This window comes from Cebidichthys violaceus, unplaced genomic scaffold, assembly GCF_023349555.1.
Source record: "Cebidichthys violaceus isolate CVI_PGR_0920_01 unplaced genomic scaffold, fCebVio1.0.p SCAF_3, whole genome shotgun sequence".
In the NCBI taxonomy this organism is placed as follows: domain Eukaryota; kingdom Metazoa; phylum Chordata; class Actinopteri; order Perciformes; family Stichaeidae; genus Cebidichthys; species Cebidichthys violaceus.
The window spans coordinates 410,282-464,805 of record NW_027176483.1 but is presented as its reverse complement, the minus strand read 5'-3'; the positions used below and the strand labels follow the sequence as shown (position 1 = coordinate 464,805).

The 54,524-nt window shown below is 39.5% G+C and overlaps 3 protein-coding genes across 5 annotated transcripts in view; 2 read left to right on the top strand and 1 right to left on the bottom strand.

Annotated features, from left to right (window-relative positions):
- Positions 1-2,538: 2,538 nt before the first annotated feature.
- On the top strand, positions 2,539-44,255 carry dgkzb (diacylglycerol kinase, zeta b). 3 transcript variants are annotated; one of them, XM_068722926.1, is made up of 32 exons: positions 17,574-18,577; positions 19,596-19,710; positions 20,785-20,880; positions 21,516-21,593; positions 21,666-21,722; positions 22,359-22,427; positions 22,514-22,585; positions 22,978-23,094; positions 23,687-23,761; positions 24,090-24,191; positions 25,227-25,309; positions 25,423-25,483; positions 26,058-26,171; positions 27,771-27,911; positions 28,000-28,078; positions 29,251-29,306; positions 29,386-29,448; positions 30,406-30,479; positions 30,575-30,686; positions 31,859-32,058; positions 32,145-32,245; positions 32,371-32,462; positions 32,743-32,812; positions 32,894-33,137; positions 34,214-34,303; positions 35,166-35,234; positions 35,319-35,353; positions 35,742-35,785; positions 37,655-37,775; positions 39,664-39,700; positions 40,698-40,797; positions 43,404-44,255. In XM_068722926.1, the coding sequence occupies exons 1-32, from the start codon at positions 17,589-17,591 to the stop codon at positions 43,518-43,520; spliced, it is 3,873 nt and encodes a 1,290-aa protein (XP_068579027.1). In that variant the 5' UTR covers positions 17,574-17,588; the 3' UTR covers positions 43,521-44,255. The 3 variants fall into 3 exon arrangements, with proteins under 3 accessions (XP_068579028.1, XP_068579029.1, XP_068579027.1); XM_068722927.1 differs by lacking the exon at positions 17,574-18,577 and adding an exon at positions 2,539-3,639 and having other exon boundaries at positions 21,516-21,722; positions 32,371-32,489; XM_068722928.1 differs by lacking the exons at positions 17,574-18,577; positions 35,166-35,234 and adding an exon at positions 2,540-3,639 and having other exon boundaries at positions 32,371-32,489.
- A 1,731-nt stretch (positions 44,256-45,986) lies between these two features.
- On the top strand, positions 45,987-52,952 carry mdkb (midkine b). The gene is made up of 5 exons (XM_068724054.1): positions 45,987-46,094; positions 48,828-48,916; positions 50,235-50,408; positions 51,484-51,642; positions 52,495-52,952. The coding sequence occupies exons 2-5, from the start codon at positions 48,829-48,831 to the stop codon at positions 52,512-52,514; spliced, it is 441 nt and encodes a 146-aa protein (XP_068580155.1). The 5' UTR covers positions 45,987-46,094; position 48,828; the 3' UTR covers positions 52,515-52,952.
- A 1,149-nt stretch (positions 52,953-54,101) lies between these two features.
- The window catches only part of chrm4b (cholinergic receptor, muscarinic 4b), a 3,106-nt gene continuing 2,683 nt past the window's right edge, over positions 54,102-54,524 (bottom strand). The window contains exon 2 of the mRNA XM_068723326.1: positions 54,102-54,524. This exon is cut by the window's right edge and continues 1,357 nt beyond it. The gene's annotated coding sequence lies outside the window, so the exon portion shown is untranslated.

The window sequence follows — 54,524 nt, the reverse complement described above, 5'->3', positions numbered from 1 at the left end:
ATGTTACATAATGTTATGTTACATGTTACATAATGTTATGTTACATGTTACATTATGTTATATGTTACATTATGTTATGTTACATGTTACATACTGTTATGTTACATGTTACATAATGTTATGTTACATTATGTTAAATGTTACATAATGTTATATGTTACATGTTACATAATGTTATGTTATGTTACATGTTACATAATGTTATATGTTACATAATGTTATGTCAGTTTTATTGTAAATCTCTATGTTGGTTTTGAAAGGTGCTGTATAAATAAAGTTTATTATTTATTAATTTTACACTTCAACCAGAGAGGAGTTCAAAATAAACTGTATTTATTAGTTGACAATGTTCTTATTAGTATTTATAGTTTCATCTCATTGAGGTTTTTGAGTACTGTTTGAGGTACTTTACAGAGTATTATTTCCTGCGCTACATTTAATTAGTAACTTCAGTTCTCTTAATAAAACATAATTATGATGTATTATTAGTGGTATATACATCTGTGAGCTTCACTACACATGAAATTAAACACGAGTACTTTGACTTTTGGTTCTTTAAATATTAATTATTGATGCCAAAACTTTTTAGTATTTTTACTCTATGATACCGGATTACTTCTTCCACCAACAATATTAATAATAATAATAATGATAATGGTAAAAAAATATTTTAATAATAATAATATTTTTGGTAATAATTCTAATAATAATAATGATATTGTCTTCCTGTAGGAATAACTGGTGGAGAACTGGTCTTCAGTCAGAAGGGGAATAACAACATGTTCATTGATGTGTGTGTGTGTGTGTGTGTGTGTGTGTGTGTGTGTGTGTGTGTGTGTGTGTGTGTGTGTGTGTGTGTGTGTGTGCAGATCAGTATCTGTAACATACTGACTGAAGATCTAACAGCAGTGCATTATGGCCCTGTGGTACTGGGAGAAGTAATGAGATTACAGGAACCTCCGGGCCAATCATTACAGCAGCAGAGAGCAGGCTGATGTGATTATGTAGAACGAGGCCAGCTGCGTCCTGGAGGACATGTTTTATGTCATATTCATGATTTATTGATTTATTCATCCACAGCTAACCCTTCACGTTGTTCCAACCTGAGGACCAAAGAGTTCACCAACAACAGACCAAGAGTCTCCGTATCAAACTGTATAACATTTCAATAAACAACAGTACGCCCAATAACAACACTTCAAAAATATATATACGTACTCTGTATATACTCTGTTCTATACCTGCTCAGGTACTCTGTTCTCTACCTGTTCAGGTACTCTGTTCTCTACCTGCTCAGGTACTCTGTTCTCTACCTGCTCAGGTACTCTGTTCTCTACCTGTTCAGGTACTCTGTTCTCTACCTGTTCAGGTACTCTGTTCTCTACCTGCTCAGGTACTCTGTTCATTACCTGTTCAGGTACTCTGTTCTCTACCTGCTCAGGTTTAGACCAGTTTGACTCGTTACTGAAGAAACAAAGATGGCCGTCGACTGTTCACGTTCCATCTCCTCAGATTCATAACTCAAATCATCCATAAATTGTCTTAAAATGATTTAAAAAGATGCTCCTTATAACCTCGTATACATTTTTTGTGTCCAAAGTAATTTTTGGTGTATTAACTGTACTAAGATTCTTATATTCCGTTCTGTATTCATTCATAAACATATTGAGAATACTAGACTGAGTATTTCTGAGTCGCCTTTATTGTGAAAGTACCAAAATGAACCAATGACAGTAGACGATGTTTCAAAGTAAAAGACCCTGTGATGGCTCTGATGTTAGTCACTGGTGCAGACTCCAGGTCTCTGCTGCTTTAAAGCTTTGAACGAGTTCTCCGGAGAGAAACCAGGTCTGAGCCTCCGCAGTGTTAGATAATAGCTCAGCTATCAGCTGCAGGTGAGCATCATCATCACCTTCATCATTCTCACCATCCTCACCATCCTCACCCAGGGAGGTTCAGTAGAAGTAGAAGTACCCAGAGTACAACGATTCATCAGTGAAATGTACTTAAAGTATCTAAAGTAAAAGTACTCGACTCACACAACTCAACTAAAAAGATTTAAGTAGAGTAGATGAATAACTTCCACAGAACAGAATCAAGAAATAAAAAAACTAAAGAGAAAGAAAATAAAAAGACGACAAGAACCCAAATAGTTTCACAATAAGAGCGTAGATGTATTCGTTGAACTCTCAGAACATCGAGTGTTTCATGGTTTAGCGTGTTGTGATGTTTGACGCACTGTTACAAACGTGTTCAAGGAACCAGAGCATGATGTCATTCATCTGGTGGATCCTTTTAAGATCTCAGGTCCTGCACCTTTTAATTGGCTGTCAAAAATAACCAGAACCCTCATCGTCCAGTTCCACCCCAGAGCAGAGAACCTCAGGGGAGGAAGAGCCGCCACACACACACACACACACACACACACACACACACACACACACACACACACACACACACACACACACACACACTCTCAATGTGGGCTGGTTCACCATCTTTATGTAAAACCTGTGTGGGAGGAGAGCACATTGCAGAGTAGAGCTTCAGAAATGTGATCAAGTGAGAGGCTGCAGAGTGAGAAGATAACATGCTGTCATTCATCAGCACGTTAGAGTAGAAGAAGAAGAAGAAGCAGAAGAAGAAGAAGAAGAAGTAGAAGAAGAAGAAGAAGCAGAAGAAGAAGTAGAAGAAGAAGAAGACGAAGTAGAAGAAGAAGCAGTAGAAGAAGAAGAAGAAGAAGAAGCAGAAGAAGAAGAAGCAGAAGAAGAAGCAGAAGAAGAAGCAGAAGAAGAAGAAGAAGTAGAAGCAGAAAAAGAGAAGAAAAGGCAGTGTTTGCTGCTCTGAGAGGAGAGGAGGAGTTCACTTCCTCCTCTTCTTTTAGCAGCTGTACAGCCTCACAAGCTCCAGCAGGTGGCCCAGCACTCACCTCACTCTCTCAGCCAATCAGAGCGGCTGGAGCTGGAGGTGGGCGGGGCATAAGAGGAAAAAGAGAGGGAGAGCCTCAGAGCTCAGATAAAAAGTAGAAAGAACAGAGTGAGAGAGACTCTGCATCGAGGAGACAGAAGAGAGCCATGAAGTGAGGAAGGAGAGGAAGAAGGAGAGGAAGTAGAAGAGGAAGAGTGCAGCTGCTGCTACAGACTTCTTCTTCTTCTTTGTTGTTGTTTCTGTCAGTGTTCAGACTTCCTGGATCTGCTGCTGAGCGTGAGGAGAAAGAGGAGGTCTGTTCAGAGAGCATGAGGAGGAGAGAGGCTTCCTCTGGCTGGGAGCATTAAGAGAAGGAAGGAAGGAAGCAAAGGAAGGAAGCCAGTTTAGAGAAAAAGCAGCCCTCCTCACCTCCTCCTCCTGTAACAGTTTGTTGTGCTGCTGCTTCCTGGTGTGAAGCTGAAGCTCCACTTCCTGAGAAGTTGTCACGATGGCTGACGGCTCTCAGACCTCAGACCGGCTGTGAGGAGCTAGGAAAGGAAAGGAAGCCATGGACCAGCAGCCTGAGGAGGAGCAGCCGACCTCCTCGCCGCAGGATGGAGGAGGAGAGGAGCCTCCCTCCTCTTCCTCTTCCTCCTCTTCGTCCCCTCACACTGAGCTGCCCCCCCCGGCCCCCAGCAGGACCTTCACCGGCCTGAGGATCTTCTGCAGGAGGTGAGTGTGTCTCCTTCACGCCGTCTTCGTCTTCCTCAGCTGTTCATGCAACTGCTCTTCCTCGGCACAGGAAGTGATGCGTTGTGTCTCTGAGCCTCTTCTTCACAAACAGGACGTGTTCGCTGTCACATCTGCTATTGTTCTGGTAGTGAAGAAGAAGAAACTCTTCTTCTGTGGTGTTTCTGAAGTCTATTTCCTGTTTGGTAGTTTTGTGTCTTTACAGACGAGACGTCAGAGAGTGAAGAAGAAAGAAACGTTGTAGATGTTCTGACGTTCTAAAGAGTTCTGTTTGTTACACGTCACTTTGTTCTGACGTTCTAAAGGGTTCTGTTTGTTACACGTCACTTTTTTCTGATGTTCTGACGTTCTAAAGAGTTCTGTTTGTTACATGTCACTTTGTTCTGACGTTCTAAAGGGTTCTGTTTGTTACACGTCACTTTTTTCTGATGTTCTGACGTTCTAAAGGGTTCTGTTTGTTACACGTCACTTTTTTCTGATGTTCTAAAGAGTTCTGTTTGTTACACGTCACTTTGTTCTGACGTTCTAAAGAGTTCTGTTTGTTACACGTCACTTTGTTCTGACGTTCTAAAGGGTTCTGTTTGTTACACGTCACTTTTTTCTGACGTTCTAAAGGGTTCTGTTTGTTACACGTCACTTTTTTCTGATGTTCTGACGTTCTAAAGGGTTCTGTTTGTTACACGTCACTTTGTGCTGACGTTCTAAAGAGTTCTGTTTGTTACACGTCACTTTGTTCTGACGTTCTAAAGGGTTCTGTTTGTTACACGTCACTTTGTTCTGATGTTCTGACGTTCTAAAGGGTTCTGTTTGTTACACGTCAATTTGTTCTGACGTTCTGTCGTTCTAAAGGGTTCTGTTTGTTACACGTCACTTTGTTCTGACGTTCTTCAGAACTCCTCTCAACACTTGTAGTGGATTGAATCTGGAGTCTTCATCATCTTCATCAGTAGATTAAATAATATTAATATCAGTCGTATACTTTAGTAACTGACAGGTTTAAATACTCTAAAGCTGAGGAACCGTCTTTGTGTTGTTATTGTTTTTAATAATGCACAAATTAAATGTTTTCTTTGTGAAAAATGAAATAATAATACTAATAATGATAATGATGATAATAATAATAATAATAATGATGATAATAATAATAATAATAATAATGATGATAATAATGATAATAATAATGATAATAATAATGATGATGATGATGATGATGATGATAATAATGATAATAATAATAATGATTTCAAAGGAAACTTTACAACGTCAGCGTGAAGACGTTGTCAGTCAATCTGTTGATTATTGTTATTATTCTGTTTGTTTGATCGACAGAAAATCTTCTTCTTTTTATTACATTTAATTTATTTGAGCTTTTGTTACGTTCAATAGTTTAATGGAGAAATATTCTCACGAGCAGATTAATGAAGTAGTTTTACTACAAGTTTAACAACGTGTGTGTGTGTGTGTGTGTGTGTGTGTGTGTGTGTGTGTGTGTGTGTGTGTGTGTGTGTGTGTGTGTGTTTGTGTGTGTGTGTGTACATTTACTGCAGTTCTGTGCTGAGGTACAATCTGAACTACTTGTACTTGTACTAGTAAGGTACATCTTAAGTAACTAAGTACATTTACTCAAGTACAGATACTTGTACTTAATTTGAGATACTTGTACTTAACTTGAGTACTTGTACTTTCTATTCCTCAGACTCTGATGATAAACTTTCAGAAGCTGTATACACGAAACGTTACAGCTTCATTCAGAGACTTTATACAACATTATATTCATAAAAACATGGAGGAAATGCATTTATATATATATATATATATATATATATATAACTCTGTAAAAACCTTTGACTCTAATATGTCAATATAATGAAACAAGAATTCTGAACCTGTTTTGTCCAATATTCATATTTATGTTTAAGAAATGTATGAAAATGAGCACATATTGAATGTGTTAATGCCTCATTTGCATATTTAAACATAACATTTCAGTAATGATCTGGTGAAGTTTCATGATGTCTGTTAGTTGAATGAAGTACTTATACACTGTTAGTGGTACTTTTACTTCAGTAAAGGATCTGAATACACAGATCTTTATTAAAGCTGCTCCGCTGAGAATCAAAAGGTGACGAGTGCAGATTAAAGTCTCATCAACTCTAATTATATCAGCTGGTGATGAAGAGCAACTCATTAAAGACACTCTGAGAGCCTGATGGGAAAACGTCACTCAGGAGGAGAAGAGTCAATCTGAAGGACAGGAGGAGGAGGAGGAGGAGGAGGAGGAAGAGGAGAAGGACTTACACTTCATCCTTCAGTTTATCACAAACATTTAACACATACAAGAACACTTCATCCTTCAGTTTATCACAAACATTTAACATATACAGGAACACTTCATTCTTTAGTTTGTCTCAAACATTAACATATACAGGAACACTTCATCCTTCAGTTTATCACAAACATTTAACACATACAAGAACACTTCATCCTTTAGTTTATCACAAACATTTAACACATACAAGAACACTTCATCCTTCAGTTTATCACAAACATTTAACATATACAGGAACACTTCATCCTTCAGTTTATCACAAACATTTAACACATACAAGAACACTTCATTCTTTAGTTTATCACAAACATTTAACACATACAAGAACACTTCATCCTTCAGTTTATCACAAACATTTAACATATACAGGAACACTTCATTCTTTAGTTTGTCACAAACATTTAACATATACAGGAACACTTCATTCTTTAGTTTGTCACAAACATTTAACATATACAGGAACACTTCATCCTTCAGTTTATCACAAACATTTAACATATACAGGAACACTTCATTCTTTAGTTTGTCACAAACATTTAACACATACAAGAACACTTCATCCTTCAGTTTATCACAAACATTTAACATATACAGGAACACTTCATTCTTTAGTTTGTCACAAACATTTAACATATACAGGAACACTTCATCCTTCAGTTTATCACAAACATTTAACACATACAAGAACACTTCATCCTTTAGTTTGTCACAAACATTTAACACATACAGGAACACTTAATTCTTTAGTTTATCACAAACATTTAACTTCCCTTAAATGTTGCAGCAGGTGTGAATCCTTTAATGATGAACTCGATCAGACACTTTAAATATTTATCCCAGTTGTTTCTGCTCGTTCCCAGTCTTGGTTCCCAGTCTTGGTTCCCAGTCTTGGTTCCCAGTCTTGGTTCCCAGTCTTGGTTCCCAGTGTTTACATATTAAATGTTAAAACACTCAACAAGTCTCTAAAATGGTCTTTTGTTTAAATCGTATGAATCTTCCTCATTAGATATGAGCGAGGATTCTGTATATTCTGTATAACTATCAGCACCTCATTCATAAAAAGCATGTTTTTAGACTTTTAGAAAAGTTTCTCTTCTTTTGCTTTATTTTCTCTACAATAACTAAAAAGTGTTGAACTCTTTACCCCTTAAAACCCCGATGGCATTTAATGACCATCGCCTGAAGTAAAGGATGTGCAGCTGGAACTGACCAGCTAACATCTGGTCTGAAGAAACATCTGGTGAACTCTGTTTGTTAGAAGTTATTATTAACCTTTTGATCACACACACACACACACACACACACACACACACACACACACACACACACACACACACACACTGGATCATATGTTGCAGTGTGTAATGGACTCCCTGGTCTTCTTTTGTTTCACTGAGGCTCCTTCAGTCTGAGACAGGCCACGCCCCCATCAGTGATGTCACAGCAGTTCTTCCACCTTTGACAGGTGATCAGATGACATCACTGACTGAGTGGAGTGTCTCAGACTGCAAACAGATCTCTCATTAGATCAGCAGACACATACTCTGTTCACTACCTGTTCAGGTACTCTGTTCACTACCTGTTCAGGTACTCTGTTCTCTACCTGTTCAGGTACTCTGTTCACTACCTGTTCAGGTACTCTTTTCTCTACCTGTTCAGGTACTCTGTTCACTACCTGTTCAGGTACTCTGTTCACTACCTGTTCAGGTACTCTGTTCATTACCTGTTCAGGTACTCTGTTCACTACCTGCTCATGTACTCTGTTCTCTACGCTCAGGTACTCTGTTCTCTACCTGTTCAGGTACTCTGTTCACTACCTGTTCAGGTACTCTGTTCTCTACGCTCAAGTACTCTGTTCTCTACACTCAGGTACTCTGTTCTCTACCTGTTCAGGTACTCTGTTCACTACCTGTTCAGGTACTCTGTTCACTACCTGTTCAGGTACTCTGTTCTCTACCTGTTCAGGTACTCTGTTCACTACCTGCTCATGTACTCTGTTCTCTACGCTCAGGTACTCTGTACTCTACCTGTTCAGGTACTCTGTTCACTACCTGCTCATGTACTCTGTTCTCTACGCTCAGGTACTCTGTTCTCTACTTGTTCAGGTACTCTGTTCACTACCTGCTCAGGTCCTCTGAGACTTTCTGTGTCCACTGAATGAGTTGATCAGGATCCAGTTTGTAACGTTAGACGTCGTCTGATTAATTATTTCTCGTGTATTGTTGTTGTACTCTGATCCTGATCTTGGTCAAAGTTTACTTTGTGTGATGTCCATGTTGAGTCTCAGGAGGTTGTGTAGTTGCTGTGATCTTCAGGGTGGATGTTCTCCGTGTGTTGTGGCTGATGTTCTCCATCATGATGAGTCTCATGACGTGGATCTGCTCACAGACAGAATCCTGAGTGACGCATCGTATCAGAGCTGCCTGAGATCAAAGGGTTCATCCACCTGCTCACCTGAATGTACAGACAATAGATCCTCCACCCTGTGATCAGTCACTGTGTTGTTGGTGCTCTTTAGTGGACTTCAGTTTGGCTGCAGCAATAGAAACGTCATTAGAAGAATTCAGTTTTTATTGTAGACGTCTCTATCCCTAAACATCTCAACACCGGTTGGATGGATTGTGATCAGACGTCTTGTTTTTAGAGATAGGAAGTGACACGAGGGGGTGGAGCTAATTGCCTCAGCTGGTTTACCCATAAACAGCTGGTGTTAGCATGCTAATACCACTAGCATTTGAGTGAACTGGCCCTTTAAAGTAGTATTTTGGTACTTTGTATGTGTGTGTGTGTGTGTGTGTAACCAGAGATTACACAGACCCATTTCCTGAGCTATCTTTGTCACTCACTTGCCCTGTTTCTATAAATAGTCTGGTCCAGGAGGGACTCTGGCTCTCAGGGAAGAGGAGGAGGAGGAGGAAGAAGATGAAGAGCTGGAGGAGTACAAGGTCTATAAGGAGGACGAGTTGAGACATGAGTAGTAAAAAGAGTGTGGGAGGTCATAGGGAGGACGAAGAGGAGGAGGAGGAAGATGAGGAAGAGCAGGAGGAGGAGGAAGGTCATAAGAGTAGGAGGATGATGGACAGGAGGAAGGAAAAGAAAAGGAGTCGGGGTAAAACGATTAGGAGCTCGGCAGGAGGAGGACCATGAGGAGGTGCAGGGTGAGGACATGATGAAACAGAGGAGGAGCAGGAGATCTGGTGTTGACAAAAAGAAGGAAAACTGAGAGACCAGAGGAGGAATAATAACAAAGAGCTTCTCCTGTTTTTGAGGAGCAGGAGGAGCAGCTGAAAAGAGTTGTGAAGTAAAAAGCAACAGCAGCAGGAAAGAAGAAGACGAGGAGGAGGAGGTGTGATGGAGGAGTAAAAGGTGGGCGGTCAGGAAGGAAGGAAAGAGTTCAGGTCACAGGTCAAATATCCAGAACACAGATGTTGCCTAACGATAATTAACGATAATTAACGATAATTAATGATAATGAATGAGTATGAATGAGGATTAATGAGGATTAATGATGATTCATGAGTATTAATGATGATTAATGAGTCTTCATGAGTATGCATGAGGATTCATGAGGATTAATAAGGATTTATGACTATCAATGAGGATTCATGCTGATTAATGATTTAAATCTTCTGTGGGGTCAGAAACCAAACCACAGATGAAGTACCGTCACCCACCAGCAGAGAGCAGCAACACCAAACTCTTCAGACATTTAGCAGCTAAAGAAAAGAACCAAACTAATGTTTCATTTGAAATGACTCGTTAATGTGAGTATGAGCTCATGAAGCAGTATTTATAAGTATTTATTAGTAGTATTATTGTCAGCAGAGAATCTGTCCTGATGTGTTGATCACATTCGTCTCCACTGACTGAACCTAATTAGTTTATTCTCTGAAAGCTGATATCTCACCTGGTCCTGGATCAGTTTTCCTCTCTGTGAAAGGACCAGGTTAATCCAGATCCTTTATCTTTATCTACGGACGTCAAGCTTCACCTGAACGTCTCTTTGTAGTTGCTTTAAGTTTCTTTGTAGTTGTTTTGCGTGTCTTTGTAGTCTTTTTGAGTCTCTTTGTAGTTGTTCTGTCTCTTTGTAGTTGTTCTGTGTCTCTTTGTAGTCTTTTTGAGTCTCTTTGTAGTTGTTTTACGTCTCTTTACTGTCATTTTATGTCTCTTTGTAGTTATTTTGAGTCTCTTTGTAGTTGTTCTGTGTCTCTTTGTAGTTGTTTTGAGTCTCTTTGTAGTTGTTCTGTGTCTCTTTGTAGTTGTTCTGTGTCTCTTTGTAGTTCTTCTGTCTCTTTGTAGTTGTTCTGTGTCTCTTTGTAGTCTTTTTGAGTCTCTTTGTAGTTGTTTTACGTCTCTTTACTGTCATTTTATGTCTCTTTGTAGTTATTTTGAGTCTCTTTGTAGTTGTTTTGTGTCTCTTTGTAGTTGTTCTGTGTCTCTTTGTAGTTGTTCTGTCTCTTTGTAGTTGTTCTGTGTCTCTTTGTAGTCTTTTTGAGTCTCTTTGTAGTTGTTTTACGTCTCTTTACTGTCATTTTATGTCTCTTTGTAGTCTTTTTGAGTCTCTTTGTAGTTGTTCTGTCTCTTTGTAGTTGTTCTGTGTCTCTTTGTAGTCTTTTTGAGTCTCTTTGTAGTTGTTTTACGTCTCTTTACTGTCATTTTATGTGTCTTTGTAGTTGTTTTGAGTCTCTTTGTAGTTGTTCTGTGTCTCTTTGTAGTTGTTTTGAGTCTCTTTGTAGTTGTTTTGTGTCTCTTTGTAGTTGTTCTGTGTCTCTTTGTAGTTGTTCTGTGTCTCTTTGTAGTTCTTCTGTCTCTTTGTAGTTGTTCTGTGTCTCTTTGTAGTCTTTTTGAGTCTCTTTGTAGTTGTTTTACGTCTCTTTATTGTCATTTTATGTCTCTTTGTAGTTGTTTTGAGTCTCTTTGTAGTTGTTCTGTGTCTCTTTGTAGTTGTTCTGTCTCTTTGTAGTTGTTTTGTGTCTCTTTGTAGTTGTTCTGTCTCTTTGTAGTTGTTCTGTGTCACTTTGTAGTCTTTTTGAGTCTCTTTGTAGTTGTTTTACGTCTCTTTACTGTCATTTTGTGTCTCTTTGTAGTCCTTTTGTGTTTCTTTGAGTGTCATTCTGTAGGTGAAGCCTCGGGGGAGCCTGAGCTCGTTCAGTAATGGCCTTGGGCCCCGGAGCCTGACAGGGGTACCGTGCTTAATCTCGCCTTGTTGCAACTGGAAGCCGACATTATTTAAGGGGAATCTAACACGGAGGAATTAATGAAGTATTTAACACATCAGACAGAGTCTGTCTGCAGGTTTCTCTGGGTAGTTTTATCTCCTTCTTTTCTTTCCTTTCTACAGATTATCATGATTATCATTTCAGATTTCAACACTTTATGAAACAACGGATGAAAATAATCCTTATTAATAATCCAGCTGCTCCTCGCTGTGCTCTAATTTCAGACAACAAAACAAAGTGCGACATGTCGTCTCTCATGAATCATGCAAGCAGCCAAGAGCCAATCAGTGGCCAGCAAAGAAGTACTGTAGTTAAACACAGTTTTCAGGTACTTATACTATACGTGAGTATTTCCATTTTACACTACTTTATACTTCTACTTCACTTCAATCTAGAGGGAAATGTTGTATTTTTACTAGATTATAATTGTATATGTTTTTTATATGGGAATGAGTAACTCATTTAAGTAGACGACGTAGTGGAGTAGAAGTATAAAGCAACAGAAACGCAGTACTTGAGTGTAGTACATGTGGTAGTACTTGAGTGTAGTACTTGTGGTACAGTAACGTGGTGCAGCTGGTTTTAAATAGCCTGATGGGTCAGTGAAGGCTGCTGATCTTTTAATCCTCTTCTAATCTGTCGCCTCGTTTAAGAAACACCAACAAGGAAGACGCTCTGTCCACCACCACAGAAGAAGAAGTGTTAACGAGGACGCCTCACAGAAAGTCACCTTTTAGTTCATTAGTCATGTTTGTTCCTCCTCCTGATGACGTCATAGTGATGACGTCATAGTGATGACGTCATCGTGATGTCTTCAGGGACTCGCGGTTAATCAGGCTGTTAATGAAAAGACTCCATCCAGGTGCATTGTGGGAAATGTAGGCTCAAGTGTTTCGAGGACTTAAAGTCTCCAACTCTGCTGCTCAGATTCTAAACATCAGAATGTGATTTATATATTATTTATGTTTGAGCTTCATGTTGATCTGAAGTTATTGATCAGTTATTGATCGGTTATTAATCGGTTATTAATCGGTTATTAATCAGTTATCAGTTATGGATCAGTTATGGATCAGTTATTGATCAGTTATCAGTTATTGATCAGTTATCAGTTATGGATCAGTTATTGGTCAGTTATGGATCAGTTATGGATCAGTTATTGATCAGTTGTCAGTTATTGATTGATTGAGTCGAGCTGCTGATGAACACGTTTAAGTGTTTAACCACCATTTTATTTTCAAAAAGAAACAAACAATATTGTTATTATTGATTCATCTGTTTGTTCATTAAAATATCAAGAAAAGTGAAAAACAAAAACCTGTGAAAAGTTCTAAAAGCTTTGTAATAATTTAATAACATGATGTGATCAGATTATGTTATTAAACACATATTTATCACATGATTAATTGCGTTGTATTAAAATTGAATGATGTGATTATTTGATACATTTATAATAAACTTATTAGAATAATAATTATTATATCGATCAGGAGAAAACACTTTTTATTGGTGCCTTTTGTTTTTAATATATATTTTATTTATACTATTTGTGCTAAATGTATAAAACTGTAATCCATCAAAATGAATGTTTTATGATTTATTAATAGTTTTCAGGTTGTATTTATATTTGAATGGTTTTATGATGTCATCAGTCTATTAATTGATGAGATCTTCGTCATCAATAAATCGATGACATCATCAGTGCGTCATCGATCCGGTCCTGAGGGGGCTCGAGACCGGTTGCCATGACACTCGCTCCTCAGCAACCACACAAGCGACCGGTACAATGCGGTCACGTGACCCCCTCCTCTGATCTCTTGATGATCCGGATCCATAATTCAGCAGCAGCCTTGAAGTGTTAATGAGGAGAGAGACAGAGGATTATGGGATGTTGGAGAGCCGCTCCAGGATCAGTTCGTCCCGGGTCGGTCCTGTTAGGGAGCGGGTCCTGGATCAGCTCCGTGGTCCCGGATCAGGCAGCAGAGCGGCTCGTGCGGCTGCTCTGGGATCAGATTAGTTAAAGAGTTATTTTAAACAGCAGCTTAGTGTCGCTCCTCTTCCTCCTCCTCCTCTTCCTCAGCGGACCGAGTCTTCCTCTCAGGTTGTATCAAAGCTTTCTGGTGGTTTTCTGTGGTTCTGGCTTAGTTCTGGACCTGGACCACCTCAGTCCTTCTGTGTGTGTGTGTGTGTGTGTGTGTGTGTGTGTGTGGACCACAGTACTTTTTATGATCTTTATTCTTTGTTTGTCTCTACAGGTGTTGTGTTTTTGTTTTTGACAGACCTTCAGCAGCTTTAATGCTTCATAAAATGTTTAAAATGATTCAAATTCAGCTTCAAGTCTGAAGTTTTAGTGTTTCTATGTGATTCATTTAGTGAGTTTAATGTCTTCGAGCTGATTTATTGTGTTTCTGTGTTGGATGAATGTTTGTTTGTTTGAATCATTTGATCAGATTAGATTTAGTTTCCCAGCAGGACCCCGTGGACATGAACTGTGTTCTGAATGCTCATTTAAAAGAAGAGTTTCTGGATGTTCACTTCCTCTCTGGATGTGGATTCGAGTGGTTTCAATGTGTTACCTGATGGATGATTCATGGATGTTTAGAGGCTCAATAACTCCATATGTTGATGAAAACAATCATTAAAAAACAGCCACAATAACAGCTGTTCTTTTGACATCAATATTTATTGCATTATATTCAAATTGAATCATGTTATTTTTGCTGTATTTATCATATTAACGTATCAGAATCATCAGGATGTCGACTTGAACACAAAGACTGACTTCGAAATGTAACACTTCTGTTTTTATTGGTGCCTTTGTCTTTAATTAAATGTTCAATTTGTCCGTTAAAGAATGTTGGTAATAATTTATTTATTGAATATTTTCTCCAGATCTGAGGACGCTTTAATATCTGTTAATTCATCGCTATAATAACGTTGTGATATTCATATTATCACATATTGACGTTGTGTCATGAAGCAGAAGAAGTTAGAGATTAGTCACTAAATGTTTAAACTGATGAAGCTAACGTTAGCATGCTAATATGTGAACCGTTTAACGTTAGCAGTTTGTTTTTCAGGATTCATATTATTGATTATCATAGATCACTGAGATCATTTAGAAACATGCAGAAATATGACAAACACACATGAATTTTTATGAATAACTATTCTGTGTATTATTAGATCAACAGTTTATGTTTAAAGTGTTAACAGTTACCAGGCTGTCATTGGTGCACATTGTTTTACAGTTACCAGGCTGTCATTGGTGCACATTGTTTAACAGTTACCAGGCTGTCATTGGTGCACATTGTTTAACAGTCACCAGGCTGTCATTGGTGCACATTGTTTAACAGTCATCAGGCTGTCATTGGTGCACATTGTTTAACAGTTATCAGGCTGTCATTGGTGCACATTGTTTTACAGTTACCAGGCTGTCATTGGTGCACATTGTTTAACAGTTATCAGGCTGTCATTGGTGCACATTGTTTAACCGTTATCAGGCTGTCATTGGTGCACATTGTTTTACAGTTACCAGGCTGTCATTGGTGCACATTGTTTTACAGTTACCAGGCTGTCATTGGTGCACATTGTTTTACAGTTACCAGGCTGTCATTGGTGCACATTGTTTAACAGTTATCAGGCTGTCATTGGTGCACATTGTTTAACAGTTATCAGGCTGTCATTGGTGCACATTGTTTAACCGTTATCAGGCTGTCATTGGTGCACATTGTTTAACCGTTATCAGGCTGTCATTGGTGCACATTGTTTAACAGTCATCAGGCTGTCATTGGTGCACATTGTTTAACAGTTATCAGGCTGTCATTGGTGCACATTGTTTTACAGTTACCAGGCTGTCATTGGTGCACATTGTTTAACAGTTACCAGGCTGTCATTGGTGCACATTGTTTAACAGTCATCAGGCTGTCATTGGTGCACATTGTTTTACAGTTATCAGGCTGTCATTGGTGCACATTGTTTAACAGTCATCAGGCTGTCATTGGTGCACATTGTTTAACAGTTATCAGGCTGTCATTGGTGCACATTGTTTTACAGTTACCAGGCTGTCATTGGTGCACATTGTTTAACAGTTATCAGGCTGTCATTGGTGCACATTGTTTAACCGTTATCAGGCTGTCATTGGTGCACATTGTTTTACAGTTACCAGGCTGTCATTGGTGCACATTGTTTTACAGTTACCAGGCTGTCATTGGTGCACATTGTTTAACAGTTATCAGGCTGTCATTGGTGCACATTGTTTAACAGTTATCAGGCTGTCATTGGTGCACATTGTTTAACCGTTATCAGGCTGTCATTGGTGCACATTGTTTAACCGTTATCAGGCTGTCATTGGTGCACATTGTTTTACAGTTATCAGGCTGTCATTGGTGCACATTGTTTAACCGTTATCAGGCTGTCATTGGTGCACATTGTTTTACAGTTATCAGGCTGTCATTGGTGCACATTGTTTAACCGTTATCAGGCTGTCATTGGTGCACATTGTTTTACAGTTACCAGGCTGTCATTGGTGCACATTGTTTTACAGTTATCAGGCTGTCATTGGTGCACATTGTTTTACAGTTATCAGGCTGTCATTGGTGCACATTGTTTTACAGTTATCAGGCTGTCATTGGTGCACATTGTTTAACCGTTATCAGGCTGTCATTGGTGCACATTGTTTTACAGTTATCAGGCTGTCATTGGTGCACATTGTTTAACCGTTATCAGGCTGTCATTGGTGCACATTGTTTAACCGTTATCAGGCTGTCATTGGTGCACATTGTTTTACAGTTATCAGGCTGTCATTGGTGCACATTGTTTTACAGTTATCAGGCTGTCATTGGTGCACATTGTTTTACAGTTACCAGGCTGTCATTGGTGCACATTGTTTTACAGTTACCAGGCTGTCATTGGTGCACATTGTTTAACAGCCATTAGGCTGTCAGTGGTCATTAGTGAGACCTTTGACCTCCAGCTGTTATTAGTGAACGTCACTATGAGGAACTATAATTTAGTGTTGATTCTGGTCCCTGTGAACTAAAGCTGTAGTGTCTCCGAGCACCAGACTCCCTTTAGAGAACCTCTCATTTTATTGCAGCAGGGTCTGACAGTCTGCCCCTCTCAGTCCTGGTTCTGGTTCTCCCGTGCCTCCCTTCCCTCCAGCGGATCCAGCATTACGTCCTGAGTCTCCAGCAGAGAGGAGATGATGCTCTGCTCCTGGAGGAGGAGACGCTGCTGCCGAGAGCTGAGCTCTCCTCCTCCCAACGGAGCTCCCGATTTGGGTCTGTCTATCAGGACCAGGTCTAAACTGAGACTGGTTCATATAGAGGATCAGGACTAAACTGAGACTGGTTCAGGACCAGTTAGAAGGTTTAAATCCCTGTAATGATCTTGTGTTGAACTCTTCTTCTCTGAAACCAGTCAAACACTCAGGATGTCGTCACAGACTGATTACTGGAGTGTTGTTGTTGTTTGGAGGAAGAGAAGCCAGCATGTAGTCGTGGCCTTAACCACTGTTCCTTCCTGTTGACATTCTGAGTGTTTTATTATTCATGTTCCTCAGAAACAGCAGTTTGTCTTCCACAACATCTACTAGTGATGATGTGTTCAGGCTCATTCTGGAAATCAGCAACTTAGTGAACCTGGAATGAATTTAATTGACGTTTATTTTGCAGCAGCTTCCACACATTCAAGTTCTCCTGACGATGGTTCTCCTCCAGTATTCAGTAGAACATGTTTCTAGTCTCTGATCTCTGATCAACAACCAATCAGAGGAGAGCTAGTAACGTTAGCAGCACCGCTAACGGCTAACAAACGGAGGTTCACTTCAGTTACATCATGATGCCTTCAGGCTCTGCTCAGTGAACATGAGAATTGGCTGAAGATGAATTATAACATTATGATGATCAGGAATCTATAAAAGATGAATTTGCTCTTTTTTTCTCTTGTGCTGATCTGATCCGTGATCAGGTTTAAAAACTGTAGTCGGATACAGAACTTTAGTTACAAACTGAGGTGGTCCAGTGGTTTATACAGAGCTGAAGTCATGATGTCACTTCCTGTCTGGTTTCAATGAAATCTCTCAATCAGGGTTTCTTTCATCCATGAATTCTCTCCACTCTACTGTCCTACTGTTATTACAGACACCTGAACTAACCACAGACACTAGAAGAACTAGAACCTTGAAGTCACAGTTGAACTTTGGCTCTCTATAAAACAGATTATTTTAGTTTTTAATGGATGAACTACACTTCCTCTAGTTTTCTTATAATACAATATATAATATCTTAGTATCTCCTTCAGCTCTTCACACCAAGCTAACTACTTTTTGCGCCCAACAGCCAGAGAGGAGCATTTCAGACGTCTTCCTCGTCTCTCAGTCCATCATGGACACGTTTTTCCGCCGTCACTTTAAGAGGAAGGAGGCGGCTCTGCCGGCGGGGGCGGAGTCTAAATCGGTCAACCAGCGGCGGCCCAGTGTGGCCGTCCCGACCAGCAAGGCCCGCCGGAGGTCCAACGCCGGGCTGCCGTCCTCCTCGCTGACCCAGCGGCGACGCCCCAGCGTCCAGCTGCAGGGGGCGCTGCCGTGCGCCGGAGGGGGGCGTCTGGCGAAGACGTCCCGGCACAGCAGGTGGGCGGGGCACGTCCGGCGGCGCTCCAGCACCACCACCCCCAGCCTCAACCCCAGGTTCGCCGTGTGCAGGAGGAAGGTGGGCAAGCTGCGGACCATCGACACGCACCTGCTGGGCCCGTCCATGCTGCTCGCCAGCCTCATCCAGATGGCTGAGGAAGAGGAGGAGGTGGAGGGGGCGGGGCTACCGGCCGGAGAGCAGCAGGTGGAGGTGAGGGGCGGGGCCAGCAACAGGAGGATGTTCTCACGCTCCAGCAGCCTCCAATCGGATAGCAGCGATTACTCCACCGCCAACGACAGCCAATCAGAAGCCAGCCAGCCGTCCGAGGAGGCGGAGCAGCTGGCGGAGGAGGAGGAGGACAAAGACGCCTCCTGGTCGCACGTCTCCTCCTCCTCCGACCGCCCATCCTCCTCCTCCGGCCTGGAGGTGATGAGAGAGACTCCTCGGCCCCCCCCGACGTGGCGGCCCCTCATCCGGGCCCCTCGCTGCCTGAGGAGGAACTCCTCTCAGCTGTTCTCAGGAGACGCCGCTCCTCTCGGCCGCCGCCGGGCATCCAGCCAGAGGAAGAGGAGGAGGATCTCCACCATCTCTAAGGCCGGGAGCCCATGGCCGGGGAGGGGCCCCCCGCTGCCCAGCCGCAGGAGCTCGGTCCACTACCTCCACCAGCCAGCCTTCTACCGGGGCCCAGGGGCCCTCAGCCCGCTGGGCGACGCCCACCTGGAGAGCTGGAGCGGCTTCCTGCTGTATGTAGACCTCCAACATGGCGGCTCAAGTTTAGCTGAATGTTACTGAGAGAAATGTGGCTGCAGGGTTATTCCACAACAAACCTGAAAGAGTTTTAAATGAGTCACGTTTCATCCTCTCACTTCAGTGGTGAGACGATTGAAATGGTTCTCATCTGGAGACACACACGTCTGAAGCTCATTGATGATCACTGATCACAGCAGAGCAGCTCTGTTGCTAAGGTCAAGGAATGGATGTGTGTGTGTTCTTATACAACTGTCGTTGTGAGGACCAGTTAGAACCTTAGAGCTTGTGAGGACACTTTTGGAAATGAGGACTTTTTGTCCTCTCTTCTTCAAAGGCTTGTTTAAGGGTTCAGGCTTTAAAGGTTCAGGTTCATGTCAGTGTCCTCTCAAAGGTAAAAGAACAGGTGTGTGTGTGCGTGTGTGTGTGTGTGTGTGTGTGTGTGTGTGCGTGTGTGTGTGTGTGCGTGTGTGTGTGTGTGTGTGTGTGTGTGCGTGTGTGCGTGTGTGTGTGTGCGTGTGTGCGTGTGTGCGTGTGTGCGTGCGCGTGTGCGTGTGCGTGTGTGCGTGCGCGTGTGTGTGTGTGTGTGTGTGTGTGTGTGTGTGTGCGTGTGTGTGTGTGTGCGTGTGCGTGTGTGTGCGTGCGTGTGTGTGTGTGTGTGTGTGTGGCAGGAAGTGTTCAGCTCACTGTGTCTTTTAAAATGCAAATAAACATGGAGTTTCATATTACAACAGAAACAGAGTATCTGCTGCTGATTCTTCAAAAGAATAAAATTAGTTTCACATCAGTAAATCAATGCTTCATTTATATTAGGCTTCAGGTAACCATAACAACTATAGGTAGAACTAAAAGACATTATATTGCTCCATTAAACTCGTTGTTTTTAAATGAATAATTATTTCTGCATTAATCCTGAACGTATCCATGATGATGATGATGATAATATGAACATGACAAAACTACAACTAATAAAAGGTATAAACTGATCTGGAGTCCGTTTCCTTCTGGTTTCAGGAAAGCGATGGCGAAGTCGGGTTTGCAGCACGCAGCGGCGGCGGCTCAGCCCAACGCGGCGACGTCCGGACAGACCGACCCGCCGCAGGAGCCCAACAGCACCGTGGACTGGAGCGTGAGTCACTGCTGAACCAGCCAATCAGCATTCAGCTTCAAATGATTCAATCAATGAGGAAACTAGATTTTAAAAAAGGAGTCAAAGAACCTCCCTCCTTTTATTAGTCTCTGCGACGTCCATGACATCCAGGGAACATAACGCTCATCTCGGAGTTCATTTTACTTTTATTTGTTTTATTCAAACGTTTGTTTTACCAGGAATATTCAGTGCAAAAACTTTAAAATATAATAAAGTACTTGGGTCAACCAGGGCGGAATGGTGACGAACACACATGAATTATTATTATTGATAATGTTTCTGTTATTTGTTCTTCTAATCTCTGCTGATGGTTTCTGCTAACATTCAATGTTTTGATAGTCTGACTGAAGTGAGAAAGAGAAAACGGTTCTAAACATGTATTTACTTCCCTATAAAACATTTGCAAAACCAACTTTTTTCAAGCATTTCAAATCCATCATTGTTTACATCCACCTTTACTTACTTTCTCTTTTACATTTTAAATTTAAACTACGTATAAAAAACATTTCAATACTCGATATCGCTGAAAGCTCATTTTCATCCCGGCCAGATGGACAATGATACAAACAAGATAAAACAATGTTCAGAGTGTACATAGTCACAGGATACGGAAGGTGTTTACAGAACAGTTCTGCTTGTTTGATTAGTTAATAACATAAAATGATTCTCCTTTAACCTTTAACTTCTTAGCATCATAGAAAAACACACGTCTGAGTTCATCAATAGGATTGAAGAGTTTCTTTATTGTGGCTTCAATGGAAACATTGAGTCTGTTTGACTCTTGAATGCTAAATCTTTATCTTCTCTGTTTTTACAGTATAGTACAGTATGATCGTTTTTTGTAACCACTAAATTCTTAATGTTTATTGTAATAGTTTTAAAGTTAACTCAAGCTGTCTGAATGATTTGTACCTTTTGAAATGATGTTCTTTTTAAATCAAACATTATTTGAAAAGACCTTTAAATTGATATTTAAATGTCAGGTTTATACTTTTATATTCTTGAAACTAAAAAGCTTGTAGAAATGCTTTTTTGTTTTGTTATCCATCGCAGGACAATGCACAGTTCGGGGACCACATCTGGTTTGAGACCAGTGGCTCTGGAGACTTCTGTTATGTTGGAGAGCAGTACTGCATCGCTAAGTCACTGGTGAGTCATGTCGCCCCCCTGTGGTCACAAACTGTACTTCCTGTTAATGAAACAGAGCGCTGTGTCTTAACTTAGAGGGACTGTACACGTGTTAACACCTTTATTCAAATTTATAATTTTCTTTAGACCCTCCTTTTGACTAAGAAGTTAAAAATTGCAAAAAATACTGCTAACAGTCATTTTGCATGTAATATTTAAAAGTGTACAAAGACATTTAAATCATAAACAGAAGAGTGAAAATTAAATATTTTTTAAATTTGTTGATATTTTACAGGCACAAACACATACTCAAACAGTGTGCATTAACATAGTAACTTAAATAAAGTAACAAACACACATATTTTAAGCCCAACAATGATGTTTAACTAAACATAAGAAATTGCTTTTGTTGCATTACTGTTTGGTTTCAATTTACAACATTAGCCACATGTTTAAAACTGCGACCGTAATCCAGGAGAAAATACATTTCCTTCCTTCTTCACACCAAGAATAGTGACACATTTACCGTAATGTTGTTCCGCTTTCTGCTACTATTAGTATGATGGTTTCAAATCACTAAAGACCTCATTTTACTCTCTGTTACCAAGCTATTAATATGCATCACAATGCAATAAATCTGTTGTTGCTTTCTGCAGCAGAAGTCAGTGGCGAGGAAGAAATGTGCCGGCTGTAAGATATCGGTCCACACGATGTGCATGGAGCAGCTGGAGAAGGTAAATCATCTGAACAGCTTCACTCAGATTCTTCTTTGGTCTCTGCTCACGGCGCCTCGTCTCTTTGTTCAGATTAATTTCAGGTGCAAGCCGTCATTTAGAGAACCAGGATGTCGGGCCATTCGAGAGGTCAGTCACGCAGATTTCATTCTGACTTTCACCGAAGTATAAAGTGACTCTACGCACCATCAACAACACGCTTACCCACATATGAGAACTGACAAAATCATTTGTTATCTTGTTTTCTTCAATTCTAGGATTAAAATTACAATAGTATTTTTATCATGTATAATATTTTTTTATAATTATTTTCATTACAGTGGAAACAGCTGATAGTGATTATAAAGTTTGGGCCAAAATCAATCAATTAGATGATAATCTGTGTGAGAAATAAGGAAAGAAAATGAACAAATTTTCAGATCACTATAAGAGCTTTTCACCGTATTTAACGAAACATTTTGGCCTTTTAAAGTAAATAAATCTTACTCTATCACTGTTATCTTACTCTTTTATGTTATTTAAATAACATATAAGTCCGCTACTGATCCTACTTTCCACATGTAACAATTCTACCGTTTAAGAACACTTCACAAATCTGACATAAACCTTTCTTCGGACCTTTCTGAAAAAGATAGTGGTGAATGAGGCCCATCGTCTCTCTAATAACTTCTATAATCCACAAGATGCTCAGAATCACTTTAATGTGAAAAGTTCACAAAATCAAAACAGGCACTGGACTCTTCTAAATCATTGGTTGTTTTTCAGTCCAACGTCGTGCGACACCACTGGGTCCACAGGAGACGTCAAACAGGGAAGTGTCGACAGTGTGGGAAGGTGAGCCTCCGCCGGTCACTCAAAGCTCTTCACTGATAAGCTGCAGAGTCTGAGAGCTAACAGGTCTCCTCTTTTACCGCCAACAGGGATTTCAACAGAAGTTCTCATTTCACAGCAAAGAGATCGTTGCCATCAGCTGCTCGTGGTGCAAACAGGCAGTAAGTTCACAGTCACAGAGAACAGAAACCTGGAGGTTCACATTAGTTTGAATATCAGAGACATTGATAATGGCCATCATTTGACTGGAGCTCTTTTAATCACCTTTTCTTCTTGTGCAGTGGTCTAATAGCACTGACTAGCTGTTTGTGTATGTCATACTAATATTCACACAACAGGAGTGGATGGAAAGTTTTATTTTACACATTTTATAGAAATTTGGTTAACATTTGTACAAACTTAAGCTGGAAAACATACTTATGGCACGGTCTGCCTGCATTTTAGTATGGTGACTTCCTGTCTGTCTGTGTTTCAGTATCACAGCCAGGTGACTTCCTGTCTGTCTGTGTTTCAGTACCACAATAAGGTGACTTCCTGTCTGTCTGTGTTTCAGTACCACAATAAGGTGACGTGCTTCATGCTGCAGCAGATAGAGGAGTGCTGCTCTCTGGGAGCTCATGCTGCCGTCATCATCCCTCCTACCTGGATCATCAGGGTCCGCAGAATACAGGTACACACATATGTTTGTCTTTCTGTACTTGTGAGGACCTTATGTATTCCCTAGCTCCTAACTCTTACCATCACAACTAAATGCCTCTCTGCCCACTATAACGCTAAACTAGACCTAATTCCAACATGAACCTTCAACCAGTCCAAAATGTCTTTTATCTGCAAAATTCAAAATCATTAAATGTGGAGATAAATGGTTTTCATTACTTCTTGCACTCATTTAAACATAGTTATAATTACTAATTTAGCACTTAACACCACAATTTGTATCATGACAGCGTATTTTGGGTACTACACTAAGTTATTGAACAGTGTATTTTATTACTGTATGTATTTTCCTTATGACCAACACTTTCTTCTCATACAAGTAGAAAGAGAAAGTAGAACAGAACATGAGGGTCCTTCACTCATTGTTTGGACATAAACGTTAGATTGTGTGTGTATATATGGAGTTGGCTTTACGGTCCCCACAAGGAAGGTTGGTCCCCACAATGTCAGTGTTATCAGGTCCTCACACTGTTCAATAAATGAGCGTAAGTACACACACACACATATATCTTCTGATGTTGTTGTGTTTGTCTTCCTTTGTTCAGTCGTCTCTAAAGTCGAGTAAAAAGAAGAAAAGGACGTCGCTGAAATGCAACAAATCGAGCAAGAAGGGATCCGAGGTGAGGAAGTGACCGAGCTCAACATTTTACTAATCTAGAGCGAAACTTCTTTAAGGTTTCAGTCCAGACAACAGATGTAAATTAGCTTCTAGCTAACTATGGTACAGCTAAAGAGCGGTGCACTGTCCCTGTTAAATAATAGCCTACACTGCTTTGAATCATGCGTCCTTTGAGTCTGACTTTAATAACCTGACATTTTAAAGAGTCTTTTGAGAGGTTGTCATATAATTAGAATATCTGTTGAATTAAGGTTAATGAGTTGGGATGATATAATGTGATGAGTGGTGTAAATGTGTTTTTCGTCTCCTGGGTGTTTCTACTCCGTCAGATTCAAGATGGCCGCTGGAAGCCCTTCCTGGTGAAGCCCCTCCCCTCTCAGCTCATGAAGCCTCTGCTGGTGTTTGTTAACCCCAAGAGTGGAGGAAACCAGGTAGAGTCATCTTCCTGCTTCACAAGGGCCTCATTTCATCTGAACATGTTTGAATCTGAATTTATTTTAAGGATAGCCTCTTGAGATGTAGCATCTCATTATCAAAGGGTTTCCTATAGACATACATGCAAACACATACAGACAAAACATCATTGATGTAACAAACTACAAATAAACACATACAGACAAACATCATTGATGTAACAAACTACAAATAAACACACACAGACAAAACATCATTGATGTAACAAACTACAAATAAACACACACAGACAAAACATCATTGATGTAACAAACTACAAATAAACACACAGACAAAACATCATTGATGTAACAAACTACAAATAAACACACAGACAAAACATCATTGATATCATAACATAAACTACAAATACAGACAGCTCGCTTACCCTCCCCCACCTCAGCCCTCAGCTATTGTACAAGAAATACAAGGATATGATAATTTAACAATTCACATCAGCATGAAGAGCAACTTTTTATAATTCAGTTAGAATGAAAGAAGGCACAAATTAAAAGCATAAGATGAGAAAATAAAGAAGTCCTGAAGCAGCAGAAGGAGGTGATTGATCTCAGAGAAAGATAGATGTTATTCCAATCAAAAGGAGCTTTTTATTGGAATTACTGGGAACAATGAAAAAGGGATATTGCATGAATTGAAGCTAGAGCATTAATAATGCAGCAATTTAATTAGCATTTTGTATTTTATAATATCATGGAAACATGATGAGCATATCGTTGTTGAAGAACCTCAAGTATCATTTAAAAAAATTATAACAAACTGTTCCACTGCAATATCCGTCATCAAATATTTGTTTTGTTCAGCCAGTAAAAAATGTATTAAATTAATAATGAATGACAAAAAACACAAATCCTCATATTTGAAATTGGACCCACAGAATGATGAAAAAATGACGTTAACCATTGATTGAATTTGCAAAATGATACGCTGATAATTTTCTGTTGATTGATAAACAGAATAATAAACAAACTGTTTTTATTTCCTTTTGTTTTCAGGGAGCCAAGATCATCCAGTCCTTCATGTGGTACCTGAACCCTCGGCAGGTGTTTGACCTGACGAAGGGAGGACCCAGAGAGGGGTAAGACCAGACCGGCTCAGGGGTGCATCCCAATTCCCTTTTTTTCTGTTCGGAGGAGTGAGGAGTGAACCGCTGAGGAGATGTTCAGGCTTTACTTTGTGTTTCTCCTGCAGGTTGGAGCTGTACGCCAAAGTGCCCAACCTGAGGATCCTGGCCTGTGGGGGGGACGGGACAGTGAGTCCAACCATAAACTTAAACTTAAACCTAAACTTAACACTAAAAGCACACTCAATCGACAGAGCGCTGCAGGGACGACGTGTTTCTGTCCAACAGGAAGTCATCGTCACCGCTTCCCTCCACAAACAGCCAATAGGAATTTTCCATTGGATAGTTTATGATACTTACACGTTTTTTTAAAATAATCTTCATGGTTTTTGTATACAATTCAATTCATGTGAACAGAATGAACAACATAAGTTGCATATGAACTACATGATTCATATGGAAGTAGTAATAATAGTAGTGGTACTAACAATAGCAAAATGATAATAGAAACATGATGACTGATAATAATAACAGCAGGTGTAGTTATATTAGAATATAATGGCAGTAATAAAACAAATATCACTAGCTAATGTTCTCCTGACCAAAATGTTTCAAAACTGATGAAAAGGCTTTGAGAGTTAAGCACGTTTTGGTGTATGTGATCAAAAGTATTCTGTTATTCCATTTAGAAAGTGGTGTCCCCACATGTAACCGCCTACACTGACGTCCCCACGATGTAGCAAAAATGTGTGTGTGTGTTCAGGTCGGCTGGATCTTGTCCGTGTTGGATGAGCTGAAACTCCGCCCCCAACCTCCTGTAGGTATCCTTCCTCTGGGGACCGGAAACGACCTGGCGAGGACTCTCAACTGGGGAGGGGTGAGTTATACTGGGGTTTAACTGGAGCTCTAATGGGGTTTAACTGGACCTCTACTGGGGTTTAACTGGAGCTCTACTGGGGTTTAACTGGACCTCTACTGGGGTTTAACTGGACCTCTACTGGGGTTTAACTGGAGCTCTAATGGGGTTTAACTGGAGCTCTACTGGGGTTTAACTGGAGCTCTACTGGGGTTTAACTGGACCTCTACTGGGGTTTAACTGGTGCTCTACTGGGGTTTAACTGGAATTATACTGAGGTTTAACTGGAATTATACTGAGGTTTAACTGGAGTTATACTGGGGTTTAACTGGAGCTCCACTGGAGTTTAACCAGAGCTTTACTGGGGTTTAACCGGAGCTCTACTGGGGTTTAACCAGAGCTTTACTGGGGTTTAACCGGAGTTCTACTGGGATTTAACCAGAGCTCTACTGGGATTTAACCAGAGCTTTACTGGGGTTTAACTGGAGCTCTACTGGGGTTTAACTGGAGCTCTACTGGGGTTTAACTGGAGTTGTAATGGGGTTTAACTGGAGCTCTACTGGGGTTTAACTGGAGCTCTAATGGGGTTTAACTGGAGCTCTACTGGGGTTTAACTGGAGCTCTACTGGGGTTTAACCCGAGCTTTACTGGGGTTTAACCGGAGCTCTACTGGGGTTTAACTGGAGCTCTACTGGGGTTTAACTGGAGCTTTACTGGGGTTTAACCGGAGCTTTACTGGGGTTTAACTGGAGCTCTACTGGGGTTTAACTGGAGCTCTAATGGGGTTTAACTGGAGCTCTACTGGGGTTTAACCGGAGCTTTACTGGGGTTTAACCGGAGCTTTACTGGGGTTTAACTGGAGCTCTACTGGGGTTTAACTGGAGCTCTACTGGGGTTTAACTGGAGCTCTAATGGGGTTTAACTGGAGCTCTACTGGAGTTTAACCGAAGCTTTACTGGGGTTTAACCCGAGCTCTACTGGGGTTTAACTGGAGCTCTACTGGGGTTTAACTGGAGCTCTAATGGGGTTTAACTGGAGCTCTAATGGGGTTTAACTGACGCTCTACTGGGGTTTATCTGGCGCTCTACTGGAGTTTAACTGGAGCTCTACTGGGGTTTAACCAGAGCTTTACTGGGGTTTAACCGGAGCTCTACTGGGGTTTAACTGGAGCTCTACTGGGGTTTAACTGGAGCTCTAATGGAGTTTAACTGGAGCTCTACTGGGGTTTAACCAGAGCTTTACTGGGGTTTAAGTGGAGCTCTACTGAGGTTTAACCGGAGCTCTACTGGGGTTTAACTGGCGCTGTACTGGAGTTTAACTGGAGCTCTACTGGGGTTTAACCAGAGCTTTACTGGGGTTTAAGCGGAGCTCTACTGGGGTTTAACTGGAGCTCTAATGGAGTTAAACTGGAGCTCTACTGGGGTTTAACCAGAGCTTTACTGGGGTTTAACCAAAGCTCTACTGGGGTTTAACTGGAGCTCTACTTGCCTGCTTTTCACAGTGGTCCTGATGCAGTGTGAAAGATAGAAGTAATACTACACTATAAAAATACTTCAATACAAGTTCTGCATTCAGACATTCATACTATTACAGATTGAAAGTATCTCTCCTCTCTCTCAGGGTTACACCGACGAGCCGATAACAAAGATCCTCTCACACGTCGAGGACGGAAACATCGTCCAGCTGGACCGATGGAACCTGAATGTGCAGGCGAACCCCGAGGCCCGACCGGAGGACCGGGACGAGCATCAGACCGACAAGGTCAGCGGAGAGCCTGAGACTCATCACGCGAGCGCTCACGTTCAGTCGGGCGTCTTTAACCACGATGATTCTTTCTGCTGTTTCTCAGCTTCCTATCGACGTCTTCAACAACTACTTCAGTCTGGGCTTCGACGCTCACGTCACGCTGGGCTTCCATGAATCCAGAGGTCAGTCTGAACACTCTGAGGCAGGAAAACTCAATTTACACCATTAACACCATTTATCAGATAAACTGAACAAACATTAAAAAGGCCATAACTCACCTTTATCTATTTGAGGACATTCAGGGTTCAGTCTGATGTTTTGATAATCTAATACATTTTCATGTTTCTTACTGACATTCAGTTTATATTTACTGTGAGTTTGAAAACCTACTAAACAATTGAGTATCACTTTCACACGTAGTCCCCAGTTAATTACTGGGATTACCTTTCATTCACTGCTATTTGTTTCCACTGTTCACACACACACACATGTTCAAAACATTTCCGTCTTAATAATAATAATTATAATAACTTTATCTATATATTAATTCATTAATATTAATCTATTGAAAACAGAGTTTACGAAGTGCTTTGACAGACAAAGCAGCAAAAGCAAGACAATAATAAACAACAGAAAGATCAGTGAGACAGTCGACGAAAATAAACTAAGAAATAAATTCAATAAAAAAATGTAGTAAAATAATTTAGTAAAATCAACGAATGAAAAGCGACGACATCCCATAACAGTTCAAATGGGATTTAAAAATGTGTTTTAAGAAGTGATTTAACTTTGTATTTCTTGTTATTTATCGAGAAGCTTTGTCGAAACAGTAATCGAGGCTTGTGATTGGTCGGTTTGTGTTCCGTTTATCTCCGTCTCTACTTTCATTCACAACGTTCTCTTATTATATGAAATGTTTGGAAGTCTTTAGGAGGATAGTTGTTCTGTCAGAGGCCGGATTCTTGAAATGAATAATACTTAGTCTGGATCCTTGTAGACCAGCTGCTATAATCAAACATCAGAGAGATCTGTATCTGTTAATATGGATCATCAACGATCAACAGTCAGCGTCAGCTCTAAGAGTTCTATTTGTCCTGAGGCTCCTCCTCCTTTATTTGTTCTGTTCTCATCACATCCTCAGTGACCTCATCACCAACAGGGACCAATAAAAAGCTCTAATTACATTTAACCCTCACATAATGAAACGATGGATGGAAATGTAAGCACGCTGAGTTTGTTCCTTCCTTAGTTTTCTCAGATAAAGTGGTTATGATTAATAATGGTTATGATTCTGTGTTTAATGTCACGGATGGTTTTTAATGTAAAAATAGAAACCGTTTGTTTTTTCTTTCAGAGGCGAACCCAGAGAAGTTTAACAGCCGCTTCAGGAATAAGATGTTCTATGCAGGAGTAAGTGTAGCTCTGTTATTGTTGTTATTATTATTATTATGATTATGATTATGATTTATGATGTGTGTGTGTGTTTCAGACGGCCTTCTCAGACTTCCTGAGCGGGAGCTCCAAAGACCTCGCCAAGCACATCAGAGTGGTGGTGAGTCTGTCTATATCTTCCTCATCGTCATCGTGTTCAGATGTTATCTCTCCTTCCTCTTGAGCACCATGGGACATCGTTTCACAACATATGTGGACGGACGTCAACGATGAGAGACAAATCATTTTTAGTCCCGCTTGAATTACACACATGAAGTCTCATTTTGTCACGTTAGCTAGCTGCTAGCTAACTGAGGAGACGGCCATGTTGGACCAGTGTTAGTTATTTAATGTCATATATCCATCACAGTTAGAGACATTGATGCTCAAGGACCAGATGTAAACACTAATTTACAACACCTGACAGAAGGCTTTATAAATAAGATTTAAAAATAGAGAAAAGAAAAGAAAATATGTGAAGCTTTATTGTACATTTTATCTAAGAAACAGGAGGAAGTAGTGACTTTGTTGGGGACTACTTTCAGTGGCGGATTAATCCACATTTGTCTGCTGATGCAAACAGAACAGAAGAGAACAGCAGTAACATTTATTCAAAATAATAATAATATTTTTTTATATAAATTGTTTTCTTTTTGAATAATTCATGTCTGTCAGAATAAAACAGGTTTAAGTGCTTTATACTATGTTTAAATCCTCACATGATATCAGCTACCGGACCTTCTGGACATCAAACATGAATTAAAATCAACAATCTGTTGAAAATATGTCTTATATTTAATATGAAAAAAGATTTACCTGAATAATACATAAATATAAATACATATCCTCAGTACTGCTGCAGGATACACTGTGTATACTGTGTGTACAGTCTGTGTACTTGTATTTAGTCTGCGTACTTGTATTTAGTCTGCGTCCTTGTATTTAGTCTGCGTACTTGTATTTAGTCTGCGTACTTGTATTTAGTCTGCATACTTGTATTTAGTCTGCGTACTTGTATTTAGTCTGCATACTTGTATTTAGTCTGCGTACTTGTATTTAGTCTGCGTCTCCTCCTCAGTGTGACGGTACAGACCTGACGGCCAAAGTCCAGGACCTGAAGCTACAGTGTCTGCTCTTCCTCAACATCCCCAGGTACGCTGAGCCGACTGTTTTACAGTTATTTTACTTTTACGGCTCCAGTTTAAACCAGTATGAAGACCACTAACCGGTCTCTCTGTGTGCTGCAGGTACTGTGCCGGCACCGTGCCGTGGGGTCACCCCAGTGAACACCAGGACTTTGAACCGCAGCGCCACGACGACGGCTGCATCGAGGTCATCGGCTTCACCATGACATCTCTGGTGAGCTGTCAGACCACACCAGACCACACCAGACCACGTCAGACCACGTCAGACCACATCAGACCACGTCAGACCACGTCAGACCACACCAGACCACGTCAGACCACGTCATACCACATCAGACCACGTCAGACCACGCCAGACCACGCCAGACCACGTCAGACCACGTCAGACCACGTCAGACCACATCAGACCACACCAAACCACGTCAGACCACGTCAGACCACGTCAGCTTCATCGGCCACATATTTTTGACTCGTATACGATTCTGTCTTTGGTGTCAAAAATGATACCAAAGACACCAAACCGTGTGTTTAATCTACATGACTCAAGCAGCAGCAGCTCCACCTGCGGTTGTTGTGTCGGTGACCTGTGGTTATTGTAACACACTTTTCTCCTCACTCAGTGTAGCTGCTCTCAACTGTTTGCAAGTAATCCAAAATGCTGCTGCCAGATTACTCACTAGGACACATCGACGGTCTCACATCATACTCCGATCTCTCCACTGGCTCCCTGTAGCATTTAGGATCCACTTTAAAATTCTCACTCTCACTTGCAGAGCACTACACGGCCTGTGTCTTGGTGACCTGCGGTTGTTGTTTGTGTCTTGGTGACCTGCGGTTGTTGTTTGTGTCTTGGTGACCTGCGGTTGTTGTTTGTGTCTTAGTGACCTGCGGTTGTTGTTTGTGTCTTGGTGACTTGCGGTTGTTGTTTGTGTCTTGGTGACCTGCGGTTGTTGTTTGTGTCTTGGTGATCTGCGGTTGTTGTTTGTGTCTTGGCGACCTGCGGTTGTTGTTTGTGTCTTGGTGACCTGCGGTTGTTGTTGTTTGTGTGTTGGTGACCTGCGGTTGTTGTTTGTGTGTTGGTGACCTGCGGTTGTTGTTTGTGTCTTGGTGATCTGCGGTTGTTGTTTGCGTCTTGGTGACCTGCTGTTGTTGTTTGTGTCTTGGTGACCTGCGGTTGTTGTTTGTGTCTTGGTGACCTGCGGTTGTTGTTTGTGTCTTGGTGACCTGCGGTTGTTGTTTGTGTGTTGGTGACCTGCGGTTGTTGTTTGTGTCTTGGTGACCTGCGGTTGTTGTTTGTGTCTGGTGACCTGCGGTTGTTGTTTGTGTCTTGGTGACCTGCAGTTGTTGTTTGTGTGTTGGTGACCTGCGGTTGTTGTTTGTGTCCAGGCCACACTGCAGGTGGGTGGTCACGGCGAGCGGCTCCATCAGTGTAAAGAAGTGACCCTCACCACCTACAAGTCGATCCCCATGCAGGTGGACGGAGAGCCCTGTAAACTGGCTCCCTCCATCATCCACATCAACCTGAGGAACCAGGCCAACATGGTGCAGAAGACCAAGAGGAGGATCTCCATGCCCCACCTCAACGAGTAAACTCTACACCAATCCATCACACTTTCTGAGTCTATACAGTAAAAGTACTAATACACTCTGTAATACTAATACTCCACTGCAGTCAGCAGCCGGTTCCTGAGAAGCTCCAGGTCAGAGTGAACCGGATCAGCATGGCGGCGTACGAGGCTCTGCACTACGACAAGGACCAGCTGAAGGAGGCCTGTGAGTCAGTGAAGGGTTAACTGTGATCAGATCAATGAGAAGCAGAATTAAATATCAGCTGTTTGATTAAATGATGTCATAGTGGTATACCGTCAGACTGAACAGGTTCACTCCTCTGCTCTCAGCGACTCCACTAGGAGTCATCACCGTCCCCGGAGACAGCGACCTGGAGACCTGCCGTCTGCTCATCGAGCGTCTGCATGAGGACCTGGACCAGGTCCAGGACCAGGACCAGCAGAGACAGGTATCAGGAGGATCATGTCTAGCGATGGAGACTCGTGATAATAATGATGATTTTATGATGATGATATTGATAATAGTAATAATAATTATTACAATAATAATGATGAGAATAAAATTAGCACTTTTTTTATTGAACAAAAACAAATGAAGAAGAAAACAAACAACAGTCATAAAAACATTAGAGGATAAAATGTCCAGAGAGAGATGAGATATTATTAATAATGATAATTAATGAAGTGTCTCTGCTCCTCCAGGACGGAGACCTGATGAAGGTGGACGGTCTGTCTCCTCACAAGTTGTCCATGAAGTGGTGTTTCCTGGACTGTAAGCCCCCCCCCCCCCCGTACAGGTTTTCAGAGTCCGTCTCTCACAGAGAACCTGATCCTGGTCTTCTTTGTGTTCCAGGTACCACTGCAGACCGCTTCTACCGGATCGACCGGGCTCAGGAGCACCTGAACTACGTGACGGAGATCTCTCAGGAGGAGCTCTACATCCTGGACCCGGAGCTGGTCGTCACCGAGACGGTGGGCACCTCCCCCGGCGTGCCGGACCTGCTGGATTCTGAGGAGCACCAGGACCACCAGAACCAAGACCAGCAGAGACAGTTCGTCTTCCCGGTCTCATCGGTGTCCCCATTAAGCCCCCCGAGGTGAGAGATGTCTAAACTATTAATAACAATAATGAACTAAAATATGAAAAATAATTAACTAAACTATTATTAATAATAATAATAATAATAATAATAATTCACTAAAATATAATAATAATAATGAAATAAAATAATAAAAATAATTCACTAAACTATTAATAATAATAATGTACTATTTATCTTTAACAACATTTATCTCAGAGTCAAAGACAATGAAACTGTACCTGTCTGTCTCTCATTATGTCTCTCATTCTGTCTCTCATTCTGTTTCTCATTATGTCTCTCATTCTGTCTCTCATTCTGTCTCTCATTATGTCTCTCATTCTGTCTCTCACTCTGTCTCTCATTCTGTCTCTCACTCTGTCTCTCACTCTGTCTCTCATTCTGTATCTCATTCTGTCTCTGTCTCTCACTATGTCTCTCACTCTGTCTCTCACTCTGTCTCTCATTCTGTATCTCATTCTGTCTCTGTCTCTCACTCTGTCTCTCATTCTGTCTCTCACTCTGTCTCTCTCTCTCTCTGTCTCTCATTTTGTCTCTCATTATGTCTCTCTCTCTGTCTCTCATTCTGTCTCTCAGTCTGTCTCTCATTCTGTCTCTCATTATGTCTCTCATTCTGTCTCTCATTATGTCTCTCTCTCTCTGTCTCTCATTCTGATTCTCATTATGTCTCTCTCTCTCTGTCTCTCATTCTGTCTCTCACTCTGTCTCTCATTCTGTCTCATTATGTCTCTCTCTCTCTGTCTCTCATTCTGTCTCTCACTTTGTCTCTCATTCTGTCTTTCACTCTGTCTCTCACTCTGTCTCTCATTATGTCTCTTTTTCTCTGTCTCTCATTCTGTTTATCATTATGTCTCTCTCTCTGTCTCTCATTCTGTTTATCATTATGTTTCTCTCTCTGTCTCTCATTCTGTTTCTCATTATGTCTCTCTCTCTGTCTCTCATTCTGTCTCTCACTCTGTCTCTCATTCTGTCTCTCATTCTGTCTCTCATTCTGTCTCTCATTATGACTCTCTCTCTCTGTCTCTCATTCTGTCTCACATTCTGTCTCTCACTCTGTCTGTCTTGTGTTCCAGACTCAGAGACCTCCAGAGAAAGAGGATTTCCAGTGACAGTTGTGTGTCTGAGGTTTTGTCTCAGAGTTCCTCAAAGAGCGCCCTCTGCAGGTAGTTAAAGTGTTATAGTTATAGTGAAGACACAACTTAATGACATTTAATACGAGTAAAACCAGACCTGAACCAGACCTGAACAGCAGTCAGTAATTAATAAACCAACAGCAGAATCTAAAAATCAATTATTTGACAAAAACTGATGCTTTTTTCTCTTTAATTCTAGTTGTGTTAAATAGTCAATATTTAATAATTAGAAATATTAATATATATTTACTGTAAAACGGATCAGATCAACAAAATAAAGGTTTCTTGCTGGTAGACGGAGTAAAAGTACTTAATGTGTACTTTAGTTATTGTACTTTTCACGTGACTTTTATGATAAAACATTTTTATTATTTCACACAAACGGGAAATTAAATAACTGTTTGTGTCCTCATCATGTGTACATATATGTATTTATGTGTATATATGTACTCTTTATACATACATACATATACCTTCATACACATATATATGTATATATATATATACATATACCTTCATGTATGTATATATACGTATATATATATATATATATATATAGGTATATATATATATACGTATATATATATGTATGTATATATATATATACATATATATATATATATGTATGTATATATATATACATACATATATATATATATATGTATGTATATATATATATACGTATATATATATATGTATATATATGTATATGTCTGTCTGCTTGAAATAATTCATGGTACTACTGACAGTACACATATGTTTGACCTCATACAGTACTCATACATGGTACTTCATAGAGTACACATACAGTGCACATACATGGTACTTTATAGAGTACACATCCATAGTACCTTTAGCTGACGTCTCATTCTGTCCATCTTGTGGTCTGAAGGAGAGGAGCAAAGATTGTCAATGTTCATCGCTCCAACACAACGCTGGCTGACTTCAGACCCATCGTTAGGTATGACATCATCAGTCTGTGTGGTGTGACATCATCAGTGTGTGTGATTGTCTCTAACGCTGATCTGATCTGTCTCTCTCACAGTCCTTCCAGAGCGACCTCACACGGCCCTCAACAAGGTAAACCTAACTCCTAACTCCTAACTCCTAACTCCTAAACCCTCAACAAGGTAAACATAACTCCTAACCCCTAACTCCTAAACCCTAACTCCTGACTCCTAACCCCTAACTCCTAAACCCTAACTCCTAAACCCTAACCCCTAATTCCAAAACCTTAACTCCTAAACCCTAACTCCTGACTCCTAACCCCTAACTCCTAACCCCTAACCCCTTCTGGTTCTGACGGTTTCTCAGAGTCCTATGAAGTTTAGAAAGTCTAAACATGATTTATTACAGAAACAATGATATTATATTTTTAAAAGAACGTTCTTCTGATTGGTGGTTGTAGTTTTTGAGATAGAAACCAACAGTTGAAGTGTTTTCACTGTAACTTTGGTCTGTTTTGTAGATGCTGAGTTGATCCACTGCATCAAGACTGAAGACCTGAACAGAGTGAGTGTGTGAACCCTCTGAAGTCTGATTATCTTTAATACAACCTGAACATTTAGATTCAATCTGTTACTGACTGTTCATTTCAACTTTGACTTCACTGGATGTTCACTTTGTTTCTGTTGGAAACATGACGAATGTGTTCATTTATTCCTCAATCTGATGGCTGAAGTGACTATATTGTTGTTGTTATTGTTGTTGATGACTATGTTGTTGTTGCTGTTGATGACTATGTTGTTGTTGCTGTTGATGACTATGTTGTTGTTGTTGCTGTTGATGACTATGTTGTTGTTGTTGCTGTTGATGACTATGTTGTTGTTGTTGCTGTTGATGACTATGTTGTTGTTGTTGCTGTTGATGACCATGTTGTTGTTGCTGTTGATGACTATGTTGTTGTTGTTGCTGTTGATGACCATGTTGTTGTTGTTGTTGTTGATGACCATGTTGTTGTTGTTGTTGATGACTATGTTGTTGTTGCTGTTGATGACTATGTTGTTGTTGCTGTTGATGACTATGTTGTTGTTGTTGCTGTTGATGACTATGTTGTTGTTGTTGTTGATGACTATGTTGTTGTTGCTGTTGATGACTATGTTGTTGTTGCTGTTGATGACTATGTTGTTGTTGTTGTTGATGACTATGTTGTTGTTGTTGTTGTTGATGACTATGTTGTTGATGCTGTTGATGACTATGTTGTTGTTGCTGTTGATGACTATGTTGTTGTTGTTGCTGTTGATGACTATGTTGTTGTTGATGACTATGTTGTTGTTGCTGTTGATGACTATGTTGTTGTTGCTGTTGATGACTATGTTGTTGTTGTTGTTGATGACTATGTTGTTGTTGCTGTTGATGACTGTTGTTGTTGCTGTTGATGACTATGTTGTTGTTGTTGCTGTTGATGACTATGTTATTGTTGTTGCTGTTGATGACTATGTTGTTGTTGTTGTTGATGACTATGTTGTTGTTGTTGTTGTTGATGACTATGTTGTTGATGCTGTTGATGACTATGTTGTTGTTGTTGCTGTTGATGACCATGTTGTTGTTGTTGTTGATGACCATGTTGTTGTTGTTGTTGATGACTATGTTGTTGTTGCTGTTGATGACCATGTTGTTGTTGCTGTTGATGACTATGTTGTTGTTGTTGTTGATGACTATGTTGTTGTTGCTGTTGATGACTATGTTGTTGTTGCTGTTGATGACTATGTTGTTGTTGTTGCTGTTGATGACTATGTTGTTGTTGTTGATGACTATGTTGTTGTTGCTGTTGATGACTATGTTGTTGTTGTTGTTGATGACTATGTTGTTGTTGCTGTTGATGACTGTTGTTGTTGCTGTTGATGACTATGTTGTTGTTGTTGCTGTTGATGACTATGTTGTTGTTGTTGTTGATGACTATGTTGTTGTTGTTGTTGATGACTATGTTGTTGTTTTTGTTGTTGTTGATGACTATGTTGTTGATGCTGTTGATGACTATGTTGTTGTTGTTGCTGTTGATGACCATGTTGTTGTTGTTGTTGTTGATGACCATGTTGTTGTTGTTGTTGATGACTATGTTGTTGTTGCTGTTGATGACTATGTTGTTGTTGTTGCTGTTGATGACCATGTTGTTGTTGTTGCTGTTGATGACTATGTTGTTGTTGTTGTTGTTGATGACTGTTGTTGTTGCTGTTGATGACTATGTTGTTGTTGTTGTTGATGACTATGTTGTTGTTGCTGTTGATGACTATGTTGTTGTTGTTGTTGATGACTATGTTGTTGTTGCTGTTGATGACTATGTTGTTGTTGTTGTTGATGACTGTTGTTGTTGCTGTTGATGACTATGTTGTTGTTGCTGTTGATGACTATGTTGTTGTTGTTGTTGTTGTTGTGGTGCAGCTGACGGAGCTCCACCAGCAGGGAGCAGACCTCCTGCTGCAGGACGAGGCCGGCTGCACTCTGCTGCATCACGCTGTGTTGAACGAGAGCAGAGAGATCCTCAAGTACCTCATCGACCACGGTGAGAGAAACGCACACACAAACACACTATATACACACTACACACACACTGTACACACTGTACATACACACTGTACACACACTGTATACACATTGTACACTCACTGTATTAATCAGGAGAACACCAGAGTACCGTATGAAGGAATACTTCTAATGTAATGAGATGAAAGGCAGTAAATACAATACTAGTAGATGAGTTTAGGATGTGTTTGTTGTTTGTTGTTTCCTGTTTGTTGTTTCCTGATTTTTGTTTCCTGTTTGTTGTTTCCTTTTTGTTGTTTCCTGTTTTGTTTGTTGTTTCCTGATTTTTGTTTCCTGTTTGTTGTTTCCTGTTTATCTCCGACCTCTTTAGCTCTTCTGTCTCTTATTGAGTGAAAACTTTCATGCCTTTAAATGTGAATCATTTCTATAATCACGTTTGTGCTTCATTAGAATGCAGATCTGTTATAAATAGATGTTTGTTGTTCTCATGTCTCTGAGTTTCTATTTAAACGTTTAAAAGGATTCTGACGATTTAAGTTTGTTTGTAGAGAAACTCCAGTGAAGTCAGTGCAGTGTGTCCACTAGGGGGCGCCAGCAGCACATTGACACTCCTACTCCTGTGTTACAGTGCTTATAATAAGTATTATAATAAGTATCACCAACATGGAAGTATTTGTGTTTTATTTTATCACTTGTTTATTGTGATCAGCAGAAAAAGACTTGTTCACTTTGACATTTAAAGTCTTTTTCTGTTAAGTGTTTAAAAAAAAGGCCAAATTAAAGCTTTTTCTAGGCACTGTTATTAAAAATATGATTTAAAGACAGTTTATTTTATAATAATTGTAAGCTGGTTCTCAGTTAACAGAGTAGTTTAGACCAGTTGTTCTCTTTCTACATCCACATGCTTGTATTCTGAATTTAGAGGAATACATTCAGATGTTTTTATTGTTCATATAACAACATACATTTGATTATTTTCTTAAAATAAATATTAATTGAACAACATTTGAAATCATTTCTGTCCACTTTTTAGTTTCCTTATCTTTATTTAATAAAGTGTTTAGCTTTAGCCTTTAGCTCCTTTAGTTCCTTTATCTCCTTTTTAGCTCCTTCATCTCCTTTATCTCCTTCATCTCCTTCATCTCCTTTGGCTCCTTTTATCTCCTTTAGCTCCTATATCTCCTTTATCTTCTTTATCTCCTTTATCTTCTTTAGCTCATTTAACTCCTTTATCTCCTTTATCTTCTTTAGCTCATTTAACTCCTTTATCTCCTTTATCTTCTTTATCTCCTTTATCTTCTTTAGCTCATTTAACTCCTTTATCTCCTTTATCTTCTTTAACTCCTTGATCTCCTTCATCTCCTTTAGCTCCTTTATCTCCTTTAACTCCTTTAGCTCATTTAACTTCTTTATCTCCTTTACCTCCTTTATCTCCTTTACCTCCTTTAGCTCCTTTAACTCCTTTATCTTCTTTATCTCCTTTAACTCCTTTATCTTCTTTAACTCCTTCATCTTCTTTTTGCTCCTTCATCTCCTTTAGCTCCTTTAACTCCTTTATCTCTTGCTTCGTCTTTGTTTCTTACTTCTGATTCATGTTAATTTCGGCAAAAGTGTGTTTGTATGTCTTTGTATGAACATCACATCTGTTATGATTATTGTGTTTTTTATGTGCAAACCTGAACACAAACAACTTTGGAACATCTTCAGACATTAAATGTAACAAAGTTTTGATTTCATCAATATTCTGCCGTTTTATAATCTTTGGCTTTATAAACATTCTGTTGGTTTGTTCACTTGAATCAATTAATCGTTCTTATATATATTTATACATGTTCATATTGTATTCTAAAGATAAAGATAATACAGATTATTGATGTTTCTAAATGCATTTTATGTGTTTTTGTTAGTGCCCACGTCTCACCTGGACATAACGGAGAAGGAGACGTGAGTCAAGTTTATTTTAAAATACCTGTTTAGACTTTCTCTGAATACTTTAAACTGTATGAAGGTAGATTTGTGTCTTTATTACGCAAACAAAAAAAATGTTTTGAAAGCAAATTTCTCGCACTGCAATCAAAAATCAAGTTTGTAAGTGAAAATGTATAAACTGAGAATAAATTATTTGTTAGTTTTGCTTATGAAACTATAATTTTTGGTTGCAAAACAAAAACCTTTGCTTTAAAAAAAATAATTTTGCTTTAAAAAAAAAAACCTTTGCTTTCAAAACAAAAAGCTACCGTTTCAAAGCGAAAAGCTACGGTTTCAAAACCAAAACCAAAACCAAAACGTAAAGCTACGAGTTGAGTTTGGACGTAGTGGGCGGGGCATACGCTGCTGAATGAGCCAGGAGTTTCTATTGGTGGGTTCGACTTACGTTACATGCACGCAGAAAGTGAAGCTTCATGTCAACAACACCTCATGTCGTTCTTTAAAAAAAGAGACTCTACGACACTAACAACATGAAAACAAAGTGAAGTGCTAACAGAGCAATATAATGTCAACTTACCTCCATGCCGCTCATCACAGTAACCTCTACAGTGGAAGTAGATGCCGGGATCCAAGTCAAACCCACCAATAGAAACTCCTGGCTCATTCAGCAGCATATGCCCCGCCCACTACGTCCAAACTCAACTCGTAGCTTTACGTTTTGGTTTTGGTTTTGAAACCGTAGCTTTTCGTTTTGAAAGCAAAGGGGGTTTTTTTAAAGCAAAATTATTATTTTTTTAAGAAAAGGTTTTTGTTTTGCAACCAAAAATGATAGTTTCATAAGCAAAACTAACAAATAATGTATTCTCAGTTTATATATTTTCACTTACTAACTTGATTTTTGATTGCAGTGCGAGAAATTTGCTTTCAAAACATTTTTTGTTTGTTTGCGTAATAAAGACACAAATCTACCTTCATAAAACTGTGTTATTAATATTCATGTTTTGTGCTCCAGAGGTGAGACGGCGCTCCACAAAGCCGCCTCCTCCTCTCAGAGGAGCATCTGTCACTACCTGGTGGAGGCTGGGGCGTCGCTCATGAAGACCGACCTGCAGGTAAACCATCACTCACCTGCAACACACCTGTAACACACACTGACACTTTCAAACTGTGAGGAACACACTCCACCTGCCAGGTGAGAGGGGAGTGACTCCTCCCACCTGAAGAGAGACTTTCAAAGCTTCCCACCTCTCTACAACATTTCTCTGAAAGTCTGGAACTCAAACTTTGAGTCCATCCAGAGAGTCACTAAGAAGCCCAGAAGTAGAGAAACGTTTTCAGTTATTGACTTCATGAAACCTGACAGCAGTTTGCCATGGTGTCTCTAGATGAAGTTATTAAATGAAACAAAAGAGCATCATGATGTCTGACTGACGCTCTTTTAAAGATCTTCTTGTGTCCTCTTTAAGGGCATCAACTGAAGAATTAGCGCCACCTAATGTTTGTCTGGATCTTCTTTACTGCACTCTACTGCGTTTCTTTACTCTACTGTGTTTCTGTTTCTTTACTCTATTATGTTTCTTTATTCTACTGTGTTTCTTTACTGTGTTTCTTTACTCTACTGTGTTTCTTAACAGATAAGGTGAAACACATAAGAACATTGTTATTGACAACAGGTGAAACATATAAGAACATTGTTATTGATAACAGGTGAAACACATAAGAACATTGTTATTGATAACAGTTGAAACACATAAGAACATTGTTATTGATAACAGGTGACAAATAAGAACATTGTTATTGATAACAGGTGAAACATATAAGAACATTGTTATTTACAACAGGTGAAACATATAACAACATTGTTATTGATAACAGGTGAAACATATAAGAACATTGTTATTGATAACAGGTGAAACATAAGAACATTGTTATTGATAACAGTTGAAACGTATAAGAACATTGTTATTGATAACAGGTGAAACAAATAAGAACATTGTTATTGATAACAGGTGAAACATATAAGAACATTGTTATTGATAACAGTTGAAACGTATAAGAACATTGTTATTGATAAGAACATTGTTATTGATAACAGGTGAAACAAATAAGAACATTGTTATTGATAATAGGTGAAACATATAACAACATTGTTATTGATAACAAGTGAAACAAATAAGAACATTGTTATTGACAACAGGTGAAACATATAAGAACATTGTTATTGATAACAGGTGAAACAAATAAGAACATTGTTATTGATAACAGTTGAAATGTATAAGAACATTGTTATTGATAACAGGTGAAACATAAGAACATTGTTATTGATAACAGTTGAAACGTATAAGAACATTGTTATTGATAACAGGTGAAACGTATAAGAACATTGTTATTGATAACAGGTGAAACGTATAAGAACATTGTTATTGATAACAGGTGAAACACATAAGAACATTGTTATTGATAACAGGTGAAACATTATTTTGACACTCAGCAGTAACCAGCTTCCTGCCGCATGAGGCGGCTCAGTGATGCGTTCAGGGACCTCCAGCCTGAATCCCAGCGACTCTTTTAAAGGGTCTCCAGCTCAGTTTGACCCACTTCTTAAAGTGATTAATGTTGTGTGTCATTGAGAGACGAAGCGCCACAGGATCCCCGGCACACATACAATGGCTGCCGCTCACCGTTACCATGGTGAAGGTAGTGGTAACAGGAAGCAGCCCATAATCTCAGTTTTTTTTATTCTTCTTCTCTTCCAGCGAATGAAAAGAGTTCATGTGTTACGTGTGAAGAGTTAGAGAGGAGTGGGTTTTTATCACCCTGCTTCATTTCTCACACCATCGATCTATTGATGTATCTCTTCATCTATTTATTGGTCATCTATCTCTTCATCAACACCTTCTGTAGCTCTAATAGTAACCTTTAAGAATATTTTATTGCCTTTTGAATGTTTTCCTTTGCAGAAAATGAATTATACATCTTTAATGTAGGATGCAATAAGAAACATGGAATATTGTCCCCTTCAATCTAAAGTAGAGGCTCATTTATTACAAACATTATTAAAGCCCAGAGAGGTTTCATTTAAATTCTAGTGTTGATCCAGACATTTACAAAAGTGTTAAATCTTTAGGAGAAAAGTATGTAAAGTTATGTACAAGTGGACATGTGGAGAGTTTCTTTACTGTGTTTTAGTACTTTATTCTACTGCGTCTCTTTATTGTACTTTACTGCGTTTCTTTATTTCTTTATAGTACTTCACTGTGTTTCTTTACTGCATTTCTTTACTTCTTTATTGTACTTTACTGCGTCTCTTTACTGTGTTTCTTTACTACACTACTAGTGTTTTTGCCTAAATTGCAGCGTTCCAGATACATTTTGATGATATCATCAAAACCATCGTTTGAGGGAAGAACTTCTCTAATAATCAGATCAATATTTGAGCCTTTTAACTTAATATCTTTGAATATTTGGATCTAGAAGCATCCAAATATACATATATATATACATATATATATATATATACACATATATATGTATATATATATATACACATATATATATATATACGTGTATATATATACACACATATATATATATGTGTATATATATATACACATATATATATATATGTGTGTATATATATATATATATATATATATATATATATATATATATATATATATATGTATATGAATAATATTTAAAATCCTTTGTGTTTCAGGGCGAGACTCCCAAACATCGCGCTGAGAAGGCCGACGACCAGGAACTGACTGAATATCTGGAGAACCGGCAACATTACCAGATGATCCAGAGGGAGGACCACGAGACGGCGGTCTGAAGTCCTTCAGTCATTTCAGCTTTTCTCCTCTCAAACCTCTAAAGAGTCCAAAGAGAACAGAGGACGCAGGAGACACATTGACATGGGCTATTATTATTATTATTATTACTAATATTATTATTATTATGATGTTTTTCTTTCTGGTAAAGTCGAGTTTAACTTCAGTCCAAACTAAAATCAGAACTCTGGACACTAAAGTGAATTCAAACTTGTCTCTCGAGGCCACAAAGACTCACAGATCTGCTTCAAACTGCGTTTGTGAATGTGTGAATGTGTGTTTATGGAGGAGACGTCAGAGACACACTGATTATTCATCTCATTGTGTTTGTTTACTGGACAGAAATAAGTGTTTGTTCACACGTTGAATATTTAACTTAGACGCAGATGAATTTAGCTATTTATGATTTATTTGTAGAGATTAAACAATAAAAACAGGTTGTGCTTTGAGATCAAACTCGACTGCTTCAGACTGAATTTTAGATATTTCAGTCGACGTATGAGATTTGTTTTTTTGTCTGTTACATAACTGTAAAGCAAAATGGCCGCCAGCAGGAAGCTTTAGTGTGGTGTGTGTGTATCTGATAGACTCGTCAGTGTTCAGCCAAAGCAGTTTGTTTTAGTAATAAACGACATTAATAGTTAGAACGACGTCATGCTGTATGATATGAGTAATGACAGTTTGCTTTGGCTTCATCATTTCTGAGTGACCTGCAATAAAAAGCATGTCGCTAAGTATATTGAGAGGAAAATGAAATTATTCTATTTAGAGTTGAATATGTAAAAACAATCAATCATCATCATCGTCATCGTTATTCCTTTACATCAACATCATCACATCAGATCACGAGGAAACAGACAATTAAACAATGAACACACATTCACATATTTAAAATCATTTTGTTTAAACAAAAAAACATCCAGAAGAACCTCTAGGAGGACCAGAAGGAGAACCAGAAGGAGGACCAGAAGAACCTCTAGGAGGACCAGAAGGAGAACCAGAGGGAGGACCAGAAGAACCTCTAGGAGGACCCGTAGGAGAACCAGAAGGAGGACCAAAAGAACCTCTAGGAGGACCAGAAGGAGAACCAGAGGGAGGACCAGAAGAACCTCTAGGAGGACCAGAAGGAGGACCAGAAGAACCTCTAGGAGGACCAGAAGGAGGACCAGGAGGACCAGAAGAACTTCTAGGAGGACCAGAAGGAGGACCAGAAGAACCTCTAGGAGGACCAGAAGGAGGACTAGAAGAACCTCTAGGAGGACCAGAAGGAGGGCTAAAAGAACCTCTAGGAGGACCAGAAGGAGGACCAGAATAACCTCTAGGAGGACCAGAAGGAGAACCAGAGGGAGGACCAGAAGAACCTCTAGGAGGACCCGTAGGAGAACCAGAAGGAGGACCAAAAGAACCTCTAGGAGGACCAGAAGGAGAACCAGGAGGACCAGAAGAACTTCTAGGAGGACCAGAAGGAGGACCAGAAGAACCTCTAGGAGGACCAGAAGGAGGACTAGAAGAACCTCTAGGAGGACCAGAAGGAGGACCAGAATAACCTCTAGGAGGACCAGAAGGAGGGCCAGAATAACCTCTAGGAGGACCAGAAGGAGGACCAGAATAACCTCTAGGAGGACCAGAAGGAGGACCAGAAGAACTTTTAGGAGGACCAAAAGGAGGACTTGAGGTAGGACTTGAGGGACCAGAAGGAGGACCAGAAGGAGGACCAGAGGGAGGACTTGAATCAGGACTTGAGGAACCTGAAGGAGGACCTGAAGGAGGACCTGGAGGAGGACCAGAAGGAGGACCAGAAGGAGGACTTGAGGGACCAGAAGGAGGACTTGGTGGAAGACTTAAAGGAGGACCTGAATGAGGACTTGAGGGACCTGAAGGAGGACCTGAAGGAGGACCTGAATGAGGACTTGAGGGACCTGAAGGAGGACCTGAAGGAGGACCTGAAGGAGGACTTGAAGGTCCTCCTCTGCAGGTTTTACACAGTGACCTCCATGAAGGAGTTTGAGGTTTCTTACCTTCAGATTTCTGTCTTAATAATAAAAACATGAACATGAAGACGTTTCATATTCATGAACGAACTAAAGAAACGTCTACATTGAACTAGTTCGATGTGTTGAAGTGACATTTGAAGATAATAAATATATTTGATAAAACATGAGAACTTTAAACGTCTTCATTGTTTCTTTAAGTAAAGCAGAACGTCAGAGATGAACTGTGACCCAGTGAAACTCACCTGTGAGTCACCTGCTCAGTCAGTGTTACCTCACACACACACACACACACACACACACACACACACACACAGACAGACAGACAGACAGACAGACAGACAGACAGACAGACACACACACACACTCTTCACTTTATGTTAATGAGCTGAGCTTGTTTTGTTCCTCAGTGTTTGGATTAAAGCTTGTGATGTCACCATGAGGGCGTGTGTGTGTGAGAGTGTGTGTGTGAGAGTGTGTGTGTGTGTGTGTATGTGTGTGTGTGTGTGTGTGTGTGTGTGTTCAGCAGCAGAGACAGAAGTCTTCCTCTCTTCAGTCGACCGGCTGCTCCTCTGAGCTCAGCAAGTGAGTTTTGATCTTTTTCACTTTTCACTGAATCTGAGTTCATTTATTAACATTTATGTATAAATATATATATATATATATATATATATATATATATATATATATATATATATATATATATATATATATATATATAAATGTGATTTATATTAAATTATATTTGATATATTTAACTCTGACCTGTAATCAATAAACATATCTGTAGATTAATCTGTGATAAACATAATAACTGTTAGTTACAGTTGAAAAAATCTTTCAGCTGACTTATTTTATCTTTATTATATTACATATTATATCTTAAAATATGGAAGAAGTTTAGTTATATTTAGTCTTCTTTCTTGTGTTCAGTTCATTTCTGAGTATGTGGTGATGAATGGTGATTTGTAATATATATATGCTTTATGATTTTAATGTTTATTTTTGTAATTGTTACCTTTTGTCTCTTAATTTAAAACAAAGAAGATTGAGTTAGTTATATATAATCTTATATTATCTAATATTTACTGTGATTTTCCACAAAATGGAAATCCTTTCTAGAAGATGTTTCCATGAGCTTCATGTTGTTGTTGTTGTTGTTGTTGTTGTTGTTGTTGTTGTTACAGTCAGCTGGAGGAGTTACACTCTAATTCTTTCGTGCATTTCTAACTTTATATTTTTATCTAAAATTCTCCAAAAAGTCACTTTTCTTCCAACAGAAAATCATTTGGAGAAACGAGATTAAAAATCGGTGAATTATCTTAAAATGCTTTTTTTGAACGTGTCTGTGCTCTTCGGCGTCTCCTCTTCATCGTTTCTTCGTCTTTGTTTCGTCTGAATCTGTTCACATCTTAAATGAATTTAAAAACGTCTTTAGTTTCATGTTCCCTCCGGATGTGAGAGTGAACCTGAGATTCAGAGGAACTTCCTCTGAATGTTGCTGCTAGTTTTGAACCAAAGGGAGCATCCCTCTCCTCCTCCTCATGCTGACATCTCATTGTTTTCTTATGCAAATACGTTTTCATTGAGGGGGGGGGGGCTTTAGAGAAATGAAACCAGGCTAGAAGAGGCTTTGTTTTGGGCCAATGAATCAGTATTCTTTTGAGGGGAAATCTAAAGGGCTCTTTCAGGCTGCTGCTTGCCCCCCCCCCCCCTCCTCTTCATTGATGGAGGACAGACTGGAGGCCTGCTGAGACCCGGTTCTCTCTTCATAAAAGGCCGCAGGAGGAGTGAGAGGAGCAGGATTTGCTCTGCCAGCTGACATGTGAAAGAGGACCATTGCTTTAATTGAGGCCTGAAAGAGGAGGCTGTCATTTTCTCAGCACAATAACAGAGAGGGAAAGAGGTGCTTTGTGGGTAATTGACTCTCTCTTTTTTTTCAAAGTGGAGCCGAGAGCCCCGCTGCATCTCCTCCTCTGAGCTGATGGATGTTTGTTTGAAGGAAACTCTTTAAATCACGACGAGAACAACAGAATAATAACAAGAGTCTGTGGTGACAACAGGAACAATATCCGAATACATTAGCCTACTTTTATAATCCTGATGCCGCTCTGACTACAATAGTCAGATTATTGGGCTTAAGGGTTGTGAGGTTTGGGGGGCCGCGGCTGAAAAGGGAGCAGATTTGGACTAAACGTGGACCATCTGGCCCTAGAAGGCCAAACCGGCTCGTATCACGCTACAAACATGAAGATTACGACCGCCGCAAAACAAGATTAAAAATACATAGATAGAAACTCAGATAGAAACTCAGATAGCAATTCAGGCAAGTTTCTACAGATTTAGAACAACTTTTCTGTTCAGATCAAAGTGTTGAAAGAGGTGCAGCTGAAACCCCCCACCCGCATTAAAAGAGCAAGACCCCCAGAGAGAAAGAGGCACAAATCTTTTATACTTGGGAGGCTCTTTGTCGACCTTCTTCATCTCCTTGCAGTTGTTTTGTAGTTGTTTTACATCTCTTTGAAGTATCTTTGTACTTGTTTTACATCTCTTTGAAGTCACTTTGTAGTTGTTTTACATCTCTTTGAAGTGTCTTTGTAGTCGTTTTACATCTCTTTGAAGTCACTTTGTAGTTGTTTTACATCTCTTTGAAGTATCTTTGTAGTTGTTTTACATCTCTTTGTAGTTGTTTATTTAGTTTTGTAGTTTTATGCATTTCTGTGTATTTGTCTTATATCTCTTTAAATTGTTTTTTGTAGTTGTTTTGCATCTTTCTTTGTAGTTTTATTTTAAGTTTTAGCATCTCTATGTATTTGTTTGTCATCTCTTTATAGTCTCTGCAGTTGCTTCAGGTCTCTCTGTAGCTGTTTTGTAGTTGTTTAACATCTCTTTGTATTCTCTTGTTATTAATGGTGTGGCATTTCTTTTTAGTTTTTTTCTTTTTGTAGTTCTTTGCATCCTTGTGTAATCTTTCTGTAGTTGTTTTGCATCTCTTTGACCTCTGCTTGTAGTTGACGTGTGTATTTTTGTGTCTCTTCCTTTGAAGTCTCTTTGTATTTGTTGTTTATATGATAGGTGTTATATGATAGAAAGAACATGTTTGTCAAACTATTATCAGCAAGTAATAATATTTTCATAATAATGCTAAGTAGTAGTAAAACCTTAATATTGCCTTTAGTGTGGGTAGGTAGCGCCCCTTGATGCTCCTGGCTGAACGTTACATCACAGCTGCAGTGTGTTTACATCTTTCTGGTTGCGTTTTAATCCTGTTTCATGTTTCATGATTATCTCTTTATGTTCATGTTTGTGTCTCTGCAGAATGCGACGTTTGTTGACAGTGACGCTGCTGCTGCTCGTGGCTCTGACGCTCCCCACCGAGGCCACCAGAAGAGCCAAAAACCACAAAGGTACTTCAATAACAGTGAAGCAGAACCCTTCAATCTGATATCATTTAAAGAACTGCAAAGATTATGTTATTATTATGTTAGATTCAATATATAACCAGACTTAACGTCTGCGTGAGGCTGCTTTGAGCTAAATGCTAACATGCTGATGTTCAGCAGTACAAATATACAATCACAAAGTACTTACTGTACTTACTCTGACGTACCTTTACTCTAATGCAGCCTGAGATATTATAGGATAGTACATGTTGTTATTATTATAACTGATGAAAACATGTGTTTTAGCTTTTACAGATAATTTGGTAACAACACGTCACATTTTGTAATGTTTTAAAAGTAAAAGTTAAAGTAAATGTACTTAGTTACTTTCCACCACTGAATTTAATTAATGTCATCAATTAAGAAACGTTTGAGTGTTAGTGCACAAACTGAATCTGCAGATTCGACATGTTGCAGCAGTTATTTTTGAGATGACAGGTTGTGATTTTCTTCAGCCTGTCTGTCTGCTTCTGACTGAACTTCACGTTTCCCAGAATGCATTTCATGACAGCAGGAATGTACAGTTTGTGTCCTATTGAGTGACAATGAGCATGAACCTGATGAACACGTGTTCAGGCCTCATCTGGTTCTACCGGTTTGTTTCGTCCTCACACTCAAGATCACATTTCAGTCTTTTCTTTCTCTGAAGTTCAACTTCTTCTTGCACGTTGTTCCGTGTCGATCGCTGCGATTCTTCTCTTCTTCATAACGTGGTGAAATCTGAACACAGACCTAAACATAAGCAAGTGTTTATGTTTGAATTCATCACGTTAACCACCTGTTTACTGAGGCCCGAGTTTGAATCTCTGAGTGATGCAGCGTTAGAAACCTCTGGTTCTTAAAAGTTCTTCAGTTCTTCACGTGTTAGAGCTGCATTCTCTCTAGTGTCCACCAGGGGGCAACTCCTCTGGTTGTATAGAAGTCTAGTCTAAAATGACTCTACTTCTCTCTTGATTTATTCCCTCAGTAAACATTGTAAACATGAGTTTATGGTCTCAATCTCTAGTTTACAGTCTTCTTCAATACAGCATGATGTTCATTTAGTCATCCTGACATTTAGAGTCAAACACACCATAAAGCAGGGGACGATTTAGGGGCGGGCCTACACAGTGATTGACAGGTCTCTACGTCACTCCTCCTCAGTCCAGATATGGTCACTTCCTGTTCACTGGTTGATAAAAAACAAAGATGGAGACAGACAAAACGCCAAAATCGAGGCTTAGTTTGTGAGCAGAATATTTTATGATTTGTTTTTTCTGATTGTGACTCTGTCCTCCACCAGGTGGGAAACACGAGAAGACTCGGCCGGCTTCAGAATGCTCCGCTGCAGAGACTCAGTACGGGAAATGTGTCCCTGAACACGGAGACTGTGGAGACGGTCTGAGAGAGGCCACCTGTAGAGACCAGACCGACAAGATCCACTGCAAGATCCCCTGTAACTGGAAGAAGGACATCAGTAAGACCTGACACACACACACACACACACACACCTGAGACCTGAGACCTGACACACACACACACACACACACACACACACACACACACACACACACACACACACACACACACACCTGAGACCTTGCCTTAGCTCTAGCTGTGGTCTGTTTGATGTCGACATGTCTTCTTCATTCTCTACTCATAGAGTCATTGACAGAGGAATAGTTTTGTGTTTATCTGCTGCTGATTGATCAACAAATGCGCTTCAGTTTTGAGGCTTCATGCTTTCTTGTTCCTTCTGTCCTCTTCTGTCCTCGATGTAATAAATCCGTCTCTCATGTAGTCGCTGTCCCACTTGTGTTTCACTCAATTAGCATGAAAACAAAATGTGTGGCTGTTCTTCTATTAGCATTACAAGGCATTAACGCCAAATACTGTTAAGGAGTGTGAATAATTCCGTTACATAAAAAATCCCCTTCAAAATAAAAGCACAGGATTTTTATTTTTTCCCAGGCAAAGGTCCGCGACCCACTGAAAACGGGTCCACCAGTTGAGAATCCCTGGTTTAGATCTTCAGCTGACTGAATGAACAAACACTGCCCTCTGCAGGACGGAGGAGGAACGACATATTCTGTTAAACATCTGTAAACATCTGCAGTAAATAAAATAGCACATATCTCACTTCATAAGGAGGTGAAGATATATTGATGAAGAACATTTAGAATCAACACATACATAATAAATAAATCAACATAAAGTCACTTGAGATGATAAAAGTACAACATGTAAACTTTACTTTTAAAAAGGAATCGATAATAACGATGATGAATTTACATGGTACTCTCTAAACTAAAGAGAAATCTGCTCTTTATTAATTTATTAATCAAACCAGATATTGATCTTATTCACTTTATTGATATTATCTATTCATATTGATCTCAGGCTGATCAACTGAAGGAACCAGGAAGTCATTCTTGGATGAATAAAGAATTGATTGATCGGTTTAAGTTAACCTCAAACTAAATTTAAACCACAGACTAGGTTCACGAGCCGTTTCATCGCCCAGCTCCTTAAAGTTCCTGTTTTTTCTCCAGGTGACTGTAAGTATAAGTTCGGTCCGTGGGGATCCTGCGACGCCGACACCAACACCAAGAGCCGGTCAGGAACCCTGAAGAGAGCGCTGTTCAACGCCGAGTGTCAACTCGGCGTCCAGGTGTCCAAACCCTGCTCCCCCAAAGTGAAGAAGACCAGAGGTGAGAGCTGAGAGTCAGCGCACTCAAACACCAGCTCCATTAAACTGCTTCCTTAACTTACACCTGTAACATGATTCAATCAACAGAATTACTTAAAGCAGTTTAATCTGTTGAAATTCTTTCCATGCATGATTGTATTAAGTCCATCTGCTCAAATCCAATCAACAAAACAAATTACATTTCAGGACAATTTGAAAACAGTTTTAACAGTTTCACTCTGGAATTTAAAATGTATCAGAATTCTATCATTCACATCACTAAATTAAATCTTTACGTCTGTGATTGATTTTAGATGATTATTGATTTTAGATGATTTTTGATTTTAGATGATTTTAGATGATTTTTATTTTAGAGGATTATTGAGTTTAGAGGATTTTTTATTTTAGATGATTGATTTTAGATGATTATTGATTTTAGAGGATTATTGATTTTAGATGATTTCTGATTATTGATTTTAGATGATTTATGATTTTAGATGATTATTGATTTTAGATGATTTTTATTTTAGAGGATTATTGAGTTTAGAGGATTTTTGATTTTAGATGATTGATTTGAGATGATTATTGATTTTAGAGGATTTTTGATTTTAGATGATTTCTGATTTTTGATTTTAGATGGTTATTGATTTTTGATGATTTTTGATTTTAGATGATTTTTATTTTAGAGGATCATTGACTTTAGAGGATTTTTTATTTTAGATTACTGATTTTAGATGATTGATTTTAGATGATTATTGATTTTAGAGGATTGCTTTTAGATGATTATTGATTTTAGAGGATTGATTTTAGATGATTATTGATTTTAGAGGATTGATCGACTGAATGAACTCTTTGATCCTTGTTCTCTCTTCAGGGGAGAAGAAGTCTAACTGAAGGATGGACAGAAGACGGATTTCCTCCTCCTCTTCTCTTCTTCATCAGAACGAGAGACTCCAAAACCTTTGATTCTCGGCCTCTTTTGACTTTTTATTCTGATTTGATGTGTTTGTGTTTCTTTGGATTAAAGTGAGGAAAGCTTTTCCAGAATTCTCCACTAGATAATGAGAATAATAATGAAGAGACTAATAACTGTGTCCTTGTAGCTCATAGTTAGTTTTAACAGTAAATGTCGTCCTAAAAGCTTTTTACAGTAGCTGATGTTAAATTAACATCCATCCGTTCTGAAGAGTCTCCAGTTCAGAACCAATTATGAAATATGTACAAAATTAGAAATTAATCTGTAATGGAAACAAATAAATCCTCTATGAAATCTATTTTTTTGAACTATAGATTATTGAGAACAAAATAAATACTGTACATTGTTTTGGTGAAGCGTCGTCTTTTCTTTGTTCTTTTGTTTACGTGTTTGTTGAGGACCAGACGTTTGTACATAACTTTATGACTTTTTATGACATACTATACTATGACAGGAAAACGCTTCACTCACTACAAACGGTGTCAATACAGGATTCAATCAGTGTTATTGATCAGCCACACGGGATCACCGGTCTCCTCCTCGAACTGATCCCCAGCATTGATCGCAGAGACATTCAAATGTCCTCATCGTTCATAAAGCTGACAGATAATAAACATTTAAAGCACAAACACAAACCCTACGTGTGGATCTCTAGTTCAGTCACTAGTCACTAGTTCAGTGGATCTCTAGTTCAGTCACTAGTTCAGTGGATCTCTAGTTCAGTGGATCTCTAGTTCAGTCACTAGTTCAGTGGATCTCTAGTTCAGTCACTAGTCACTAGTTCAGTGGATGTCTAGTTCAGTCACTAGTCACTAGTTCAGTGGATCTCTAGTTCAGTCACTAGTCACTAGTTCAGTGGATGTCTAGTTCAGTCACTAGTCACTAGTTCAGTGGATCTCTAGTTCAGTCACTAGTCACTAGTTCAGTGGATGTCTAGTTCAGTCACTAGTCACTAGTTCAGTGGATCTCTAGTTCAGTCACTTCTCTCTGCTCCAGAACAAACGATGAACTGTGGCTTTGGTTTCACTTTTGTTAAATGTTGAGTTTGTACGCTCAGAGATCAGAGAGACCACATCCTGAGGCGGTCCAGCTCACCTCTTCAGATCTCAGAGGTGAGGACACGATGAGGACACAATTAGGACACGTTGAGGACACAGTGAGGTCACAATGAGGACACAGTGAGGACACGATGAGGACACAGTGAGGATACGGTGAGGACACGATGAGGACACAGTGAAGACACGGTGAAGACACGGTGAGGACACGATGAGGACACAATGAGGACACAGTGAGGATACGGTGAGGACACAATGAGGACACGATAAGGAAACAGTGAGGACACAATGAGGACACAGTGAGGACACAATGAGGACACAGTTTATCAGAAGTCTGTCTCCATCATCTTCTGAGGAGATCACAGGGAGGAGAGGAGGACACCTGCTGATGAAAACACCACATTTATTCAAAATAAAAGCTTCTAAATAACCATATAATGGGGACTTTTATTGTGAAAATTTGAACAGAAAGTAAACGTGTTTACAGCAGCTCCTTTGACCAGGAAATATATATTCCATCACAAAAGTCTCATTGAAAAAGACAAGAAAATATCTGGTTCTGTGAAGGACAGAAGTCAACTACGACTCCCATGGTGCTTTGCAGCAAGAAACATCCAACCACAGAGCTAAAAAAAATGTAAAAAGTTCAAATCATTTACTTTTGAATTCTGGTCAGTTTTGAGTTCAGTTGATTCGACAAAGTCACAATAACTTCACGACTTCTTCAGCTGAGGCTCATGGGAGTTGTAGTATTTAGGGTCAAGAATGATGACGTAATAATTGAATGTACAGGATCCGTAGTTGACGATCATGCAGGAGATCGTGAAGAAGAAACCACTTCAGGAACCAGCAGGTGGTAAATGAATCCTCAGG

Bases quoted from the DNA above. Each gene is read 5' to 3' on its own strand.
- dgkzb (XM_068722926.1), top strand. From the start codon at position 17,589: ATGGACACGTTTTTCCGCCGTCACTTTAAGAGGAAGGAGGCGGCTCTG. The intron at 24,192-25,226 runs GTAGAGTCATCT...TTTTGTTTTCAG, and splicing joins CCAAGAGTGGAGGAAACCAG to GGAGCCAAGATCATCCAGTC. The intron at 34,304-35,165 runs GTAGTTAAAGTG...TGTGGTCTGAAG, and splicing joins TCAAAGAGCGCCCTCTGCAG to GAGAGGAGCAAAGATTGTCA.
- mdkb (XM_068724054.1), top strand. From the start codon at position 48,829: ATGCGACGTTTGTTGACAGTGACGCTGCTGCTGCTCGTGGCTCTGACG. The intron at 50,409-51,483 runs GTAAGACCTGAC...TTTTTTCTCCAG, and splicing joins TAACTGGAAGAAGGACATCA to GTGACTGTAAGTATAAGTTC. The intron at 51,643-52,494 runs GTGAGAGCTGAG...TTCTCTCTTCAG, and splicing joins CAAAGTGAAGAAGACCAGAG to GGGAGAAGAAGTCTAACTGA.